The sequence below is a fragment of the Paramacrobiotus metropolitanus genome, unplaced genomic scaffold (assembly GCF_019649055.1).
Source record: "Paramacrobiotus metropolitanus isolate TYO unplaced genomic scaffold, Prichtersi_v1.0 Parri_scaffold0000011, whole genome shotgun sequence".
NCBI classification, from domain to species: domain Eukaryota; kingdom Metazoa; phylum Tardigrada; class Eutardigrada; order Parachela; family Macrobiotidae; genus Paramacrobiotus; species Paramacrobiotus metropolitanus.
The window spans coordinates 1769927-1842015 of record NW_026570231.1 but is presented as its reverse complement, the minus strand read 5'-3'; the positions used below and the strand labels follow the sequence as shown (position 1 = coordinate 1842015).

The 72089-nt window shown below is 44.9% G+C and overlaps 1 protein-coding gene and 1 long non-coding RNA gene across 2 annotated transcripts; both read right to left on the bottom strand.

The window, feature by feature from the left end:
* Positions 1–29834: 29834 nt before the first annotated feature.
* LOC129583783 (uncharacterized) lies at positions 29835–30528 on the bottom strand. The gene is made up of 2 exons (XM_055475749.1): positions 30083–30528; positions 29835–29994 (listed from the first exon to the last, which is right to left on the bottom strand). The coding sequence occupies exons 1-2, from the start codon at positions 30487–30489 to the stop codon at positions 29856–29858; spliced, it is 546 nt and encodes a 181-aa protein (XP_055331724.1). The 5' UTR covers positions 30490–30528; the 3' UTR covers positions 29835–29855.
* Positions 30529–30685: 157 nt separating this feature from the next.
* LOC129583704 (uncharacterized) lies at positions 30686–52907 on the bottom strand. Its single transcript, XR_008689809.1, has 3 exons — positions 52750–52907; positions 31059–31152; positions 30686–30825 (listed from the first exon to the last, which is right to left on the bottom strand). It is a non-coding gene; the product is annotated as an uncharacterized LOC129583704 (long non-coding RNA).
* Between the last annotated feature and the right edge of the window lie 19182 nt (positions 52908–72089).

Genomic DNA, 72089 nt, shown 5'->3' with positions numbered 1-72089 from the left:
GATTGTTTTCTTATCGGAGGAATCAAAAATCGATATGACAACCGGATCGATAATTAAACAGGTTAATTTTCACCATCAAAGGAAATACCCATGAAATCTTCACCATGAGCGGTTATTATGCAAACCGACGAAATGAATCCTTTTTTTCTGCTGTCCTGTTGGCGATCTGATCATTTTCGAATCAATGTTATTAAAATCAACTTCAAAATCAGTCACAAAATTTAATCGATAATAATTTGGATTAAATTCGCGATTAATTTTCAAATAACTTTTCACAACCTCACTTCATTTCGTTCACACACACGAGATCGTAATAATCAACACACGTAGTTAGTCAATCAACTACCCTCATTTTTCAACGAAAATAATGATCGAGAATTTTTCGAAAAGGTCAAAATCACAATATCGCAGTATCAACACAGAAAATCAAGAAATCAACGCACGAACGTCAAACAATCGCAACGGGCAAAAGTTCAACCAGGCATCAATACGATCAACGACACATAAGAATTTTCGATTTTATCAATATTATTATCGCATGCGTTATCATCGATTTCCTCTTTCGATAAAGATCTATACTTGCTTTTGCAAGCAGAACTTACCAGAAAGATCCAGGGGTCGTCAAAACGTGAAAAAACTCGTCCGTACTTCGCGAATCTGCAGGTTCTTTAATATCCACCCCGCGCTTTCTCAGAACTCAACCGTCGATCGCAGGGCTTGTTAGGCGTCCTCCGATCCACAGGAATTCAGGAGAATCGTTCGGGTGGGCTGGGTATGGGGAATAGCGTCGCCGATCCGTAGATGCAGCAACAAGTTGAATCGGGAAATTGTAATCGGCTGAATATGGCGGTGTCGGTGAATTTCTTCGCTCCAACACGCTATCGTACAGGGATCCACTAGGAATTAATCGTTTGCGCCTAATTGTCGACACAAACAGATTGAAAAATACAAAGTAATCGTAAACTCGCTCTTCAGAAATAGGAATCTCGGCGCATCTGCTCAAACCACGCTTCTCCTTATTGATCTTAGTATCAGTCAGGGTCGTTACGCGACACGCATCTCCACCATGAAAGGAGTGCGATTCTGAGCGATACGTTGATGTGAGCGAGGATCGTCGACGGAAATGCAAGAACGAATAAAATCGTATTTTATTAGATCGTAAAACCAAAACGTCGAATCACCGTGAAAACATCAGCGAAAAACAAAACAGAAAACACCGATGTGAAATCTAGAAATCTTTCACAGAGGCCAATCCGTCGTAATCAATCGGTGGAATCCGATGAATGGAGATCGGCTGCACAAGAGCGGCTCGGCAGCTCCGAATCGGCGGTCCAATGCGAGACCGACATGAGCTCAGAGCCGAACGCTCTGGCACCAGTTTGCTGATTTTACAATTCGCAGCCAAATGAAATAGTGCACGGAAACAGTTAGAATCCAGGAACTAAAGCAAAATCGGTTTGTTGTTTCGATAGCTACTGGTTAGCTGCTTAGCTGGCTGAAACGGCTGGCTGAGACGCATTTGCCAAGTAGACAGGCACATTCAGGCAGAGTTACAACGGAAGCATTAGCCAAGCCACTAGAATAGACCTCTGCAATAGCCACTAGGTCTGTTCTAATGGCTTCGCATTAGCACTTGGCCACGTTCGTACAATGCGACCACTATAATAACCAGACTGACAGAGACAGAGGCCTTTGACCTAATTTCTGTCAGCGCTCCGAACGAGATTCAGCGATTCTGGTCCGTTTCGAGATCCGGGACGAATGGCCAGTCACTAGCGCAAGCCACAACGCTACAAAGTGTGCAAGCGGCGACAGCTGTATGGATTTCGGAACATAACCAGATTGTTTTGACGGAAATAATTACACGATTAGAATAGTTAGTATATCATAATCGGTTAGTAGTGTCTGTTCCTGATTTCCCAGTCACCATGAATGCAACCGAACGTTATTATCGGGATTTAAAGTCGCATGACCCACGGCAGATCAACTACGGAAACACGGTGCTCGTGCGGCGCGATAACGGCCAATGGTGGTTGGGATACGTTCATGATATTGACGGCGATCACTTCTTCGTTGACTTTGACTCGGTCACGGTCGGCCCCGAATGGATTCATTCCCGACATCTCTGGCCGCACCACTTCTACGACGCATTACAGGATTATGATGAGTTACCTGCCCATGACCTCAACCTGCACGTGGCGCTTCGTGACCGATATGGTGGACCGCTAGTTTTCCGACCAGTCGCCAATTTCAAGTATCTGTTCTGTATGTTCAACTCTGCAGACCCTTATAATCCGCAGTCAGCCATTGCGACTGGCAGCTTGATCGTGCACCAGTCAAAGTTTGTCGCCAAACTTCCAGCACCCGCCGAAGAACCGAGCTTCTTCGCGGGAGTCAGCGGATTCACCTACAAGAAACATGTTATTCGGTTCGAAAAAGCGCATCGGTTACGTGGAGTGCATTTCATGCCAAAGTTTATGGGTCGCACGTGCCAGTTGAAGTTGGGCACCGGCGACCCTTGCGATGCTGGCTGCCAGTTTAACAGAGACCAGCATCCCATCGACACCTTCGTATTCTACTGTGTCAGGGGGCACCCACAGCAGTATGCACGATACCAGTTCGATGTTGGTTGCCGGGTATGTGTGCGAGCGGATATCGACACGGTTACCTTCATCTGCGCAGAATGGCACGGTGGCGCGGACGTTCGCAGTATGTTTTGGAATGAAGATAGCCTAAAATGGCCTGTCAGCAATACCTGACTGAACAACATTCGAAAGAAACCACGACTACGAGCATGGTCCTTGATAACTGCATTCATGTGACGTTCCAGCAAGGTAAGGAAATAAATGATAGATGGGTATTAATATTAGTATGTTCCCTGTCTACACTTTATTTGAAAACGACTGCAGAATATTAGTATTATTATTAGCATTAAATGGATATTATTATTAATCATGATTAAATGGATCATTGCGACACAGTCGACACTCGTTCGCTTCAGAGATTGGCCACTAGTCGGCGCTCGCGACGAAGAAAGCTAATCATATTGTAGATGTCTGTGACATGCGGATTGGTGACCTTCTGCATCCAATCGTGGCGTGTATTCTGCAGAATCTGGATAAAGTCAATCAGTTACGGACGAGTCGGTAAGTCAGCTCCGTGGTTTTTATGCTAAAATAATCGCCAAAATCAGCCTCAGATTTACGAACGCATTGGACTTTACCGCAAAGGCCCTTTATCTTCCACCCGAGAGCAAAGTCAGTGCTACTTAGACCAAGATTGAGATATTATACATTTTTATTAAAATATACTTTATTTCTCAATATGTACAAGGCGAGCTTCGCTCAACAAATATCATCAAATGAAGAATTTGTCCGAATTAACATGAGAAGGGACCGTGCACAAAACACTCATAGCGTTACCACGCATAATCTCCAAACTTAAACGTTGAAGCAAAAAACAAGTAGAGCGACTCTCACCCGTCCTTAAAAACAACTTCTTACCGATCTCCTTTAACGTTTCAATGCCGGTCTCACACCAAGTGCCAAAAGTCTCACATGCAAAAGCGACAAAATTACAGCTATCAGTAAGCGACTTATATTTTCCAATCTTCTCCCGGCAAGCCAGTTCGGCGGCAGCGCCAGCACACTTTGAGGTCGCGTCGATGTATGAATCCGCCATCGTGTCTCTGCAAGTAACGTCCCATACTAAGGGCTGTCCGCGGTACCACTTCCAACGCGTAGCTCCATCCGGACGTTTTCCGTTTTCGCGCAAAAAGCCAATGGGCTCCGGGTATGACTCAATGCCGGCATTACACAGCGCTCGCAATATGATATCGTTAATGTCGTTATGACGCTCCTTCTCAGGATGCATTTCTTACACGATAGCCCATGGTATCCGTTTTCCGCAACCTCTTTACCACATCTCGCACACGAATGCTGCTCCACGATCTTAGCGCCAAGCCACAGGCCAACAGAAATGCGGAAAGTCTGATCGTCCAGGAAGTTGCCGAATACTTTCGCGGGAAGGGCGTTAAGCCAGGCCCCGGCGTACTTCGTGCTAACTGCTCTCAGACGTGCTTCGGCTCTTTTATCGTCACCAACATTCTTCCACAAAACGTCGACGTCCTTTTGTATTACCGCGTTATCCCATACGCATTGGTGAACACGTGCCAGATCCAACGGCAACTCTTCACATTCAGACTCCAGCTTCCAATTTTCGCATGCATCGTTGACCAACTGTTCAATGTTGCCGTTGAAAATTCGAAATGTTAACTGGCGAGTCGAATGCATGGAAGCCAAAAAGGCCGAAGGAGCCAATGCTTTCGCACGCCGCACACCCAAACCTTCTTTGGCAACAGGGAGCACTGCCTGTCTGTACACAAGTCCGTCCAACTTGGTATTAGTGATTTCTTCTAGAGCATGCTTAACGTGGCTATCGAAATCATCCAACAGCTCCGGCGCTTTCCAGCACGGACTGCAACGCAGCGTATACATGAGCTTCGGAATCGGCAGGCAGTTCCGCAAGAGGTAGAATCCGTGGTGGGCGTTAAGTAGTTTCAAGCGCTCTGTAAAAATTTTCAAAGAGGCAGTTTTCTGTTGCAGTGAGTGTTTCATAGCCTCATCAGTTAATGGTGCACCAAGAAACGTTACCGTTTCAGGCTGCAAAACAATCGCACCGGGAGCAATTGAGTGCAGCCTGTTCTTGGCCACCTCGCGTTCTGCAGCACTTCCACCAATTAGTAGCATCTCGCACTTCGCAGGGTTCAGTTGGAGTCCAGCGGCGCTGCTGGCGGCGATGATTGCTGTTAGATCGTCTGCCACTTCTTCCACTGTGCCTCCCAAAGCACCGTCATCCAGGAAAAACACCCTCAGTTTTGATGACAAACTAATGCAGAAAAGCAGCGAGACGAGGCAGAAAAGCAGTGGTCCTAACGGATCGCCTTGCTGGATCCCCGTGGCGGACGCCACGTTCTCGTCACTGCCGCTGCATGACAGCACGGACGACGCTCCATAAGCACTCAAAACGAATGGATAATACTCTGGAAAATGTTCTAGAACAGACTGTAACATGACATCACGACGGACAGTGTTAAAAGCATTTCGAAAGTCGATTTTAAACAGGACTCGTAGGCCAACGTTCTCTTCGGAAATGAAACTTCTGACGGCGTGTACTGCTGCCTCTGCTCCCCCGCGCGTACCACATCCAACTTGGACGGGAGTAAACAGTTCCATCGCTTTCTTTCCACACCGCTTTGCAACAATCTTGGCTGCCAGTCTTCGTAGAACGTTACCCACAGCAATAGGCCGAACGCCGCCATCCTTCTTTGACAGGGCAATCAGGTTTGCGCCAAACAGAGCAGGTCTTAGCTCCTCCGGTAACTTACCAGCCACGATAAAATTAACTAACTTGCAGAGTGCAATACATAACGGAGACTCTACGGAATCTTTACAGCTCAGCATATCTTTGATGTGCTGGGGACGTAAGCCATCCAGACCTCCTGCAGAGCCGCTGGGAAAGCTAAAAACGGCACTGATAACTTCAGCAGCTGTAACAGGAGTAAATGCTGGTATGTCGATGGCGCTAGGTGAGGGGAAAACAGTGTCGATAGGGGCATCGGGATGCTTTGACTGCAGAACAGACAAAACTTGAGCGTCTATCTTCAAAACACTTTCTTCCGACGCCAAGCGAGCAACTGCTTTGTGAACAGAGCACTCGTCAATATACGATTCAACCATACGGCGTAGGTGTTCTGCATCTTCTGTCGACTGGTTACCGCCACGGGTACGGCTTGCGGGGGTGCTGCTAGGGGAGGACCTAACTCCGCTTTCAAAATCACGTAGCTGACGTCGAAAACGTCCGGTTAGAGTTCTTTCTTCTTCGACGAAACCTCTCCATCAGTAGCGAAGCACTGTGAGGCGAACAGGAGCAGGGAAGTCCAGTTGGCAATGGTGGGTTCCTTCACACATTGCTCAATAGATCTAGCAAAGGTTTCTGCTGCTAGTGCACGGGCTGCTCTTGGGATTCCCTTGTTAATTTTCCCCGTGCTCCTCGCCTTTTTAAGTAAATTTATGACGGTCTCGGAGGATGACTGTGAAGGGACGCCAGCAGATTGCGAGGAGGAGGGGCAGGAGGAGGCAATCGGGACTTGCTCCAGCGTAGAGGACAAAGTTTTCGGGCAGGCATTTTTGTGGTTCCCCCATCCACGTAATTCCTTGCCACATCCCGAACACGTAAACGGCTGCGAGGGCATAAGATGGCTGCAAACGAAAGTACAAGGTTAAATATTGTTTTTAAATATTTAAGTACTTCTGTAAAATAGTGTTTTTATTATGAATGTTTTGCTTCGTATGGTTTTCTTAAATCATAATAATTATTTAATTCTAAATTTGAACTCATTTCATTTTTATTAATTATTCAAACTTGCATTCACCTTATACCTGCATCATGAAAAAACAATTGCGCCATGAGAAGAATTTACGTTATGAAAAGCCTATGTTAAGGCGGCTTTTGCCAACTTTAGTTAACTCCGAAAGCACCTGTATCATCCTAGCCGATCAGTTTTACCCAACACAGTTTACGTGTAATTGACCGAAACGTCCCGCGGACATCCGGCGCACGTTTAGGTTCTTAAACCGACTAACCGTCCGGGGCCACGAACATGCCCGCGCCGTAAATTTTGCCCATCCATTTCTTTTTTGCGTTACATATTACACAATAAAATAAACGAAATGGCAGTGCGCCGCGACATACCGGACGCATAGAATTTAGCTGTGCGTCCTGAATGTTAGATGACGATGATGAAAAAACTGGCTGTTAAAGAGTATTGACCGGTTTCTCGTTGTCGATCAGGGCCTGCATGTTGTGGCAACTTCTTTTGGACAGATACTGCAGCAGCCGGCACATTGTCCTCGATTTCCGACCTCTTCTCGCTCGGGAACCCGGCGATAACGCATCTCCCATTGAACACTACAAAATTGAGTATAACTTCGTAACGCTGCTGGACCGAGCGATTGGCCCGGAAACGCAATCGGTGGCGTTCGCTGCAAATGGGCGCAGTTGTGCTCGATATACTCGCTCGCTGTCGTCAAAGTTATGGCTAATGCACACAATATTGGAGCCCAAAGGTATCCGCCTGCACAAAATTATCGCGAAGGATGATTGCGATTATTTTTATTGTGCACCGATAACTGCGTTTCTGGGTCTGTATCGAGATAATCAGGGTTACCTCAAATGCAACACGCTGCGCAATGTGTGGAAGGTCTGCGACGAATTGGTGCTGGTTAATTATACCGCATCGCATCCGGCCAACAACACGGTCCAGTTGCTCTCGTTGATTCACAATGACGGATGGCTGGATCAGATGACATTTCGCGAATCGGAAGAGCAATCTCAGCTTCCCATGCGCATTCCGCTTCTGCGCTTCCGCTCGATGAACAACGCCGCTGAACAGTGCCGCCACTTTTGGCCGCCGTCAATGATCACTGTCCGGAAGTTGCGCAACATGCTTACGCAAAGGTCACTGCACTGCTTGAGCGCTGGAGAGAGACGCGAGTCTACCCGAATGAGTGGACGTCCCTCCGAGAGTTCTTAAAAGTGTGAGTAACTGAATCTCACAACTGCACCCAAATGTACTTACAGTTAATTTTGTTCTTCTTTTTGTGCAGTTTCAGCACTTTTCGTACCGGTCACACTGCAGCGTGGTGGGACGCAGCGGACTTACGAGAACTGGACGTTTCAGTACTGAGTAGGTTTGCCTTACATTTCCTGGATGGATGTTCGCCGGTTTCAGAGGCGAATGGTAACTAAACTACGAGGAGAGAACCAAAGAGCATGGGAATTTGTGCAACTACTGTCTAACGAATGTTGCTGTCTCTTCTTATTTGCTGAATTTTGCGGTTTTGTGTTAATGGACTTATAGGATGTATTTGAATCTTTCAAAGTATTTGAAGTATGTATATTGTCACGACGTCGACATGAGGAGCATCCCGCTCGTGAACTCAACAACATAACATAACAATAACAAACAAGCAATAATACAACTTCATGCAGCTGTCCTGGCCACGATGCCATGCATCCTGACAATCATATATGTTTTAATTAAAGACCTCTTTTATTTTGCGGATATTCAGGACTTCTCTCATTAACACAAGATCAGGTGTGCGAATAGCGCTGGCATTCTCTTCTGGGAACTGGGAATGCTTATTTTCTATTGGCAGCCTGTTTTCTAGGCATACTGTGTTGTTACTTACTCTTTCATTTTACAAAAAAAAACGGAAGTTTTTCCGAGAGGGGAACGGCGACGCGTCCCTGGTATTAAGGTAACTTTAAACGCTAATTTTGATAAGTTCGCATAATACTGCTGGCACCATATTTTGCAAACAAGAGAAATCGGACCTTCACTGAACACCCAAACAGCTTCATCCACAGGTCAAAACCAATGTTTAGCGATTCTAGTGCGTACATCTACAAAGTGTAAAAACGTTAACAACAAAGTGCAGGCGCTACAGCATCACGTAGAACAAAGATTCTTATCTTCGAGCCTTAAAAAATGAAATATGCGGCGATGCGTATAATCTTACAGGCTGTAGCATTGTCAGAATGCCATTGTGTTGCTGCCTACAACATCAGCCTTTGTAATAAGCATCGAGCGCGGCAAAGGTCAACTTGTTCAGGCAGGACAAATCCAGCTGTCGCAGGTCGACGAAATCCCAGCACTGCGGACGGCCATCGAGACGCACGGCATTAAACCTACTCAGCACACATCTCGCATTCAAACGAAGCAGCAAAAAAGCTAGAATGTATGTTTAGCGCTGTATTAGGCCGTATCAAAATACGATAATACTTAATTATAAAGCAAAAGCGCGGCGAATATCCAAACATAGTATTTTTCCGTTAAAATTTTGATCGCTGTCCTATGTTAAATGGCGTATGTAGCGCCACTGTCGTACTTACATTTTAAGAAAGTTGCGAATCCCGGCCCACTGCTCGAGATAGGCCAACCTCTGCACCCAGCGCGCGTGCACCCCGGTGACCTTTTCCAGCACCCGTTGCGTAACGAGCAGGCAGCTGTCGTTCGCAGCCGCTATGAAGCATTGGCACTGCTCCGCCGCTGTCTCCGTGCTGCGGAAACGCACAAACGGAATAACCACATCCAGACGACCTTCATCTGCATCCCGCAGAATAGCATCTTCGTATTCAAGTCCGGCAGTGTAGAACTGTATGAGCAACAGGGAACGGGTGCCGATGCCATCGGATGCGGTGTATTTGACCAACACAAGCGCCTCACACATCGTCATCCAGTGCTGAACACAGCCTGATTAACAGGAAGGAATCGCCCCCCGCCGAAGCTCTCTCGTAGCCATTTTTGGCAATGATCAGTGGCAGACGAATGCTTTTGCTTTTTAGGACGCGCCATACCGTCAACATTTTTGATGTGAAATCATGCCTTTCTTTGTCAAACCTTTTGTTATCCGGTGTTCGTTCATCGACCAAAGCCAGCGATCGGGTCTCCTGGGATATGGCTCGCTCCAGTATCGTTGTAAGTTTGTGGTTTGTGTAGGCGTTGAAAGCCCAGAATATCGAGCCATCCCAATCGTCCGTTGTACAGAAGGAAGGGATGACAAAGATGATGTGCCGATGCCGGACGTAGTCGCGCAAAATAAGACTCCACAACGCGCACACCCTGTAAGCGATACAGGGCAAAATTAATTGAATGATTTACAATATGATTAAGATACTGTCTTATGTATTCTTTTAAAGATACCAATAACTTAATCAAATGGAGATATTCAAAGGTCACAATTTTTCTAACAAATACGATATAAATACAGTTGACTTGAACGATAAGAACGTTACTTCTCCAAATATGGCAAGAAATATAATTATTTGCACAAGCAAAGTGTGTACTGCATGTAAAATAGTTTGAATTCTTTCCGGCATCAGCTGACAGAGTGCCGTATGTTACACCGAAATCGCTACCGAAGTTGATACGCTCGAATTCGAGCATATACACTCTTCAAGAAACCTTTAATGGTTAGTTAGAGCAATAACGCTAACTCACCGGCTGATTTCTAACTGAGTAATTACATCCAGGCCGAGGAAGACACTGGCCACGACCGCAGTCGGAAGATCGCAGATGCCCATTTCGAACATCTCTGTAAAAATATTTGGTTACGAGGCTGCCAACACTGGTACAGTGGAGAAACGAATAGGTCCGAAAACTTGGACGGTTTTCCGACATAATAATTTTGGCACAACCGGACCGCAGAGATTCAGCACTTTTGCTACTCCAGGCTCCAGTAAAGTACCATGATCTAAATGGATCTCGGGCGAGGCAGTGGCCACAATTTTGCCACGTTGTGCAGACCCCCTTGACAAATGCTCGGCGAGGTAGCTTTGGCAGACGTCCTTTAGAGACTCGTTGTTCCAGAACATACTTCGTCCCGCTGTGTCGCCGTGCACTTCGACGCAAATGAAAGTGACCATATCGATCTCCGCTCGCACAAACACACGGCAAATATTATCAAATTGATAGAAACCACCCGTTTGAACGTGCACATCTGTGCAACGGAACCAAAACTTACACCAATGCCCCCAATCAGTCCTTTCAAATCGACAGCTGGCACTGCACGGGTCATCAGGCCCGAGCAATACCTGGCAAGCTCGAACCAGAAACTTGGGCATAAAATTCACATCACACAAGAGATGCGCGTTTTCAAGAGCGATGACGTGCTTTTTGTATAACAATCCATTGGTTTTACTAAAAAGACTTCCGTCGCCATTCGGTGCCGGCAGTTCTGCGGTCAGCTGACACACAGGCACCATGCGGCGTTCGGTTGGAGCGTTCTGGCTTGGTTGATTAAGGCTGACAACGCAAAACCTGCCGTCCCGATTTTCGAGGACAGTGGCGGGCTGGAAAACAAGCGGTCCGCCCGGTTTTTCCCGCAGCGCCACATATAGGGGAAGAATCGGCAGTTGGTTTCGGTATACACTAACGTAGTGATGCGGCCACACATGTTTACTATGGATCCATTCAGCAGTCACTGTGCTGGCATCGAAGTCGATGAAGAAATTGTCGACGTCGATATCCTGAACGTATCCCAGCCACCATTGGCCGATGTCGCGTTGCTCCAGCACCGTATTTCCGTAGTTCATTTGGCGCTTAACCGTACGACACTCCCGATAACAGCGTAATGTGTGGGACATGACGGTGTTGCGGACCTGAAAAAATCAGGATGTCGCTGCAGATCAACTATAATCGAAGGCAATCCCTCGCGCTTATAAAGCCGATTCTGTGCGGGCGCAGAATTTGCAGCCAAATGGGGGTTAGTGAATTATATAGTGCATTGAAACAGTCGGAGAATTCAAGATCCGACGCAAAATCGGTTTGATGTTTCGATAACTGCTGCTCAGCAATTCATTAACCGGTTGAGAGTTGAGACACGTTTGCAAAGTAGGTCAACTTATTATCACTCGTATGTAGCAGAACAGTTAACCGGATAGCAACCACGGCGCTGGAGATGACAGTGACACCAATAATTTTGATTCGGGCACTCTCTGTTTTTTTTTGTCTTCGAGTACGATAAATCTTGTGTTCGAGTACTAGGACCTCACCGGATGGGTGCACAACCTTTGCCTGGAAGCGAAACAAAGGCCTTTGACCCTATTTCTATCAGCGCTCCGAATTAGATTCATGAGTCTGGTCCGTTCGAGATCCGGGACGACTGGCCAGTCTAAAGCGCAAGCCACAGCGCTTTAGAGTGTGCAAGCGGCCATAATTGCATGGATTTCGGACCGTATTCAGATTGTTTTGACTGAAAAAAAATATCAGTAGTTAGTATATTACAGTATAAGCGGCTAGTAGTGTCTACCACTGGTCTCCCAGCCACCATGAATGCAACCGAACGCTACTATCGTGAATTAAAGTCGCATGACCCACGGAAGATCAACTACGGAAACACGGTGCTGGTGCGGCGCGATAACGGCCAATGGTGGTTAGGATACGTGCAGGATATTGACGGTGATCAGTTCTTCGTTGACTTTGACTCGATCACGGTCGGCTCAGAATGGATTCATTCCCGGCATCTTTGGCCACACCACTTCTACGACCGCCTACAGAATTATGGTGAATTGCCTCCACATGACCTCTTCCTGCATGTGGCGCTTCGTGACGGAGATGGGGGACCGCTAGTTTTCCGACCAGCCACCAATTTCAAATATCTGTTCTGTATGTTCAATTCTGTAGACCCGTATAATCCACAGCCAGCCAATGCGATTGGCAGCTGCATCGTTCACCAGTCACAGTTTGTCGCCAAACTTCCGGCACCCGACAAAGAACCGAGTTTCTTCCCAGGAGTCAGCGGATTCATCTACAAGAAACGTGTTATTCGGTTCGAAGAAGCGCATCGGTTGCGTGGATTGCATTTCATGCCAAAGTTCTTATCTCGCTCGTACCAGGTGACGTTGGGCAACGGCGACCCGTGTGATGCCAGCTGCCAGTTGAATAGGTATGAGTGTCGAACAGGCACATTGGTATACTGCGTCGGGAGGCACGGCCAAGAGGCTGTTCGATACCAGTTTGATGTCAGTTGCCGGGTGTTCGTGCGAGCGGAAATCGACACGGTCACCTTCATCTGTGCTGAATGGCACAGTGACCCGGGCGGGCGCAGCATGTTCTGGGACGAAGGAAGCCTCCAGAAGGCCTGCCAAGCCTACCTGAACGAGCAACAATCGAGAGAAGCCGAAAGCTTGGCCATTGACAACTTTATCTATAGATCGCCCCAGCACGGTAAGGAATTATGATTAAAACTATTAGAGTGTGTATAAAAACGGGATATGGGATATTACGACAATTATACGCCTGAAGTGATTTTCTAGATGTCAGCGAAATGCGCATCAGTGATCTTCCGCATCCAATCGTGGCGTGCATTCTACAGAATCTGGATATCGTCACTCAGTTGCGGACAAGCCGGTAATTCAGCTCTATAGTTTTCATAATAAGCAAATAAGGTAATGAATCCTACACGAAACTGACAGTCTACGAATGCATTTGGAAACTGCCACAGTGACCACAGTTGTTGAAGGCATCCAGTCTGCATATGCTTTTGAAATGAAGACTTGAATTCCTATAGAACAGCAAGAAACGCAAATGTTTTCTTTCTTGTTTTTCCACTAACTATTGCTGAAATCAGTTAATTCCGAAAAGATTGTATCAAGGCCCAGCAATTACCATTTTCACCAAACTTATTTTGATGCTGCATTAACTGGTTTCTCGCTGTCTTCCAGGGTTTGCATGCTGTGGCCGCTTCTTTTGGAAAAATACTGCAGCACCCGGCACATCGTCCTCGATTTCGGCCCGCTTCTCCCTCGAAAATTCTACGACAAATTTCCGCTTGAATTTCCCATTGAACACAACAAAACAGAGTACAACTTCGTAACGCTGCTCGACCGAGCGATTGGCCGGGAAACGCAAACGGTGGCATTCGCTGGCATTGAACGCAATTCTGGCAAATATACGCGCTCTCTGTCGTCCAGGTTGTGGCTCATACATACAATACTGGAGCCAAAAGGCATTCGCCTGCACAGGATTATCGCCAAGGACGACTGTGATTATCACTATTGTGCGCCGATAACTGCATTTCTGGGTCTGTGCCGAGAGGATCCCGATAACCCTCATAACAGCATAATATGCAACACGCTGCGCAATTTGTGGAAGGTCTGTGACGAACTGGTGCTGTCTAATTACACTGCATCGCATCCGGCTAATAACACGATCCGGCTGCGCTCCTTGATTGGCAGTGGAGGATGGATGAACCAGATGAAGTTTCGCGAGTACAAAGAACAATCTCAACTGCCAGTTCGCATTCCATATCTGCGCTTCCGCTCGGCAGACAACGCCGTTGACCAGTGCCGACGCTTTTTAACCATCGTCAACGATCACTGCCCGCAAGTAGCGCAACATGTCTACGCAAAGGTCGCTGCGCTGTTTGCGCGCTGGAAGGAGACGCTGGCCTATCCGGAAGAATGGGGTGCTGTTCGCGCGTTCTTGAAAGTGTGCGTAATGTAATAAGCTACAACCTACAGGGATACCACAACTGCAATGTATACGTGCGCATTCACTTTGCTTTAATTTTCTTCTCAATCTTCTACAGTTTCAGCAGTTTTCGGGTGGAGCACACTGTAGCGTGGTGGGACGGAGCGGATCTGCGAGAACTGGACGTTTCGATACTGAGCAGGTTTGCCTTGCATTTTCTGGATGGATGTTTGCCAGTTGAAGAAGCGGATGCTGTATAAACAGGCCACCTGTAGAATTACTAGAAAGCACGGGATTACAGTTACTAACTGACAAGTTTTACTAGTGCCCGCTCGTTCGCAGAACCTTGCGCTGCGAATGAGAGTAACTGGTGGATGGGTTTTACATTATTTGTTTCTTTCTTTAAATTATCTACAGTAATGTGTTTACAATTTCTTCTGTACAAATAATTTGCGGATATTAGAGATTTTTCACTCACTGCTGTAAATAAACTGTGCCGTTTATTCTGGGGTTCTCTTTTGACAAACGCTGCCAAAAGAAAATGATAAATTGCAATGAAAAATGCCGATTTGATTTTGATTTGTTCTCTGTCACATATACGAGTACTTATCCGTGAACCAATCAGGTCACCATAGCTCGTTAAATACCAGTAATACGGACGCTGGAGAAGCTACTGTGAACAAAAGACCTCTCTACTCCATGTATCTGGCCTCTATTCCGTAAAGCCAGGAAACGACAGAATAAGATAGCGTATTAAACGATTCACAGACACATCTTATAAAATATAAGCTTTGTCTTGCGACTATGCACATGTCTTTTACGTGTGTGGTCAAGTATCAAGATAACATCAGAAACCATCATGGCACAGCAATTGAATTGAATCAACTGGTTCTAATAGCATAGGAACTCCGCTTTAAAATTAGGACTGATTTATTATTCACTAGGAGCGCTACTAGCAATTAGAAAATGCAGTGCGAAGCAAATTAGCAGGATCAGTTTGGCGCGGAATACCTAACTGACGGATAACAGCGTTTTGCCACTGGTTTCCAAACACCGCACCATGTACGCAACTACACGCTACTTTAATGAGCTGCATGCGGGTGATGCACGGCAGATCAACTACGGGAACACGGTGCTGGTGCAGCGCGACAACGGCCAGTGGTGGCTGGGATACGTCCAGGATATTGATGGTGATAATTTCTTCGTTGATTTCGACTCCATTACCGTCTGTGCGCAGTGGATCCATTCCAGAAATCTCTGGCCACACTCCTTCTACGAACCCAGGCGTCATCAGCCACACGTCGCTACCCTGCAAGTGGCGCTGCGCGACGCCGAGGATGGACCGCTGGTGTTCCGACCGGCAGTAAACGTCGAAAACGTGTGCTTCATGTTTTACGCTGTTCGCTGCTACAATCCGGATTCAGCCAAGGCGACCGGCAACTGCATCGTGCACGGATCCCTGTTTGTGGCAAACCTGCCGGCACCGGACGGAGAGCCAAGCTTCTTCGGCAGGAGCAGCGGATTCGTGTACCGGAAACATACAATTCAGTTCGAGAATGCGCATCTGTTGCATGGAGTGCATTTCATGCCCAAGTTTCTAATCCGTACATGCCGGCTTAAGTTGGGCAACGAAGGCCCGTGTGATGCCAGCTGCCATTTCACCAGGTTTCAGGGTTCCAACGACACGTTTGCTTTCTACTGTGACAAGAAGCACCACAACCGACACTCGTACCGTTTTAACATCGGTTGTCGGGTGTTCGTGCGAGCGAACCGACACGGTCACTCTTATTTGCGCGGAATGGCACGATGACACAGCCGGACGCAGCATGTTTTGGGACGAAGACACTCTGAAGGAGGCCTGTAAAGATTTTATGATTGCGCAACAGTCGAGAGAAGCTAATATCCTGCCTATCGAAAAATTCGTCTATTTATCATTGCAACCGGGTAATTATGTCGTAGCACTACGTCAGGATAAAAAAAATCAGATTCAGTTCTGCTGACGGCGAAAACCGTCTGAAACTCATATTGATGGTAGTTGATTGTTTTGCAGGTGCCAGCGAAACGCACATCAGTGATCTTCCGCAACCAATCTTAGCGGGCATTCTACTTAACCTGGATATCGTCGCGCAATCACAAACCAGTCGGTAAGTTAGGCGCACATTTTCTTGGAAAACGGGGCATTAAGAGTGCCAGGAGCAATGTAATTTGATTTACCGTTAACTGCTGCAAAAGTACGGTGATTTAATTTTACATCCGCTTACATAAAGCGGAACAATAACATATAATCACCGAAAAAAATATCAATGCGTTAATATTAAGCTACGACTGACGAGTACGAGTGCATACATTAAGATAATATATGTTTAATGTAATAATTTATTCGATTTTGAACTTTTAAGAACAGAAAACTAACTACAGCAGACTTTGGTGCATAAATGCATATATGGATACAGTATGCATATATATGCATATATAGACACATGCATATATAGACACAGTATGTTTTTTGTAATTTTTATTATTATCTGGCCAGACTAGCGAGTGCCTCAGGGTTTTGTCTGCTCTTGAACAAACTAATAAAAATGTTCACTCTGGTACTAACAAGTAATGTATTTCAAATTTGATTAATTTTCTTCACCGCAAGCTGAATGTGACAACGCTTTGGTCTGTTTCCTGTTTTCGAATAGGGTGTGCATACTGTGGCAGCTTCTTTTGGATGGATTCGACAGTAAAAAACACATCACTCTCGATCTCCGCCCGTTGCGTCCACGGAAACCCTGGAACAGAGAATTTCCGTTGGAACACCAGAGATGCGAATACCAGCTCGTAACACTGTGGGACCGCGCCATTCGCCAGGAGACGCGAACGGTGACGCTGGTTGATGCTGGACAGAATAACTTCTGTGATTCCTACTCGCTCTGTCTATCCCTAAAGCTGTTGCTCATGATTAGGATATTGAAGCAGAAGGACATTCATTTGCACAAAATTATCGTCAAGAACGGCTGTGATCATCACTGTGCGCCGATTGCGGCGTTTCTGCATCTCAGCCTGAATGATCAGGATGGCAGCTATCGGTGCAGAACGCTGTGCAGTTTGTGGGCCCTTTGTAGCGAACTGGTGCTGGTTAACTACAACGCGTCGCATCCGGTCGACAATTCGGTTCAGCTGCTCGTGTTGATCGGCAGTCTGCACAAGCAGATGAGCCGCAAGAAGAAAGAACCGTCTCCTTCCGTCTGCATTCCGTATCTGCACTTTCGCTCGACGGAAAACGCTACTGAGCAGTGCCGACGCTTTTTAACCGCCGTCAATGATCACTGCCCGGAAGTTGCGGAGCATGTTTTTGGAAAGGTCGCGGCGATGCAGGCGCGCTGGAAAAGAAGGTTGGCCTATCCGGCTGGTTGGATCCGTATTCGCACGTTCTTGAAACTGTAAGAAATTTATTGTAACTTCAGTTGTTCTTTAGAATAAAGTGCGCTCACTGTGTTATTGTGTTACAGTTTCAGCAGTTTTCGTCCCGAGCACAGTAATGCTTGGTGGGATGGAGTGGACTTGAGAGAACTTGATGTTTCAACTTTGAGTCGGTTTGCCTTACATTATCTGGACGGATGCTCGTGAGCCGTGAGTGAAGCGGATGGGAGTTTATTTAGGCCATAGAAAAGCTAATGCCACTCAAAAGTTACTAACCACGAATTTTCCGATTTCCAGAACCTCGGGTTAAAACTGACAGCGGCTTTGATGGATACGCATACAACAGGGGCGAACCATTAATGGATACTGGTTTATTAGTACAGTACACAAGTTTTCTTATAACTAAGCTTTTATTGGTTTTTTTATAGCTTTCGTTGCTTTTGCAGGCTATCATAGTTTTTCACTGACGCAAAGAAAGTCTTAAGTGCTTCTGTAATTATGGCATTGGCACAATTTATCCGATGCTAAGCAAGCAAATGCAAAACCAGATAAAGCGTAACGTAGGCAGTATTCATCCGCTTCCATATTGTTCCTGTTGTCCCTCAGTTCCTGCCTTTGCGGATTAGCGCGCATTAGCTGAGACGTTTTTACGTCCTGTGTTCCGTCATCGGACTGGCTCACACTGTTGCCCAGCGTGGTTGCGATTGTGCGTGATAGTGTTTCTATAAGCTGCTGTTGAGTTTTTTGTTTCCGGTTCCCGTTCAACTTGATGGGTGAATACTAAAACGATGCTCTTTAGAGCATCTCAACTGGAATTGCTTATACAGCGCTTCCAGGTAGCAAGCGAATGTTCAGGTTCGAAAAGGATGTGAGGTCACGAGGCAACTATGATTACGATTACAAAAATCGAAAAGCACCCAGATCACTGTCCGGCCAAATCACAGGCCTAATTTATTAGCACGTCCCGTACGAACGGACTAACATGTAAGAGCGAAAACTAATATCAGAATTAGAAACAGTTTGGCCAGCTTCCGATTATGTGCCCAATCGGGCTGGCAGTCATGCTGCGCTCATGGTAAGCTGGTCAGAGTTAGAACAGAGATAACTACAACATGGTGAGCCGCTTAAACAACGTTCATTAGCTTTAATATGCGCATTTAGGAATACACGACCGAATGGGGATGACGAAAACTGAACCGATGATCTTAATCCTTCACAGAAGATGTACGAGTATTTAATTTTCCTGCTGTCAGCAAAATGTGTCAACACTCACACCACATGCAGACTGCCCAGACCCCAGAAAAAGCTGCAATTACTGTACCATGCACAACGCCGCAGAAAACTTTCTAACGCCTAATGAAAAACAGCAAACTGTAACAACTGCATAATCGCGTATGTTAAATAGAGGCAATATTGTCCAGAATTGCAAATATTACACGGCAGAAATTAACTATAAAACAGCGTAGCAAGTATATTTAAAACATCGTTTCTAACGGCTTCTCAAAAAGAAAGAAGCGTCCTAGGGCACTTTGGCTCGGCCGCATTAACATTCGTCGGCGTCCTTGTAGCATCCGTCCAGTATGTGTATCGACACCTTGCTCAGCGTCGACACGTCCAGTTCCCTCATGTCCACTTCAGTCCACCACTCTTCACTGTGCTCTGGCTGAAAACTACTGAATCTGCAAGAAGAAATTATTAATCATAACTTCGGACTATAGTCGGTTCCCCTGTACGACCTTTCATTTGACAGACAAAGGGTTTTCTGTCATTTGCAGTAAATTTTAGGCTACTTACAGTGTGAAGAACCAGCGTGCATTGATCCATTCACGCGGATAGGCCAACTTCTGCACCCAGCGGGCATACATTTCCGAGACCTTTTCAAGTGCACGTTGAGTAACGTTCGGACAGTTATCGTTTAACGCTGTTACATAGCGTCGGCAGTGTTCCGCGGCCGATTCCGTGCAGCGGAAGCGCATAAGCGGAATGCGCACATCAAATTCGGCATTATTTTCGTATCGTCGGAGCGCGTTGTCAAAATCCGGCCAGGGCACGTCGTCGATGCCGAATACGCTGTTCAAGATAGACCCATGCCCGGTGAAGTTGGACCCGGTGTAGTTGATCAATACCAACTCCCGACACATCGTCCACAACTGGGACATGCTACTGCACTCATAGGTCCCATTCCGATAATTCCTCCGCAGATCAAGGACGCGGCCGTCGGGACAGTAGGCGCCATCGAAGGCGTTCTTCAGGATGATCGTGCTCAGGCGAAAGCCCTTCGCTTCACATAACTTCTTTATAATCCAGAGTTTTGGCGAAGACAAGGAGGACTGTCGAAGTAATAATGATGTCGGGGTCGTTTCCATTACAGTCAGTGTTTGCGTGCACGGCAAAACAGTTTGTTCCAGGATCGTCACGAATTTATACTGGAAACTGTAGTAGTGGAAGCGGAAGTCCGCCGTATCGGGCTCCTGTCCGCAAAGGCGGCGGATGTCGATGACAATGTCCCGATGGCTAGCGTATTCTCTCAACAACTGCCTCCACACTGGACAAACCCTGATGGAAATAAAAAAGGCGTTAACAGCGTCACGTCCGTAAACTGGCAATCTTTGTATCGAATGGTTTTCCGAATTTCATCAGCATCGCAACGCAAGTGTCAACAACAACTTGATGTTTATTGCAAGACTATTGACCAGCCATCATACATTGACCACTCACACAAATTGCCATGCGCTGGCAGCATGAGGTTACATCGCTGGCAGCTTTTTAGTGCTTTTGTTCGAAAAGAATTTAGACGCCGTGTTATGAGAGATTTACATACTGTATATGGTCATTTCATAAGAAAGCTACGCCTTCCTAATCTAAATACATTTATATCTGTTACTCTTCAAGCCCAGATATGTAATGTACATCCGCGACTATTTATATTGAAATCCTACATTACAGCCTCCTCCGCCGCTGCAGCTAACTTACCTGGTTATTCGTACTTGGGTAACGATATCCAGATTAAGAAGAATCCCAGCCAAAATCGGATGCGCAAGCTCATCTAAGCGAATTTCTTCCACATCTGGAAATACAACGCGAGAAATACATGAAGCAAGCGCGAGATGGGTAGTCGAATATCAAAATAAATCCCGAAAATATCTCGAATCCCATTTTTTTAAAATTTAATATGCTTCTAGCTAAACAGTTCAACGTAGAACAAAACCTAGGAAAACATAAGAGAACACTAGAGAACACAAAAAAAACAAGAAGCCGGTAATGCAAAAATCATGTGAGAACTTCGCATCTGTATTTACGGATTACTACGCGTACCATACTGGAGCATTCCAATCGTCAAGTTATTAAACGCATCGGTTGGCCGAGACTGTTGCTCTGTTAGACAGCTGCGGCAGGCTCCCTCCAGAGATTCGCTGTTCCAGAAGAGGCTACGACCAGAGGCGCTATCGTTCACTTCGGCGCAAATGAAGGCGATCGTATCTGTTCCCGCCCGCACAAACACACGACAACCAACGTTGAACTTGTAGAACAGACAATGCGCACAGTGAAACATGGAGAGATCCGCCACATCATCTCGCAGTGGTTGTAGTTGCTGTAACGGGCAGCTGCTATCACACACCCTATCACGACCTTTGGACGCTACGCTGCTGTAGCGTGCGACAAACTTGGGCAGGAAATGGACATCACGCAGCTGGTGAGCTTGGTCGAAGGCGACGATGTGTTTTCGGTAGAGGAATCCTTCACTCTTCCCGAAGAAGCTGGGTTCTCCGTCAGGCACCGGCAACCGTGCGACAAACTGCGACTGATGTACGATGCAGGAGCCGGCGACACTGCTTGGACGCGGATTATCCAGGCGAACAACGGCGAACCAGTTGGTCAAGAATCTCATGACGGTGACGGTTTGGAAAACCATTGGCTCGTCGTCGGCAGCTCGCAGTGCCACTGGAAACGACTGCCCGCATGCCATATCCTGGCGACACAGGTAGTGGTGTGGCCAGAGATGTTTGGAATGGATCCACTCGGCAGGGATGGTGGTGGAGTCGAAGTCAACGAAGAAGTTTTCGCCGTCAATATCCTGAACGTAGCCCAACCACCACTCGCCGCTATCACGCTGCACGAGCACAGTGTTCCCGTAATTCACTTCACGCGCGTGCGGCTCTCGAAAATACCTTGGTGAGGCATTCATGTTGATATGTTACTTAAATTAATAAATAAATGTTGATACCGTATGAATTTGCTTAACTTCGAACGGTCAAACGTGATGTAAATTACGGTTTAATAGCATAAAGTAAGCCTGCTTCGAACATCGAAGTGCTGCACACTACACAAACTAGTTCTTGCGTTTGCATGAAAACGCAGCACAGGCAGAAATATCATCGGAGAGACAGAATCTAATAAAGGTCTTTTGTTTGTCTGACTGACTATGTCTGAAGCCGGATCGAATCCGGCGCCTGCAGCAGAGAGACGTGTTCAATCTTGCTAACGTACTATCAATGCCTCAAGCATCATAATTCCGTCGAAGCGAGTTCCCTTCCTTCGCGAGTAAATGAGGCACTTCTGTCTGGCGGTGTCTGCCACCTGCTTATTGAACTGTTCTTAGCCAAAGCCATTAGAAACAAAGCCATTAAAAATGACCAAGCCAAGAAACAACTGTGTAAATAGGTCACGTAGCCCCGTCGGCTCCGCTCATTAGAAGGGAGCGCAGACTAGCGTCCTTTGATGGTTTATGTAATTTATTCCTGAAGTAAATGCTGGTACAACATAGGTGGACGCGTTTGCTGTAAGAGTTACACAAAACAATTTGGCGAAACCGATGCAACTTTTTAAAAAAAATATTTACACGAGTGCACAACGTAACGAATAGAAATTCAACGCAGAAATTATTTATTAGAAGTTTGTAAGCTAAGACATTTGCTTCCGTCAAGGCACCGAACATTCAAACACAATATATTATTGAGGGTTACCGTTACGAAAATTCGAACATCCTGCATGCAAGAATTGTTATCATTTATATTGGAACATTTTTAACCGTTTCTCCGCAGACTCGTATGCTAGCTCAGCGGAGTAGGCACTCCTGATCTTTTCTCGCTTCTTCGCTTGGTCTATTCTAATGACTTTGTCCTAGGCCGAGCCGTTTTTTAAACCACAAGCCAATAAGCATTTTCTCAGAACTGTGGCGCCTACGTCTGCTTTAGTCGACCATATTCTCTGGTGGTCTATTGCAAGCCTAGCCTATGGGGTTTCGCATAGTACCATCCATATACGTAGTATCGTTTCATTTTGTACTGCCGGCACTGCCATAAATTCAGCCGATTTTATTTAGTCTGAGTACGGAAATATTTTCTAATTTTAGAAGACCTTCTCCAGACGGAAGCAATGACATGGCACCCGTTCCAACATTGCGTTATTATCGGGAGTTGCGCTTGGGTACCCGCCAACTGAACTACGGAAACACCGTGCTGGTGCAGCGCGACAACGGCATATGGTGGCTGGGATACGTGCAAGATATTGACGATGATAAGTTCTTCATTGAGTTCGACACCAGCACAGTCAATGCGGAATGGATACAGTCTAAGTATTTGTGGCCACATCATCCCTTATTCGCTCATAGATTTCATAGCAATACGGCAGTGCACGCTGCGGTGCAGGATGCAGCCGGCGGACCTTTTGTTTTCCGTCCCGCGGCCTTCCTTGAGGACTTGTACTGCATGTTCTGCGAGGTCAGTGTGGATCAGCCAAACCAAATCGCTTCACCCGAACGCCACATTGTGCCTGAGTGTCAGCTTATCGCACAGCTACCGGCGCCAGACGATGAAGGCAGCTTTTCTGGTGAAGGAAGCGACCATGTGTATAAGAAACATGTCATCCCTTTCGAAAAGGCGCACCTGTTGCGTGATGTTAATTTCATGGTAAAGTTTCTGGTTCCCACTTGCCAGGTAATGCTCAGACCTGGAGACCCGTGCAGTATTAGTTGTCAGATGGGAAGGTTCGCGGCGCCAGATAAATTTTATTTCCACTGCATGGAATGGTCACACACGGGGCGTGATGGATATCAGTTCGATGTCGGTTGCCGAGTGTTTGTCCGAGCGGGAATCGACACAGTCACATTCATTAGCGCCGAAGTGCACGGTAACGCGGCGGGACGCAGCATGTTCTGGACTAATGACTCTCTACGGGAAACGTGCTACAGTTACCTCATCGAGCAACTGTCAAGGGATTCGGTACAAGCCAACCAAACTGTGGCAGACAGCTTGACAATGGTCTCGTCGCAACACGGTAAGTGCAACATTGTAATAAAGCAAGATTACTCCCTTCTTTCATTAAAAGTGTAGCGGCGGTGCCGCTTACGTATGTACGAGTGCACTTGTATGAGACGTACGGGTAGTACAGATAGCCCAGTTTAGGCTATTTAAGCGCAGTGACGGCTAATGTGATGATGTCATTCTCTGGCTTTCTGAGATTTCGGTCTTGAATTAAAGAGAATCTGACCCGTATTCGGGATTTCCGGTGTTTCTGTCTCCTAGTTCTAATAGAATGTAAGGAAATAGGGACTCCTTTGTCCAACTACGCTACAAAAGTTTTTTATCATTGGAGTTATTTTGCAGAAGTGAATGATATTCCCATCTTCGGCCTTCCGTTTGCGATTACTGCCAGTGTTTTTCAGGCAGTGGACCTTATTACGCAGTTACGCATGAGCCAGTAAGTTTGCTGCGTAACCATTGGCTTAATGTGGCAGAGAAAACATAATTATGTTTCTGCTCAAAGGCCACGCAAAGGTCATCGACAAGACAACCGTTGATAACATTAACCCAGACGTCGTATTCATAAATATTTGCTGAGTTAAAGCTTTTTAGTTTTTAATGTTAATGTTTTTTAGTTTTGTAAACTTCTAGCGAGAACCCTGACAGAACTTCTAAAAGCCAAAATATGACTAATTACAGGGTATGCGCGTTGTGGAGGCTGATTTCGCGCGACTACGTCCGGCATCGCCATATCATCTTTGTCATCCCTTCCCAGTTCGCAAAGCAGGACTGGGATGGCTCCCTATTTCCTGCTCTGGACGCTGTCACCGACTATAAACTGGCAACGATGTTGGGACGAACCCTTTCCCCTGAAACTCGCGCACTTGCGTTAGTAGACGAAAAGACGCCGGGCGACAGGAGATGTGATCCAGAAGGGCAGAGCTTCGCATGGAAATTCGGGCCAGTTTACGATGCACTGGAAAAGAAGGCATTCGTCTGCCACTGATCATCGCCAAGAATTGTTACGAGAGCAGCACGTGGGTTAGCAGTTCCTTCATGCAGGTGGAACTGAATAAACGGAGTGGCCAGTTTGAATGTTACAACCTGTCGCAGTGGATGTTCCTGTGTGAACAGTTGCTGCTAATAAACTACACCGCCTGCGTGCGGACCGGGCACAAGTCTCTCATCCACATGGCAGTGTTCCAAAGCCGATTGACATGGCCGCAGGACGAAATCACTTACTTGCGATCGCGGGAGGACGATAAAGGGCGCTTGTATGTGGTTATTCCGTTCTTTCGTTGCTGTATTACTGAGACAGCTGCGAACATTGTCAACGTTTAATAGCCACGGTCAACGACAACTGTCCAGCCGTTTCTCAGCGGGTATTGGAAAAGGTCACAGCGGTGCATGCGCGCTGGTTGCGGATGTTGCCCTACCCCGACAACTGGGCGTGGATTCGCAGCTTGTTTCGGATGTGAGTATGGCGAAAGTACAGCAGGGTATTATGTCGAAATAAGTAGCGAAACGAACATCAGTTAAAATTCAACTGGTGGTGTTTTCATCAGGCTCAACAGCGTCCGCGACGACGGCAGTCCGCAGCGCTGGGATGATGTTGACTTACGGCAAATGGAACTGCCAAGGCTGAACAAGATAACTTTCGCCGTGTTGGATGTATACTACAGGGACTGAGTGTTACACACAGTAATTTATTCAACAGTATTGTATGGTTGAAATTTTGCTTGCGCTGTAATTTTATTGAAATTAAATTGATCGGTTGTTGATGATTCGGACTACACTCACTACAGCTGCGTGGTTTGATACTTTATAGGGCACATCATCCCACGTTTGAGCTTTCTTACTCTACTCCAGATTCCGCTTTATCGCCGGCTAGTAATTAATGCTTCGGACTTATAATCCAGCTTTTGTTGTTGATTAAAGTTCAAGTGTTGGCACTAGCCAATAAATCTCTTGTATGGTGGAGTATCACAATGTATCAATAGTTCAATGAGTTCGATTTTTAGCTAGAGTTGAATGAGTTCGATCGACGACTGCACACCAGTTGTGCCGAATCGCTATTATTTAGATGGAGCATACTGTATACTCCAGACTTACGTATCACCTGACATGGGAAGAGCCAGAGCGATCTACCATCCGCACTAATATTAATTTGAGGACATTGTACGGTACAGTGTCATAAAGCGCCACTTTCGAAACAACTGGCCAGTTCTTCCCAGGTTTCTGGTTGTTTCAGTGCATTATTGATTACGGTATATATTTATTTTAAATCCTAAATTTGAGTCTTCGAGAACTGATTCATTCTGCTGATCTGATCATTTCCAAAATATCGACATGGGTCCAACATTACGCTAGTTTCGGGAAATGCAGTCGGTTAACCGCCAAACAAGCTACGGGAACACGGTGCTGGTGCGGCGCGACAATGGCTGGGATACGTCCCGGATATTGACGGCGATAATTTCTTCGTTGACTGCGATGCCACCACCGTCGGTGCCCAATGGATCCCGGCTAACCATCTGTGGCCGCCTCGAACTTTTAGCTTTTATATGGGGGCACCGCTGCCTAGCCTATACGCTGCGCTGCATGACAAAACTGGCGGACCGCTGACTTTCCGGTCCGCCACCACGATTCGGATTTTGAACGGCATGTTCTACGCTGTTAGTCTGGATCTGCCGGACCACAACCTTTCTCCTGAACGCCGTATCGTGCCGGATTACCAAATAACCGAAGAGTTGCCGGCACCGGAAACGGAGCAAAGTTTTTTCAGTAAAAGTCAGCGGACTCGTGTACAAAAAGCATGTCGTCGCTTTCGATAAGGCGCATCAGTTGCGGCATGTGCATTTCTTGCCCAAGTTCCTTATTCCCAACTGTCAGGTACTTCTCGGCCCTGATGACCCATGCAGTGCAGGATGTCGTTTCCGAAGGAGTGCTGCAGGGGGTACATTTTATTTTCACTGTATGGAGCTTCATGATCGGATGGGGGTTTATACGAGTTCGATGTTGGTTGTCGGGTATTTGTGCGAGCCGGAATCAATAGGGTTACATTCATTTGCGCCGAGGTGCACGGAGATGCCGCGGGGCGTAGTATGTTTTGGGACGAAGATTGTCTAAGGAAAGCGTGCCAAAGCTACCTAACTGAACAACTGTCAAGGGAACCGGAACCAGTCGGCAACATTGTTGTCCAGGACTTGACGACGGTCCATATGAGGGGTACGTACTTTAGTCGCTAGATGAAAGTTCACCACTGAGTGGGATGTACGGAAAACAGCGCTATCGCTGCGCGATCTTTATTTAGTTGCCAAGAAGAAAGAACCGTTTCCATCCGTCTGCATTCCGTATCTGCACTTCTGCTCGACGGAAAATGCTGCTAAGCAGTGCCGGCGCTTTTTCAGCGCCGTCAACGATCACTGCCCGGAAGTTGCGCAGGATGTTTTTGAAAAGGTCGCGGCAATGCAGGCGCGCTGGAAAAAGAAACTGGCCTATCCGGCTGGTTCGATCCATATTTGAATGTTCTTAAAACTGTAAGAAATTTATTGTAATTACTGTTGTACTTTAGAAATATTAAAGTACATACGTAGTACGCTCACTTTGTTACTGTGTTACATACAGTTTCAACAGTTTTCGTCGCGAGCACACTGATGCTTGGTGGGATGGAGCGGATCTGAGAAGGCTTGATGTTTCAACTTTGAGCCGGTTTGCCTCACATTATCTGGACGGATTCTCGTGAGCTGCGACTGAAGTGGATGGGGGTTGAATTGGGCCACAGAAAAGCGAATGCCACTGAAGAGTTACTAACTACCAAATTTTGCTAATATCTCCAGATTTCCAGAACCTACGGGTAGGGTTAGAACTGATATATACGCATACAATACTGTGTTATGAGTACACACGTTTTCTTATAAGTAAGCTGTTTATTGGCTTTCTTGTACAGTAGCTTTCGTTGCTTTTGCAGGCTATTATGAGTTTTTCACTGACGCAAAGAAAGTTCAAGAGCTTCTATAATTATGGCGGAGGCAGAGTTTATCCTATGTTATGCAAGCAATTTGGTTTAATGGTTTAACGTCCGCACACAATCTGAGCTGAAAGCACAGTTCGAGGCAATAGGCACGTCATAAAATCACGTCATGACAAACAAGAAACATCGAAATAATCGTATTTCAAAAAATCTGCAAGTATTTACATTTCCAACAACAACACGTGCTTTGCGTGGTAGAACTTTTTAAAAGACACTACTTACTGCGAATCAACACAGCTTAAAGCTGCCTTAAATCTACCAAGGCTCTGGTAGGATTCCGCAGGTAACTCCTGAACCGGATGTTGCGCGCACAAACGGTTTGTTCGTCTATGTATACGATTCCTTTGGCTATAAAGTACCATAAAGCATTGCAAAGAAGTGTTCGGGAGTGCGCGACAGCGAAAGTTGCCGTGGATGTGTACAAATTTGGTGCTATATACCGGGCCAAACCCCTTAAGTCTTTCCCAATCCCATTCCACGTCTGGAAATACAGCGCGAGAAGTATATGAAGTTAATGCAAGATTGGTAGCTGGAATAGCAGAGAGCCGATTGGTAGCCGAATATTTAAATAATTCCTGAAAACATCCTTCAGTTCGTTTGTTAATTAATGCTTCTACCTAAACAGTTGTAGTATAAAACCTAACAAAACATGGGAACACGAGAAAGCACAAGAAACCGGTAAGGTAAAAGATCATGCGCCTCTGTATTTACGGATTACTACGCGGACCATACTGAAGCATTCCCATCGTCAAGTTATTAAGCGCATCGATTGGCCGAGAATGTCGCTCTGCTAGACAGCTGCGGCAGGATTCTTCCAGGAAATCGCTGTTCCAGAAGAGGCTATGACCAGAGGCGCCATCGTTCACTTCGGCGCAAATGAAGGCGATCGTATCCGTTCCCGCCCGCACAAACACACGACAACCAACGTTGAACTTGTAGAACGCAAAATGCATCGCAGCGCAGTGAAACATAGGAACATTCGCCACATCATCTCGAAGTGGTTGTAATTGCTGTAAAGGGTATCTGCTATCATGGGCTACGCGAGGATATTAGCAAACGACGGTAGCGGTAGCGGTGATTCAACGCATTTTTCGGATCTAGAAATTATTTCCCAAGACTGCAAAAGGTTAAAACGAAATTCTGACTGCCGGGCCCAAGCACCCTACCGATACCGTGGGTGGTAGGAATAGAGTCAAACTTAAAAAAAGTTGGTTTCAACAGTTTGCACACTTCTTCTAGGTGAATCAGTAACGCTGATTTCGAATTTGTTGCTTAAAAATTTTTCGGATAGCTCCCCCACCATCCGCTCGAAATTGCACTGCCGTCCTGTATAAGGGTAATCGGTAGAAGTGTAGTGCCGGACGAAGGATGGGGGATTTGTCCGAAAAATTTTTTAACAGCAAATTCGAATACTGGTTGATCAGCGTCTGACCTTTGGCTGCTATCTGACTACTTGCATCAGAACTTTCTGCAATCAGTTCTGATACTTGTGTTGCTGTCCAATGGAGTAAAACATTAGTAATTATTTTCTTTAAGATACGCAAAAGTCTTTTCCCTCTTTCGAGTACTTTACAGGTATTTAGTGGTGTCAGCGAAGCCAACCTTTGCTTTACCTACAGATTTAAGCCAATCGAACGGTTAGGAAATTTCTTAACAAGCAATTACTAAAACACTTACCCCTCACTTGGTAATTTTTCGTAAATCATGTTCCGAAAAAACACAGCTAAACCAGTACGAATTTTAGCAAATTGCGTAGAAGGAATAAGCAATTACTATGGTTACTACTGCACTTTTGCCACTGCTGTTACTCGTATTCTTAACGCTGGATTCTGTGAACGAGGAAATATCAAAATAGTAATGCTTAATTGGTTTCCTTCGTGTTCAACAACAATGATTACATACTACGGTTTCAAATTCAAAAAACAACCAAAATCATTCCCTTCCTCAAATTTACTTCTGCCAGCAAAGTGCCTAAAACTGCGGCAGCGTTTCCCTTCATTATCGCTAGACTAATGCGTTGTTTCAAGAAGGCGGTAGATCGGCTTTCTCCTGTCTTTCCCTGAATCAGGCGTCCAACGAAGCTAAACATATTTTGTGCAGTACTGCTAATTGCTCAGTTTCGCAGACGGGTCCTATTAATTTAACTATCATTCGCTTCATCGGTGTGGCATCCATCCAGAAAATGCAGGGCAAATCGACTCAGCACAAAAACGTCAAGTTCTCTTAGGTCCGCTTCTTCCCACCAGGTTGAGGTATGATGGGGATTAAAACTGCTGAAGCTGTAAATCAGTAACAGTGCGTAACGTCCATCGCGCTGTTTTGAGCATGCTAAATAACAGGTTACTTTTGCTGTACAGTTTTACCCACATTTTCAAGAATGATCGGAAAGCGACCCATTCATCCGGATAGGCCAGCGTTTCTTTCCATCGTGCATGCAGAGCCGTGACCTTTGCGTAGACATGCTGCGCAACTTCTGGACAGTGATCGTTGACGGCGGTCAAGAAGCGTCGGCTGAGTTCGTTGGGATTATCTGTGGAACGGAAGTGCAAATGTGGAATGCAGACGGATGGAGACTGCTCACTGTGACCACGGAATGTCACCTTGAGCCACGCGGCGGCATTGTCGATCAACGTGACCAATACCGTTGGGTTGTTGGCCGGATGCGAAGCGGTGTAACTAACCAGCACTAGTTCTTTACAGACGGCCCACAAGCTGCACAGTGAAGCATCGAAGGCTGCCAGCCAGATCCTCCCCGATAAGACCAAGAAACCCATGGATCGGCGCACAATAATGATCGCAGCCGTTCTTAACGATAATCATTTGCTGATGAATGCACTTCCGTTCCAGAACTCTTTCCAAATGTCCATAGCGTTACCGACAAACATCGTGTCGATTGATCATCACTCTGCCCCTCCGCAATCAACGTCACCGTCCGCGTCGCCTGGCTAATGGCAAGGTCTAACAGGTTGACGAATTTGTATTGGCTTTCTTGGTGTCAAATGGTAAATTCCACGTCACAGGGCCCTCGAGCGCGTAGTGGACGGAGATCGAGGGTGATGTGCTGGTTTTTTATGCAGCCATTCAGAAGCAGTGTCCACAGCATGCACACCCTGTTCCCGTTTAAGCAGCAATTAGTTTCTGGTGAGAATTTAATAAGTAACAATTAATAACTGGTACTGGCTTCAGGCTTGCAGTATGCGCTGCTCGGACGCCGTACGGTGGCCACTTGCATTACTCGTATTGCTGGTACAGATACAGTCGTTCAAATGGCCAGCGTGCGAGTAGAACCAACTGCGTTCTTACTTCTTAGTCGTATTTTGGCATGATTACCTTACTGACTTACCGGCTCTTTTGTAACTGCTCGACAACATCTAGATTGAACAGAATGCAGGCGAGGATTGGATGCGGAAGGTCTCCGATGCACATTTCCCTGCTGTCTGCAACATTATAAACATGAGCTCCGGCTATTGGTTATAAGCTACTTTATTCACATATACAGGAATTTATGCAGCCTTTTATGCAGAACTGTGAGCAGTTAGTTATTTAGGTATTAAAACGATGCTCTTAAAGCATCTCAACTGGAGCTGCTTATACAGCGCTTCCAGGGAGCAATTGACTGTTCAGGTTGGAAAAGGATGTAAGGTCACGAAACCGCTGTAATTAGGATTACTGTAGTGTATGATGTTGCTAAGCGCAAAAGGTCATGAGTTGTGGTGTGCGATAATACTGATGATTTAGTACGATTACCAGCTGGGTACGAGAATCTGAGACTTTGTGTTATTACTGTATTATTATCATATGAAAGCGTATTACATATACGACATTGGCGTGAAGGCGGTATTACTCAAAGCGAATGTATGCCCGGATCGGTCGATACATCCACGTCGACTTCTGATACTTCCCCAGTGTCTTCCCCAATGACTGCCGCAAAAGAAAAAGCCCAGAACTTGATCCGTTTTAACCCGGATCAGGTTGAATGGACATCCTTGGAGTCCCTCCTTAAAAACTACCTGTCCCTCACAGAGACTACAGCTGCAAAGCAATAGGAAGTGCTGATTAACAGCCTGGAATTGCGCGCCTTTCAGGATGTTGTCAGCGCTTGCCGACCGAAAGATCCGATCGAATTTTCGTATGATGAGCTGCTGAAGAAACTCGATGACATATATATCAAGGTGACCTATCAGACAACAGAATGGGCATCTTTCTTCAGAACACGCCAGCAGTCCAGCCAGTCACTGGTACAGTTCTCTAATGAGCTGCGAAACAGGACCTACACATGTAAGTTCCCGGGGGCCATACTGGAAGATCTGCTGAGCGCTGTATTTGTTGCGGGAGTTCACAGCGATACGACAAGAAGACACCTTATGTCACAAGAGCTGAAGTCGTTTGATGAAACAATCCAGCTTGCCAGGAGGTTTGAGACGGGACAAAAGCAAGCAAAGATGAACAATAACCTGGAGGAGGATATACCCACCTCGGTAAAGGTCATCCGGAAAGCAGGAAGAGGCAACGCAGCGAGACAGCAGAGTCCGCGGAAGACGAAGCCCTGCTACCGATGCGGTGGGACAAACCACGATCAGGCAGACTGCAGATTTCGCAATCAGCCATGCCGAAAATGCGGTAAGAACGGCCACATTGCGAAAGTTTGCAGATCTAGTGCGGCAACGGGAAGGGGAACCCTGCGACGCAGTGGTAGAGTGGAAGCCGTATACGACGTGCTGAACACCACCACTGGAGAAGGGGATCCCATCATGGTGCATCTAACGGTCTGCCGTCGGTCAGTTGCGTTTGAGCTGGACACAGGATCGGCGAAGACCATTGCCACCAGGAAGATGTGGAACGAATTGAAACGACCGGACCTGTTCCCGTGCGTGCGACTCGAAGCTCCGTAGCTTCTCGGGACACGAAATCCAAGTCCTTGAAGCTTGCTACGTGGGAGTTAAACGCGACGGCGGCAGTGAAGAACGGTTGATGGAACTCATTGTGGTGGAGGAAGGCACGGACGTCTTGGGAAGGGACTGGATCACCGCGCTCAACCTCCAACACCACAAGATGTCTGAACTGGCGATTGGTCAGGTGCACGAGGAAAGGTCACTAGAATCCATACTGAAGGCGAACAAGAATCTCTTTCGGGAAGAACTCGGATGCTGCCGGACGTTCCAGGCGCATCTGCACTTGAAGCCGGATGCAGTGCCAAAGAACTGCAAGCCACGCCCCGTGCCCTTTGCGCTACGAGAGCCTGTGGAGAAGGACATTGAGCGCCTGGAGAGACTGGGCGTCCTGGAACGGATCGAGCGATCGGCATGGGCGGCGCCAATAGTAGTGGTGCGGAAGCAAGGCGGAGCAGTGCGGATATGCGCGGACCTCAGCACCGGGCTCAACGATGCCTTGGATGTGCAGCGGTACCCACTGCCCTTGCCGGACGAGTTATTTGCCATTCTCAATGGCGGTGAGGAATTTACCACGATTGATATGTCCGATGCATATCATCAAGTGCCACTGGACGAAACGAGCCGTGAGTTGGTTGCGATAAACACGCATCGCGGATTGTATCGCTACACTCGACTGCCGTTCGGAGTGGCTGCAGCGCCCAGCATCTTCCAACAGATGATGGAAGAACTGCTGAATGGCATCCCGTACGTAGCTGTGTACATGGACGACATTATAATCACAGGCAGAACACGACGGAAGCACCTTGCGAATCTGGCCGAAGTAGCCGAACGAATGAACCGACAAGGATTCACCCTGAAACAGCAGAAGTGCAACTTCCTTCAGCTGTCGGTAGAATACTTGGGATTCGTGGTTGACAGAAACGGCCGACATGTGTCCGAAACAAAGATTCGCGCGATAATGGAGATGCCAGCACCGGTGGACGTTGCCCAGGTGCGATCCTTCCTGGGAATGATCAATCATTACGGCAAGTTCATTCACCAGCTGGCGACCAAGACGTACTGCCTCAACGCCCTGCTGAAAGTGGACGTCAAGTGGGAATGGTCAGGAGAATGTGATGGTGCCTTCCGCAGCCTGAAGGCGGAGCTGGCACAAGCTACAATGCTGGTGCATTACGATCCTGCGAAGCCGCTAATCCTCGCAGCGGATGCGTCGCAGTAGGGGTCGGAGCGGTTATCAGCCACCGCGGACCGAGCGGAGAAGAACAGCCCATTGCCCATGCATCAAAGACGTTGACGCAAACTGAACAGCGGTACGCGCAGATAGAGAAAGAGGCGTTGGTTTTAGTCTTCGGTGTGAAGAAGTTCGACCAGTACCTGGCTGGTCGGGAGTTCACACTCCTTACAGACCACAAGCCGTTAGTCACGGTGTTGGGCCGGAAGACTGGAATTCCTGCGGTATCTGCCAACCGCCTCCAGCGGTGGGCCATTGCACTCATGGCATATACCTTCACCATCAAGTACCGGTCCACCGATGACTTCGGACAGGCTGACGGATTGAGCCGGCTCCCCCTGCACTCGAAGGACACCTTCGATGCCAATGATTGGGGAATGCACGAAGCCATACATGCCGTCCAGATGGAAGTGTTGCGTGAGACAACGGTGGACGCGAAGCAGATCGCCAGTGAAACTGGTAAGGACCGTGTGTAGCCGGCAGAACTGTTAACATGTTAACGGTTAACGCATTAACATGTGTGCCGGGCGAGCATGTTAACGTTAACATTCCCGCCGGGCCCAAATGTTAACGACCGAAATCGTATACGTTGTTGCGCATGGATTTATGGATGCAAATCCTACAGCATATGTAATAATAATTATAATGAGTTTCATTATTTTAGCCGTTGCTGCAAGAAAAGTTTTTTTAATAGAGTTGTAAAGCATAATGTTCGCAAAATTGCGTGCGGGATGCCACTAAAACGGAAAATAAAACCCAGTGACTGTGGTGCTTGATGCGAAGCTTCACTATTGTGGGCACAAGAAGCTGACAGTACAGGACTATAATAGTGTTAAGAGGCTTATGTGCAAACTAATTGTTTTGAAGTAAAAGGTTTAGCCTCAGCATAAATTGATACTGTATTTGCGTTTTTTGCATTCCAAGAATTTTCTCAGTAATCTCCACCCTGTAGACCGTTCCGCAATTGTACCTTTCTACCTTTCTGCAGCTGACTAAGTTACAGTTACTGCTTTTCGAAAAGAAATCAGCGGTATTTGTGATTAAATAATAATTAACGATTTAAACTGAAAGTTTGACTCAAAATTTCTTCACCATTATACAGTATTTTCTGCTGATTTACTTACGCATGCGCAAATCTGCGCTCGGTTGTTGAGCTATCTGTAGTTTGGCAGGCAGAGAGCCAGCTTACAGGCTCCATCACACAAGCTCGCGTCGTGTACAGAACAGATTGTCGTCGGCTTATCAGTGGTATTAAATTACAGCGTTAACACCGGAGCCGGGCAGGGATGTTAACGCCGTTAACATAGGTGCCGGGCTCATTTTTCCAGTTCAAGAAAGTCTTGTACTTCGGATTGTGTTTTCTGTTTCTACAAATTCTGTCTCTTCTATCGTGTAATTGGCATTATTGTGCAATTGATGCTATGAAAGCTCACGAGTATTGACTGAACCCGCACAACGGTTAACGCATTAACATGTGCGCCGGGCGAGCATGTTAACTTTAAGCCTTTAACATTCCCGCCGGGCCCAAATGTTAACGACCGAAATCGTACACGTTATACATGGATTTCTGGATGCAAATCCTACAATGTATGTAATTACCTATATTTAATTAAATTATTTTTGATATTGCTGCAATAAGCTTTTTTATTAATGGTCGTAAAAAATAATATTCGCAAAACTGCGGGCCGGAAAAGAATTTGGTCAGTAATCTCCGTCTTTTTACCAAAGAGATTCCCTGTTCGACGTGACAAAACCTTGCTAAAATTGATCAAGTTATAATTATTGTTTAACGAATATTCTATAAGTAAGTATAAGCAAATTTATTTAGTGTTATTTAACTTTTAGCGCTCGCATGTTAAACTCCTTGGGCAGACAGACAGCCAGAGTACAGACAGTCGGTAGCATGCATGCGCATGTAGCACTGTAAATACAGAGTAGAACAGACCTTTGACGGCTCATCAATGCTATCAAATTACACCGTTAATACTGGAGCCGGTCAGGGATGTTAACGCCGTAAACATGGGTGTCGTGCGTATTTTTTCCATTCAAGAAATTCTGTTAAATTCGAACGTGTTTTTTGTTTCTACAAATCTTATCTGTACAATAGTGACATTGCGATTGCACTTAATGCTATGAGTTTACTAATTAATTTGTGGGAATTACTATCGCATGTAATAGCGTTAACTTGTGTCAGGGTTAGCATCTTCGTCCGGCACCAATGTTAACGGAGGTAATTTGATGCCGCTCGATAACAGCCACAGTTACAAGCAAATTTAACGCGCTGTTGTATTACACACGTTGTCTGGGGTATAATTATGATGTCCAACATGTTTTAGCAGTTGTTTGCCATGGTTCTGTCATGCCCGGCTCTGTGACTGGAAACACTAAAAATTTTTTCAGTGCCTTTGTGTATCTAATAACTAGTTATTAAGCAGGTTGCGGTATCAACGAAGGGGTAATGTGCTTTAACGATCACGATTTCGACTTTCGAATATTATGCAGGATCGGTTTATTGGGAAAATACACTCCTGCATGGCCTCGTCAAATGCAAAAGTTTCCTCTTCCAAACTGAGGCAAAACATTGGGTGTGCATTGTTTTTCTTGACTGATTGGCACAGAAAATGGATACTATTGTGTTTCTTACTGTCGCGTGCCGCCTGCCGGTAAGCACTTATAATGTCTTTAAGACGAATCCCGGCCCGGGATGTTAACGCCGCTAACACGGATCACGGGTAGGTAAGTAAATGCCGTTAAAACTGCTCCCGGCAAGCGTGTTTATATTGGCACTCGGATCCCGCACGTTCGGTTTGTATTACCTGGCTAAAAAATAATTGCCTAATTATAAGCGAATAGCACAACGAAGCCTGGAAGAATTTTATTTGTTGGGTTATGTCCGGAGTAAGTTCGTGTTATTATGAACTTACCAAAGTTACATAGTGTGAGCGTTACGATACCGTCTATGTGAATCGTAATAGCGATCGTGAATCGCACGTCTGGTTGCCCTACTGAAACTTCGCCAAGTGCAGAGTAGAAGTACAGTAATGAAAACAACTATAGAAGGCGTTTGATATAAAAACGTACACACTATTAAAAATGCCTAGGTCACCAAACTTCCATCCATCACAGCAGTGATCGGTGGTATTTTCTGTGCATACAAGATCCGTGCTTCTTACGGGGGTAAATCTGAATGAATGGCTGCAGAGTATTTATGTATTCTGCATTTTCTCAATTTAAAAACACATTTTATCAAAGACTTCCATTTCTCGCTAGCTAGCGTGCTGGCAAAACACATAAGTTCCAAAGTAACCTTCATTTGGCTCACAAATGACAACGCTAAAAAGATCGTTAGATATTTGGCTTGCAAAATTTACACTCAAACTTTCCTGATGCAGTGCGTTGCTTTGACACGCAATCAACATGAAACGTTTTTACTGGACATTGCAGATAACGGCATTTTACGGTACGTTTGCTGGTAGCTGAAAGTGGAAGTCGGCAGGTACACAATATGGGAAAACAGCAACGGAAGCGAGTGGAATCCGCAGTAGGCTCCAAAAACAGCTCATCAACAGGGACGCTTGGAAACGGCGTGAAACGTTTCTTGAGAATGCAGGCGCGCAAATGTTTTCGCATATATAACAAAATAGTGAGGAACCAAGTACAATATTGCAAGTGCAGATAATCGGCTACTGGTGAGCTTTAAAGTTATTAAAATTTCCTTTCCTTGACCTGGACTTTTCGCTCGGTTCACTACCTTTAACCTTATCATTTATTACGCATCCGTTAATAGTGATCACTCTTAAGTGCCGATCGAACTTATTTTAAATCATTATTAGTTTCACTACAGCTTTTAACTGTCTGACCACCTTCGTATCGTAATTTTAATACAAGTATTGTATTTGAAAATGCAGCACAACGCACACCAAACTTCAGAGTGTGTCGAAGACTTTAAGCGTGGTCATAAGAATAGTTTCGGCCCTCATCGGTGTGGTGCTTGAGCGAATTATAATTATTATTTTTATTATTAAGGTTTTGTCTGTGTTCGGTTGCACTTTAAAACTAATAGTTTAAAAATTTTAGCGCTTAATTAAATTTATTTAATGAATGTTGTATATTTAGTAAGTAAATGCTCTTTGAACGCTTAAAATAGTAAGCAAAAGTCGCGAAAAACTGTTAATGGTAAGGAAGTCTCCAAAGCGGATAGTAAAAACAAATATATCGTCAAGGAATTTACTACCCAACACATTTTTCGCTTTATCGTAATTGCACTACAGAGTAGAGCATTTGGCTGCGCTGTGTGCGTCAAACTTCTGCGATAAATAATCAGCTGTTTGATTAAATCGGGGGTAACATAACTTAAGACGAAACCCTAAATACATCTACAGTCAATATATTTCTTGGCTTAAACGCTTGACAGATATGAAAAGCACCAGCAATTTTTGGGGATGCCTTAATTTGAAACATAGGAAGGAAGGGGCGCTTATTAGGACGGCTTATTGCGCGAGGTGCCGCAAATTTGATAACCGCGGTAATGCGCTAATGCTCAATCTTTAAAATAGTTCCTGTATGTTAAAGCGATCTAGATGGCTTCTAGATTTTACTAAGGATTATATTACTAAGGATATTACTTAATAATATAACTAGATATTACTAAGGATTATTTTCCAACTCTCAAATTTATTTTACACCTCATACATAAAAATTTCTTAATTTTGCTTATTACTACGGTGCAGAATGCAGTACCTCTGATTGGATAAACTTGATTTTAGAAAGGTCATGGCCGTAGCAGATGGCTGTAGCGAAGGCCGCAGAAAAAACCCCGCAATCACGCAGATTTGGCTGTTGGTCGCACGGCTGCAATCGGATTTCATTTTCAGAAGAAGTTGTGTTAGCGAGAGCGGCGCAAAACTTGATTAATTCGGGATCATTTGCTTGACCGTGTTCGAGCGCTAAGCTGTCATACACGTTAACGATAAATGGCGACTGGAATTCTTTTGGTGGCCCGCTTCCTTGCGCCAAGACAAAATGATTTTGATGAACGAAGAGTACTTGCAAAAATCGGCGGTCTCGAAAAAACAAGGATTTTCGCGTGGGCGACAGCTCGTCTTTAAGAGCTTCGATAGGACGTAACCCATCAGTACTCGGAAACTGTTCTTTAAGAATTTCCATAACTGCGGACACAACAAAGGTCGAAAGGCACTTTTTCGGATTTATGATATCTGCAATCATATCCGCTGTGAACCCTAAATTGTTCAAATTTTCGGCGCTGTTTGAATCAACAACTTCATCGGATGGTTCCTTAGATGTGCTCAGTTTCAAGAATCCTGATGGAGATGGTGAATGATCCACTTCTTCTGATTTTCGGCCAAGTGCGGCATCGATTTCCTTAAAATTTCCGCATCATGAAGCTCGTAAAAGCAAAAGGTTCGTTCTGTCTGAACTGATTTATCAGTTTTAAAATTACTTTAATAAACGAAAGCGCTATGCCTGCAAATTGTGCCCGTATTCCCACGTACAGAGTACACTACCTGTATTCTGCCTGTATTCCAAAAGCATTCCCTAACGCGCTTACCTATTTGACCTCTATAACTGCTGCCTTCCTCAACGTATTAGCGCATTCCCACGTATTCGGCTTTTATTCACCACGTATTTCCAGTTGTCCTAGTTAAAAATCTAAGAAGCCTAAGAAACTAAACAATACACTGTCAAACACTGACAGCAATCACAGCATACGTGTAGCATACGTAGGAATACGGTAAAACAGCAGGGGTAGACGTAGTCTGACGTATTTGCAAAACAAATCAATGGAGAATAATATTTTTTAACTATAGAGAATATGGAGAATAAAACGTGAATACAAACAGAATATGTGTGGGATGCACAGGAATACGTGGAATACAATGAACAAAAAATCGGGCCGATTTTATAGAGTGGTACGAAATGGGCCGTGGGTGCTCACAATTCCACGTTATGAAAGATTTAAATACCAAACGCAAAATTTAGGCTTTTGTGTGTATTGTGTTTATGCATTTATACCTTGAAAAATATTCTTACAAATTGTAAAAGGTTTGTAAGGGTAGTGGGTTCAAGATTAAGAAATGTACATTACAAGTATATGTAACAAATTCCGGCAACAAATTTTCCGGGCGCAAAGCAAATTAGCTATGCGCCCGGAAACTTTCCGGGCGCACAGAAGTAACCTTTAATAAGACCTTGGGCTGGTGTAAAAAAACGGTTTTCGGTCAAAGAATGAGCCATATAAATGTATGATAAAGAAAGGTTAGGCGACGCGCCAAAGCACAACCAACAACGCAGCCATGACCTTTAGCTCGCATTGTTTATATATTACTATTGACATGTATCGTACCTTGGTCAGTGCTGCGATCTTCTTCTGCCTAGTCGTCTTCTTCTGATGCAGGTTCTCAAGGGCTTTTTCCAAGCGAACGGAATCGATGATTTCGACATGTTCAATAACGGAAGTAGAGGGTGCGGCAGCCCTTCTAGTCTTAGGGCCGTAAGGCGGAAGATGAAAAGATTTTTCGCTGACGCAATTGCTGAACCACTTGAACAGGTCTTCTTCGCTGGTGAACCTCTGGCGAGCTACCGGCCCTCCACACAAAGATTCACAAGCATACGCGATGCTGTGTATGGCTGTTTTGTTGGAGGGAAAAGGTACGTTCACGAACTCAATTTCAAGGGTTTTTTGGTTTTCCGCCGCAAAAACTTTCCAATACAGGTCAACCATATAATCACTTAAAACAGCTGTGTTTGTGCTGTCGTATATGCGCACTTTTCCCAACGTCCCGCAAAGAGCAAGAACAAACCGATCTTCATCGGTTTCAAGTATCTGCACCCAGCGCTTCCCATTGAGAACTTCTTTCCTTGTGTATTTGAAGATGTTGCGGTCACATCCATTAAATTCTGCTAACGGCCATCCGCAAATGTTGCGGGCAAATAGACTTTTGGATTCAGCATAAAAAAAATTCACTAAGTCCGACTCATCCATTGTGCTATAGGAGATGTCGTGCCCGTTTTGGAAGCTGTCGCGCAGGCATTTGTTGACGGAATTTTCTTTCTGGAATTTTGTTCCGTTTGGCTAGCCTTTTTCCGCTTTATTTGGCCATTTTTCGTACATTTAGATTTTTGGCAATGGGACGTCTCAGTCTGCTTTTTCCCATCCTGTATATTAGCGGATAGATTAAACAAGTTTAACATTACTCTGATATAAAATCAAAAAATCTAATTTTTCTAAATTTTTAATGAATTGCTGCGTTTACATAAGAAACTATATTGTATGAACTTAAAAAAACACTTCTAAATAAAAATAAAAACTATTTGGGCGTGGACAACTTCAAATTACGTAATTAAAAAAAACACTGCCTTTATGAGCGGAATTAATCAAACGTCATCTTCAGTACTGTAGTCACAATAGTTACCCGTAAAGACCATTTACTTGCAGTTGTGGCAATTTTTCTCAAGTTTTCTCATCATTTCTTAAGCTTTCTTTTAATGCGTAAGAAAGGTTTGACCATCGTGTCTACGCATAAATCCCGAACGGTCCACTAATCAATCTTTTACGTCTACGTATTATGTGACAGCTATGCTTTGGTAAGCTTTTCCAAAAGCAGTTGATTCACAAAAACAAATACGTCTTAAAGAAAGCTTTAAAAAACTTACTATTGAAAGCTTGTGGAACACTGAAATAGTCAATCTGAAATACACTACGTGACATTTCCTACGGAAATAGCTCCGTCAGGCGTGGATGGCAAAGGGAAGTAATCGGGATAAACGGGAACGGGGTACAAGGCCACGTGGAATACTGCTATATGAGGCTGTTGGCCCACCAGTACTCGTATTATAACGACAGCTATGCAGTATGCTCGTATTAACAGGCATGCATACCGCAAACCACACCCCCCAAATTTTGCCAATCACAGGCGTGTAACATTTTGGTTACAGATTTCCTATTGACCGTGCAGATACAAGCCGTCTATATACTCTACTGTCGAAGGTCTACTTTCAACACTTATTGAGTATATAGGTCCTGAAACGGTGTGCAGGCAAGACGGAAAATCGGAAATAACTCGCATCGTACCTGAGCGGCCAAATTGATCAAAATTTCCTCCGCTTCTTCGCGTGTAATATGTTGAACCGGCAGACAATTAACAATTTTATCGCTGCGCAGCCGAGGGCGGCTGTCAGGTGCGCAAAGTTTACCGTCGATAAAACAACGAATAATCCAGTTCCGCAGGGAAATCGTATTGTAATGGCAGCTGCATGGATCCTGTTTGTACGCAGCATAATCGGCGGCAAAGGCCATTGCAAACAAACCACAACTCACACCATCTTCTTGCTTCTGAACGGGCATAAAACGAATTCGGAGTTCCCGGGCATCGCCAGCATAGCATTTCCATAACTGATATTTCAGGTTTGGTGTCAAAGGAAAACCCAGTGAGTCATATAGTTCGACTTCCTTTTTCTCAGCATTCCAAACGGAAAATACGAAATGGTTGACATCATTGAAATGTATCTGGCAGCTTAAATCGGACTCTATATTGAGACCAAGAAAGCTAGTTGCCAGAGGCGTGTACGTAGACATCAATCCAGAGACTGGTGTTACCACATATTCTCGCAATAGGTTCGAAAATACGTTAATTATATCAACATTTAGTGATTCGTTCCGTCGAATTTCTTCCAAGTGGCGTTCCAAAACTTGCATATTGCCAACTGAAATAGCATTTGCCGTACCATAACGCGTACTGCCTTCTTCGGGACTAAGTTCACTTATCTTTTCCCTTTGCTGTTCTGAGTCGGCTTGGCGTTCGCTAACCTGCACACGGTTACAAAATGTTGATGGAGCTGTATGTCGGTGTGTAACCTTATTATGTTATTTTTGTTATTACCTCATGCGCGTTTTCCGAATTCGTCTCTTCCACAAAACGGACATTTTTGATTTTGGGGATGCGGATATTTTCATTAGGAAAATACTTCAGCGAAGTTCTGTACTGAAGCTGCGACTGGCCCCGTTTCACCGACACAACCTCCGCTGGGCCTTTAAGAATTCTTCCTGCTTGTCCATGAATTGTGTTCCGAGCGTTGCGATCATAAAAATAAACCCTATCCCCTACAAGAAAAAATCAATTTCTCAAGTTACTTCATCTTTGACTAAAAGTAGCAAAGTGCATTCGCTTTTTGCGGGCACTGCATGATCGAAGCGTAGCAGGACGATCAAAAACGCCAAAGGGAAGAGTGACTGATACCCCTTGTTTACCCAGTTTTGAGTTATTATTAGTTCCCTTCTATTATTTAATGCTAACACTCCGTATTCTTAGGCTTCTTAGGTTTCTCAGGTTTTCTTAGGTTTCTGCGTATAAGTGTTTGAAAACGGTAACGAAGCTTTACCGGTTCCTGTAAATCAATTATCAACAAAGTTCGGCTTTTGACTAAGCACCAAAGGTCATAATGGCAGTCACAATCATTAAAGGCAGCTATCGGTGGTATTATTTAATGCTGAATGCGGCCTGAATTACCAATCTTAATAACGCTGGTGGCAGTTTTAAGAAAGGTCACCGCTTAACCATATAAGATTAAGCGAGAGGCGCATTTAGTTCTCTAAAAATCATAATATAGCAGTGCATCACAATTAATCTTTTGCTATCGTTAATTATTTTCTTATTTTTTTAAAAAGTAGTACGATACTGTTTAAAGACAAAAATCTATTTTAATTTAAGTCAGAAACTTGTTGACGCTGAATGTGAATCGCGAACGTCCTGATGTAGAGTATATCTGTTGGTGTGTCTAAACATTACTGCACCGCTCAGACTGCACGGTTGACACCAAGCAAAGCCTCCCGTTCCGGCAAATAAACCGAGTCGAATAAAGAAAAATAAACCTGTACGGTGCTTATTAACTCACCCGGTTTTATCACTTCGCCTTTACCCAATTGGCGAGTGTCAAAAGATTTTTTCTGCCGATGTTGCTCTTTCTGGATGTTTGCCATGGTGTCATCTTCAAGTGCCTTTCGAATTCCGTCCAGTTTCTCCATAATGGACCGACATTCGGATGTAGTGGCTTGTTCAAGGTCACTCTCGTCTGCCTCGAATAAGCCAATAAACTCGTCTTTTTCTTGCGTGAAAGATTTTCCAGGATCAAATCGGAGAGCGAACGTATGGAATAATTCGTGAGGGGAGTATCCGGTGGTCTTATGTTTTCGCTGTCTCATCAAAAACAGTGCCTCATTGACAAACTGCTCCCAGTCTTTTTGATCTTTCCGCAGAATTGCTATTTGCCTACAAATAACAATAAACCTTTATTTCTAAGATTACAAGAATAATCCATGATTAACGTCCGTAGCGGGCTACGGGCAGCGCTGCGGCCCGGGGCGTGGCCCTTCTCACCGGGCCGAGGGCCGCGGCCCTTGGCCGGACCGGCCCAACACTATTTGTACATGCTGTGTTCAGCCGTCGCCTAGGCCTGTTTAATCAAAGATGCAGAAGGACAAAGTGCCAATACAGGCAGTACCGATGTGAGTGCAGCCGAGCGAGTCTTCGCTCCCAGTCTCCTGGCTGTGCCTTGTGGGTTTTTACAGGCATTCGCAAGAGTTGCTGGCGGTTCGACACTTCGACTATATTCAACTGAACACAACGCACCGACCACAAGTTTGCACTCCTGGTGAATTTATAAAGGCCCACTACAAACGGCAACTGTGCCCTTTTGCTCTTATATGCAATGCCCGATGGACGGTTCCCGCCATTAACATAAGGTGGAATTATATAAGGCCACAGAACGGCGCAAATGTGTTTGATAGAAATGCAGCTGCGCAAGTGAGCATTCAGTGGCGGTGGTGGATGAACGAACACCATACCTGTACTTCCATTATCGCTGAACATAGAAAATCTTCACTATGCTTCGTCGATACTTTAAGGTGACGAATGCCGGTGCCGGCACCGCCGGATGGTTGTTTGCGTAGTAAAGAGTATTGTACGACACCTTTATGGAATAGTGTTCAGAATAAAACGTAGCGAACAAAAGTCGCGTGTACAGTCGTGTAATGAGTAAAAGGAAAGCTCAGCAAAAATTTGTTGTACTGAGTTAATATCTTCTTTATGCAGTTTGCCATTTATAAGCTAAAACAATGAGAAGAAAACCGGCACAAGGCTTTGGTCACAAGGTATAACGCGTGGACACGCATAACAGAGAACTGCGACAACTTACCTTTTAATCTCCTGGTTTGCCCTTTCAATAATTCCATTGGAACGTGGAGTGTAAGGGCGAATCAAAGAATGCTTTATTCGTAGACATTTATTTAATTCCGCAATTCTCTGGAAATCATGAATGTCAAGACATTTTCATATATTTTAGGGAGTTATACATATTAATGGGAACAAATTTATATAAAAAAATTTTGTCATCTTGTATATGTACCTCATTACGGAATTCCTTCCCGTTATCAGTTATTATGCGCTCGGGCGCCCCATATCGACAGTAAACATTACTGAACAAGGCGTTGGCAATGGTTAAAGCTTTTTTATCAGGAACAGGTATGGCTTCAGGATACTTTGTGTAGCAGTCAATTACCGTCAGGAGGTAGCGATTCCCGCTTTTTGTTGTAACTTTCATATCAACCAGATCCATAGCTACAAGCCACCAAGCTTTGGCTTTCAGCGCGATGCTGCGCAAATTGTCGCGGACCTTGTTTAGTCCTTTTCCGGCCAAATGACACTCAGAACACGAATTTATCTAATCAAATCAAATCAAAAACATACTTTCAAAGATTTACGACAGCAAAAAATAAATGTTAAATTTTGGTTCGCACGCAAACGGTTAAACTTCTAGAAAACTAAAAACAGGTAACCAAACATAGTTTTACTATTTGATTTTTGCTTGTATTATTTGATTTTTGCTTGAACGATGTTAATACACATCAAATTCGTTGTGCTATTTATGCGAATGTTACAAGTATGTGCATTAGTTGCAAACAAATCATCGTTTTACTATACCACCTAAGAAACCCTTTCATGCTAATAGATATTTTAATAAATATAGAAAAGGTCACCACTTTGCGGATATTCAAAACGTATTTTACAAGTGTTGCATGTCAGCGTAATCTCGCTTTGTTACCGAGTTAAGTTTTCTGCCATCCCCATTTCGTTTTAATTTATTGGGATCACTAGTTCATAAGAATTTCCACTTAACAGAAAAACAATTTACTGGTCTCATGATACTTTTTGGATCAAAAAAATCGGTAAACAATAAGATGCTTAGAACTGCTAAGGTAATGCATACTTTAGCAGCACTATGCGACTGCCTAATCGGCACATTAATTTTGATAAGCTAAGTACTGGAGGAACGGGAGAATAAAAACAGTGTACGTTATGAGAATAGATGCACCACAATTGGCGATTATGCAAATGCATTATAAGAATTAACTGTATTTGGTGTAATTTGTGAACCTTTCTTACATGTTTTTCCACGTCGACTCGCATATTTTTCCAGTAATATTGCTCGGATATGCGCTCCAAAAGCCGCTCTCTTCGCAAGTGCCCAAATCGTCTGAGGAATCCATGAAAACGTTGTTATTCAGCATTGTATATTCTCAAAAATTAATGCAAAAACACGCTGTAAAGTTACAATTGGTGTCGCTTTCATTCAAATAGGGTTATTAATTTTATGAAAGCTTATTTACTGAAGGGAAAAACATTAAGTTCTCATGAATCTTTTTCTAAGAAATTAAGTGATTTTCTTACTCGTGACATTCTTGGATGATAGCAGTTCGTTGCTCCTTGCGTTCCACATACAATCGTTCTTCATTTTCTTTATTGACGAAGAACAGTTTTCCATTTTTTAGTCGGTAACGTCGCGCTTGTCTTGTAATTACAACTTTTTCGCTATTCTGTAGTCCTGGATAGTGTTTCCTGCACTGAGGATTTGACTTCAGATAAAACCGAAGAGCTCGAAAGTTCGGTTCCTGGTCGCTGAAACGGCCGGCACCTTTTCGATCGAAACTGCCATTACTTAAGGTGTCGCCACTATTTTCTTGTTTGCCTGTAACCGAATTACAGCAAATGTGAGTATGTGACTAATGATCGTAAAAGACGTACGTAGGTATAACTGTTAAGCCGGTTACGCTCAAAACGAATGTGTACGACTGATGATAGCCCTATAGAGAGTGTTGGTTAGTAAAATTCTTTGCAAAAATACCTTATTTTTACTTTCCGTTTCTGGACCTCTACTTATTTTTACTTATTTTTGCTTTTTTTCACGGACTTTACTTAGTTTTACTTACTATTATAGTTTTCCCGAGTAATTCACTTAATAAATTCAAGTAAAACTCTACTAAATATAATTAATTTAGCGAATTCCTGTGTGCAGTCCACCACAAAGATACTCCACTAGTTTATGGTGACCTTTTACTGTGTGTATTACCTTCATTAGAATCGGCCGATCCTACGGTTGACTGAGCGTCAGTTTCCGGCAAAGGGGATCTTGCGTTACCATCAGCTTCGCGTTTCTGTTAAAGTACAGATAACAACTTGTGTAAGAATAAAGATTTTAAGTCAAGTCGCACGTTTCTAAACTTTTTGAATAAGTAGATATTTATTTATATGGTGTGTACCATGCTGATTCATTTTCATATCACCTGGTCTTTCTTGAATCAAAACAGTTTTAGTGAACTGACAAAAACAATTCTAAAACGATTTCGTCTTGCTTAGGATTGCAAGGCCCCGTAACTATTATTAAGGAGTTAGTCTGCAGCGGCATTTTTTGAGTTGCACTCGCATTGTAAGAAAGCTTGTCATTCTACAAGGGTTATGCTATGGTACCCACCCGGTGCCCGCCGTAAACGATATGGGAATGTCCCAAAAGGCTCGAATGTTTACAGAGCTATCACTTTTGAGTTTCTCACTTTTTAATAGGCAACATCTAATGCACATATCGGTATGCTCCCGCAAGTTTACATTAATTAAAATTATTAAATTTTAAACATTGAAAAAACATCCATAATCATTATTGTCATTCAAAATCTTATGACGTGAACTCAAAGAAACCAAAACATGCAGCTGCTGCGTTTCCTCTGACTACAGCCAAACTCCTTCTCACTTAATTTATTCTTGTTTAAAACAATAGAATCAGTTTCTGCAGCTAACAATTATCTAGGCAATTCTTAACTTTTCTCGCATTCGGTTACTTAATGGTACTCAATTCGGTTACTTAATAGTTAGCATAATATTATGCATATGCAATATTATGCATAGTATTATGCAAATAAATCTTCATGTCTAACTAAAAGGGATTTATGTTCTTACGTCATTACTGTTGGGAACGGCAACTGCTACTTTTGCAACGTCGGGGTTTGGTATTATCTGCTGGGCCCCACTCCCAGTATGCTGCGCGACGGTCACCGTGGGGGCCGCCTGTGCGTGGCACTGATGTTGCACAGCGTGGCTGAATGGATACAGTGGAAAACCCGGTGGAACCCCTCCAGAAAAAACAGCATTTGCGCAGCAAAGAGAGCCAAAATGTTGATGGTTGGTGGATGGAAGCGGTGCCGCCGTAAATGGAAAATAAACTTGAGGTGTGAAAGGTCCGACAGGCACTGCTGGCGGCCCTACGGCCATACCGGGTGGATGCGGCATCCCGGCACCAGCTGCAGAGCCATTAAGCGCGTATGGAACATGAAAAGGGAATTGATACATACCGCTACGGAGACTTTAACATTAATTTGTAAGTTGTAACAAACAGCAAAAAAGCCGGCCTTTTCATGCTTAAGAAAGACACACTGTACTTATCAAGACAACATTTCAAACATTAAAAACCGTCCAAAACGTCCACTTTATTTAGAAATTTGATGGTTTTTGCAAAGCAAATATCACCATCCCTTTAATATGATGATATTTTTGTTATTGCAAGCTTTGAATGGTGTTCGCACTCGCATCCTCCATGTCTCTTTCATTTCTCTCTTATCTTATATGTAAAAATATTTTCATTCAATCGCGCAGCTGATCTCGGGCAGCGGCATGCTCACAACAAGATGCTGATAGAGCTGTGCTGGAATCTCATATAACAGAGCAAGACAGCATAGGCACACCAAAGAGACAGAGTCTCTACCGATTTATTAGCACTGCTCTGTGATCCTCTCTCCTTATTCGATGCGTTTGTTCCTACACTCACATAATTTTGCTCTTCTTAATCTCATACTGTCTATACAGAACGACTACATACGACAACAGCGCAATTTTCAACCTTTTAACAGCGGCAAATGCCTTTGTGTCGTCTTGCAACAGACAGTCGGTATAAGGCCGCATGATCCAACTCTTAACAATTCACAGCATCGCCAAACTTTGCTAGCCCAGCACGTTTTGTTGTATGCTTTTACGAATAGCCACTCCTTACTGAATAATCACTTTAATTTTTACGATGGTAATTCAAAACCACTGTAAAGTAGATTATGTATAGCTATGTGAACAGTTGTGTTAATTTTAAAATTTTAATAATCTTTTAAAGCAGTGCATTGAAGGCAACATCGTACTGAATCCATCGTATTCAATATCGCATTAGGTAAATATCTGACATTCAGTAAAAACCGCTGACACGTGTGTTAACACCATTAATATCCCAGCCCGGCACGTGTTAACGGCGTTATTAACGCCGTTAACGCGTGCTGGTTGAATCGGCGTTAACATTCCGCCAGACTGGCATGTTAACGCCGCGTTAACATGCCAGCCTGGCGGGAATGTTAACGCCGTTAACATTCTAGCCCGGCACTCGTGTTAAACTGTTAATGCCATCATTATCGGCATTATTGATTCTTTTAAGATTGTGCCATCGGCCCGGTACGCGGGTTAAGGTCACTGTTTTCACCACCATCCTCGTTGACTCTAGTGCGAACTTCAACAGAAGCGATTTTCAATGAGAAATTGGGCTTCCATATAATATGACGTATGGGAAGGGTTTTCTCCTGTGCTAGTTCATGTGGTTTAGTGGCCCAAAAAGATCACTTAAAAACATCATTTCAGCTAAAAAACCCAGACATTTTGTTGGAATGGATCGTATACTGTACTTTGAAAGAAGCTAAAACGTAATCACAAATCACAATTTAATGGTTCATATTCGATACCTTCACCAATATTCGATTAACAATCGCTCTTCACGCTGCACTTACGAAACGGTTTCATTTCAAAAATTTTAATAAAATACAATCAGCGGGCAAACTATAACACCGTTATTGGCGAAATCGAAACCAGGTATAACTGTTATGTAACACCACACGTTACACAAATATAACGTTACACAAAGTTTGTTCTATTCAGTATTTTTTTCGCCAAAAACAGATTCTGGAAAAGAAATTTTCGACAAATGACCGCACTATGTGCAGTTATATTTACAGTTTACATATTCTTCCGAATAATACCACTACACGAATTTGAAATAATAGGGCATCTATGCAAGCTTTGTTGCGTCATTTAATTCGGGCGGCACCTTTAATCAGATTGGCGGTACAAAATGTTCACAAGTTTTCTGTGACAGTAGATTTGTGCTGTTTACACAGCCTCAGCCTACAAAGCAAATGAACGACCCAATAAAGAAGAATACATATTTCATCTAAATTTCCCGATGCTGATGCTGTTCCCATGGCAGAGGACGCGTTCCCGCGCTGGACTTCGATGCTAATTCGCTGGCAAAGATACTATGTCGCTCGTATCGCGCCTTTTCCGGACGTATCACCGTCCCGACTTCGGTGGCCAAGCTATTCAGTTAACTTGCAGTTTTAATAGGTGCGTACAAGGTTTTACTCTGCAAATAGATGCATTCACAATCTCCAGAATGAAATAACAATTTACTACACATTAAAGATGCACAAGTAAATTAAGGACTCACATTGTGCTGAACATTAATAAAACGCTTGCATGATTTTGGTCGTTAACATTTGGGCCCGGCTGGAATGTTAACGTTAACATTCTCGCCCGGCACACATGTTAATGCGTTAACCGTTAACATGTTAACAGTTCTGCCGGCTACAACCGTGTGTTAGCGCGGTGCCGTCACCTGGTGCTAACTGAATGGCCAGACAAAGCGGCGCCGGACCTCCAACCGTACCACCAACGGCGGCTTCAGCTGTCCGTGGTTGCTGGGTGTATCCTGTGGGGAGCGAGGACGGTCATTCCGACGTCCCTCCAGCCAGCGCTGCTGAAACACTTGCACGCGACACATGCCGGCATGGTGCGTATGAAGGCGCAGGCCAGAAGTCATTTCTGGTGGCCTGGGTTGGACGCAGACATCGAGCGACTGGCGAAGAATTGCCCTGCCTGCAGTATGGTGGCAAAAGAAACGCCGAAAGTGCCGTTGCAGCAGTGGCCAGTTGCCGAGAATCCGTGGCAGCGCGTGCATATGGACTTCGCGGGCCCGTTCCATAACGAGATGTTTCTCGTGATTGTGAACAGCATTTCTAAGTGGCCGGAAGTCGTCAAGATGCGGCGGACGCAGTCCGGCGACGTGATTGCCGTGCTGGAGCACTTGTGTGGCCGTTTCGGATACCCGAAGCAGCTGGTGACGGATAATGGGCCGCAGTTCACCAGTGCCGAGTTTGCAGACTACTGCAAAGCAAACGGGATTGCACACCTGCGCACGGCGCCTGGACACCCGCAATCGAACGGGCAGGCGGAACGTTATGTCGGCGCATTCAAGGACGCCATGACCAAGATGTTGGCTGACAACAATGCCAACATCGATGATGCTCTGCGGAAATACCTATTCAGGTATCGTACGACACCGCAAGCCACCACCGGAAGTGCGCCAGATGAGTTGTTCCTTAAACGGCGAATGCGCACAGCGCTGGATTTGATACATCCAGACGCGAACGAGACACGGCAAGCCAACATGGACCGTCATAAACGTAATTTCGATCAGCATGCCAAAGCGAAAAACTTCAATGGCAGACAGTTGGTGTTAGTACGTGATTTTCGCCACGGTCCTAAAACCCATTGGACACCCGGCCAGCTGCGGTCTAAGAAGGGAAATCGTCAATGGACAGTTACCGTCGACGGCCAAGAGTGGTTCCGCCACGAAGACCAGATCAGGCCGCGTGAATGGCGTACTGCAGCTGAGCCCAACGACGTTACATCGCCAACAGTTCCAAAAGCGATGATATCGGAAATGCCACAGCGTGACGAGCAACCTGCCATTACAGAGCCTGTCATCCGACCACAGCCGGATCCAGCTCTGAACACAGAACTTCCTGCAGTAGCAGTGCCTGCTACAGCGAACCCTGCTCCTCCATTGCGTGTGTCAGCGAGAGCGAATAAGGGAGTAGAGCCAATACGATACAGATATGCAAAATAATTTTTTTTTATCGGGGGAAGGAGATGTAGTGTATGATGTTGCTAAGCGCAAAAGGTCATGCGTTGTGGTGTGCGATAATAATGATGATTTAGGACGATTACCAGCTGGGTACGAGAATCTGAGACTTTGTGTTATTACTGTATTATTATCATATGAAAGCGTATTACATATACGACAATTACCAGAATCGAGAAACACCAATTCACTGTGCGGCCAGAACCCGCCTAACTTTATTAGTACGTCTCGTACAAACGGACGAAAGACCAAAACTAAAATCAGGTTTAGAAACAGAATGGGCATCTTCCGATAAATGTGTCTAGTCATGCTACGCTCATGGTGAGCTGGTCAGAACAGGTGGTCACACACGGTGAACCGCTTAGACAACATTCATACGCTTTAGTATGTATGTATGTATGGATGCGCAACTGCAGACTAATGTAAGTACTAACCAAAGCGCCACATTTGGTGGTGCAAGGTTGTTTATGCATTTAATTGCCATTTATTCAATTTTATTGCAAGTATTGCACTTATATTTAACTTATGTGAGACTACAGAGTATGTCTTGATGCCCTTACCGTGCTCGAGCAGTCGTTTGGCCCAGTCGTCCACGATAACGCAACCGGATTCTTGCTCGCTTAAGTAATTTTGGCAGGCTTCTTTTAGGGCATCTTCATTCCAAAATAAGCTTCGCCCGCTTGCGACGTTATGCACTTCCGCGCAAACAAACGTGACCGTTTCCGTTTCCGCTCGCACGAAAGCGCGGCAACCGACATTAAAACGATACAGTGCATCATCCTGCGCGCGGTGATTTCCGGCGCAGAAGAAAATAAAGGTGTCGATATGATTCTTGCAAAAGGGCAGCTGGCATTACACGGACCGTCGCCACTGCCCGACGTCAACCGGCATGAACGGTGCAGAAACTTAGGCATTAAATGCACTCCACGCAAGCGGTGCGCCCTCTCGAAGCGGATCACTCGTTTCCGGTACATGAAGCCGCTGGTTCTGGCGAAGAAGCTCGGTTCTCTACCGGGTGGCGGCACGTGTTCGACAAACTGTGACCCGTGCACAACACAATCTGGCTCTCGATTGTCCGAGCGTACAGAGTAGAACATGCCTGACAGATATCTGAAATCGATCGCCGGTCGGAAGACCAACGGTCCATTATCGCCGTCACGCAGCGCCACCTGCAGAAAGGCCGTCGTAGAAATGATGTGGCCAGAGATTCTGAGAATGAATCTGTCACGACTTGAAGGTGGCGTAATATCTTTAATATTAACCCGCCACTGAGGGCGCACAAAACCAAATAATTATCGGCAACATAGCAACACAGGCACACTGCTTCCGCAGTTGCCATGCTGGACACACAGGTCACAGCGGAGACAGTATCTCGTGACATAGTGCCACTACACTACGCCACAGAATCCATTCTCCGTTGGTTGTGATAGAGTCGAAGTCAACGAGAAACTGATCGCCGTCAATATCTTGAACGTATCCCAGCCACCACTGACCGTTGTCGCGCTGCACCAGCACAGTGTTCCCGTAATTCATCTGCCGTACATCTCGCGAATGTAATTCGCGAAAGTACCGTGGTTTCGCATTCATGACGGTTAAAAAATTACTGGCAAAAGCACTGACGAATTTCAGTCATTCGACTCATTTCCTAGCGAAACTGATGGCGCTCAGTTGTAATTATTGTCACTGACAAATTGTAGAGCACTGTGGCCGCTAGTAACGATGATACGTTCAAGATCACGAAATGGATCAAATATGTTTGAAACATTTGAACTCGGTCAGACGCCTGTCCGCAGAGGCGCTGCGCCGTCTCTGTGATTCTGGTTGTCTGGATATTCTCTTGCCTGCCAACTGCCAAAGCAAGCGCAGACTTTTCTCTATTATCTCTTCATCTATGTACATAATGAGTCTGTCTGAATCGGATGATGCTAGTCACAAATCTGGCCCCTGCGCTCAGGTGGGTTAGGGCTGCCGGATTATGTAGTTCACTACATATATTCTTTTGCTGGTTAATGACAAGGTCAATCAACCGGATGTCGCATAGGACCATCGGTTTGTATTGCCGGCAGTTTGATATATTTGGCCAATTGGTTGGGTGGCTCACTAAAGGTAATATCCAAGTTTTTTTGCCGTTTCAGCGCATCATACACCTGAGCTAGCTGAATTTCATCGGCCCATCCGCAAAGTAATGTTTTACTACCGGAAATTTAACGAAAACGACCAATTCCGTTGAGCAGCGTAGTTACACTGGGATTTGCTCTAGTGCGCACAGCGACATGGCCCCCACTCCAACATTACGCTATTATCGGGAGCTGCGCTCGGGTGCGCGTCAACTGAACTACGGAAACACCTTGCTGGTGCAGCGCGACCAGTGGTGGCTGGGATACGTGCAGGATATTGCTGGTGACACGTTCTTCGTTGACTTTGACGCCAGCACAGTCCAAGGCGAATGGATACATTCGAAATATTTGTGGCCGCATCACGCTTTATTCCATCACAGACTTCATCGCAATACGGCAGTGCACGCGGCACTGCAGGACGAACCCGGCAGACCGTTGGTTTTTCGTCCCGCTACCTTCCTTGCGGATTTGCACTGCATGTTCTGCGCTGTAAGTCTGGATCAGCCAAACCAAACCACTTCACCTGAACGCCGCCTTGCGTCGGGGGGTCAGCTTATCGCCCAACCACCGGCGGCAGACGATCAAGGCAGCTTTTTTTGTAAAGCAAGCGGACACGTGTACAAGAAGCATGTCATCGCTTTCGACAAGGCGCATATCCTTCGTGATGTGAATCTTATGGTCAAGTTCCTGATTCCCACTTGCCAGATAACGCTCGGCCCCGGGGATCCGTGCAATGCCAGCTGTCAGCTGAGCAGGTGGGCTGCGCCCGATAAATTTCAGTTCCACTGCACAGGAACGTCACATACGATGCTTAATGGGTATCAGTTCAATGTCGGTTGCCGTGTGTTCGTGCGAGCGGAGGTTGACAATGTCACGTTCATTTGCGCCGAAGTGGACGCAGACGCTCTGGGATGCAGATTCTGGAGAAAGCCTGCCACAGCTACCTCCATGAGCAACTGTCATGGGAATCGGTAAAAACCACCATAATGGTGGCCGAGAAATCCATAACGGCTTCCTTGCATCACGGTATGTGAAGCTAAAATAGGTAAAATTTATAAATTAGTTTAGCAATTCAGACGAATAAGCAAATATTTAGAAATTTTTCGGTCGTATTTAAACAGGTTCAAGGTTAGTTGTTCAGTAATGTTAGTAGTCGCCAACGTTGAACGGATTGGCAGTGTTAACGAAGTGTTTTAGCTATCTAATCATAAAGTTCTGGTTTTTCCGGTGTAGCCCATCTGTAAGTGTCAGTTACTACAGTGACGTAGTAGCAACTCAAAAGTACTGAGCGTCGTTCACTTGATACTTCAGTAGGCCTTACTGCGCCATACCGTGAGAATTACTGTTAGCATCTACAGAAAGTTTTGCAGAAATGGGAGAAATTCCCATCTTCGACCTTCCGATTGCGATCTTTGCCAGCGTCTTCCTTACAGTGGATGTCATTACACAGTTTCGCGTGAGCCAGTAAGTTTGTTGTGGAGCCCTTTGCTAATACTCTAAAAGACTCATAAGGGCTAGTTAGAACTAATTACAGGGTGTGCGCGTTGTGGAGGCTGATTTCGCGTGACTACATCCGCCATCGCCATATCATCTTTGTCATTCCTTCCCTGTTCGCAGCGGAGGACTGGGATGGCTCGATATATTCTGCTTTAGACCCTGTCCACAGCTATAAACTGGCGACGTTGCTGCGGCGAATCGTTTCCAAAGAAACACGAGTGTTGGCTTTAGTAGAGGAAAAACGCCGGATGTCAGACGGAGATGTGACCCACATGGAAGGGGCTTCGCATGGAAATTTGAGGCGATTTGGGATGTTGTTGTACGGGAAAAGAATGGCATCCGTCTGCCGCTGATCATCGCCAAAAACGGGTACGAGAGCGACTCGTCGTGGAGTACTTCCTTCCTGCAGTTGCAACCGACTAAACGGAGTGGACAGTTTGAATGCCGCAGGCTGTCCGAGTGGATGACCGCGTGTGAACAGTTGCTGCTGATCAACTACACCGCAGCCGTTGGAGCCGACAACAAATCTCTCCTGTACAGGCATTTCAACGAAAACGTAGCGGCACTGCCGGAATGATTTTTTGCGATTGGGGGATGACACTAAACGACGGTTGGATGTGATTATTCCGTTTTTGCGCTTCCGCTGCACGGAGACCGCCGACGAGCAGTACCAACGCTTCTTAGCCGCGGTCAACAACAACTGTCCGGCTGTTACGCAGCAGGTGTGGGAAAAGGTCACCGCCATGCATGCCCGCTGGGTGCAGACTTGGACATATCCCGATCTGTGGTCGAGGATTCGCATTCTTTTCCAGATGTGAGTATGGCTACAAATGTGGCATGATGAAATGTCAAAATCAATTCAATAAGGCATAATTTTTGAATGCGGGCTTTTGTGTTTTGATCAGGCTCAATGGCGTGGTTCCGACGGCAGTCCGCAGCGTTGGGATGATGTCGACTTGCGACAGCTGGATTTGTCTAGGCTGAACAAAATAACCTTCGCCGCGTTTGACGTATACTACAGAGACTGAACGTTCCGCACGTTGTTTTATTTAACGTTATTAACATAAGAAGTTGAATTGCTGCTACACGCTGTAGGCTTCACTGAATTTGTTTTAAATTGATTGATTGTTGTCTGTTGTTGTTGTTGATGATTGAGGTTGCAGCTGCATGGCTTTGTCGTGTAGAGAGACTCGGTACGGATTAATGTACGAGAATTACCACTTCCCAGCTACGACTCAATCGGTAGAGCAACTGGCTACAAATGTGCTACAAATGTGGCATGATGGGAATGTCAAAATTTGGTAATGAATTCAACAAGGCTTAGTTTTTGAATGCGGGTTTTTGTTTTGAGTAGTCTCAGTGGCGTCGGTGCCGACGGCAGTCCGCAGCTCTGGGATGATGTCGACTTGAGACAGCTGGATTTGTCTAGGCTGAACAAAATAACCTTCGCCGCGTTGGACGTATACTACAGAGACTGAAAGTTCCGCACGTTGTTTTATTTAACGTTATTAACATAAGAAGTTGAATTGCTGCTACACGCTGTAGGCTTCACTGAATTTGTTTTAAATTGATTGATTGTTGTCTGTTGATGATTGACGTTGCAGCTGCATGGCTTGATACTTTATTTAGAGCTCATTATACAGCATTTGAGCTTTTCTTAATTTTTTTTATTTGGCCATATTATCGGAAATAGATTAGCGCAGCAAATTTCTAAGCGCTACCATTACTGATTCAGCACAGTTGATGTGAAGTTGCACTTGGAGGTAGAAAATCGAACTCTTTGAACTTCAGCTCATAGTAGTAGTGCGTAAACCTTTTACAGCGTTTGTCACACAACATAACAACAGCTGAAAATGCCAACGGCAATCAGAAGAACTGTTTTTCAAGGGATTATTTTTTATAAATTTGTCGAACTTTGTAATAGCTGATACACTATTATCTGTCTGGTAAGTGGTAACGGGTCTGACATGACTGAAATTCGGTCAACGCTTGCCTCTTTTGCTCGTCTAAATCTGACTGAATCGAGTGATGACAAATCTGATCAATTTCGATCTCTCTGCTCTCTAGCGTAATACTCGTAGGATGCAAAGCCATTACAATGGCTCCGACTAATGCCTCAACTTCTTGTTTAAGCTCTGCTGCTCGCCCTTTTATAAGTAAAATGGGGCACGTCTGTTTCGCGCTCTCTGGCGTATGATTCATATTGTATGCAGGTAGGCCGAGCCGTTTTGGTCTTGCAGCCAGCCGAAAATTATTTTCCTTAGAACCGGGACATCGTTGAATTCTTCAGTAATGAACTGCGTATTTTCTTCTACTTCTAGTAGGCTAACGATATCTAAGTCAACAAGATTTTCGCATAGTACGTAATTGGATTGCCGGCAGTACACGATATCAAATATCGTTCAAACATTTTTCTTACCTTTGACCAATGAGTTAGCTGAAGTTCATCAGGCAGACTCTGTACAACATTCTTTTACTACCGGCAGTTTATTGAAAGCAGCCAGTTCCGTTGAGCGACGCAGTTATCTCCACCAGATCTGTTCTGTTTTGGAATCTTCTGCAGTCCGCAGCAGCGTCATGTCACCAAATCCAACAATTCGCTATTATCGGGAATTGCGCTCGGGTGTGCGCCAATTAAACTACGGAAACACCGTGCTGGTGCAGCGCGACAACGGGCAATGGTGGCTGGGCTACGTGCAGGATATTGACGGCGACCAGTTCTTCATCGACTTTCATGCCAGCACAGTCAACGCGGAATGGATAAAGTCTAAGCATTTGTGGCCGCATCATCCTTTATTCGCTCACAGACGTCATACGGCATTGCAAGCGGCGCTGCAAGATGAAGTCGGCGGACCGTTCGTTTTCCGTCCCGCGACCTTCATTAATGATTTGTACTGCATGTTCTGCGAGATCAGTCTGGATCAGCCCAACCAAATCACTTCACCTGAACGCCGCATTGTATCTAAATGTCAGCTTATCGCACAATTACCCGCGCCATACGATGAAGGCGGCTTTTCTGGTAAAGCAAGCGGATACGTGTACAAGAAGCATGTCATCGCTTTCGAAAAGGCGCATTTGTTGTGTGATGTGAATCTGATGACCAAGTTTCTGATTCCCACTTGCCAGATAACACTCGGCCCGGAGGACCCGTGCAACATCAGCTGTCAGTTGGAAAGGCATGCTGCAGATCAGTTTTATTTCCGTTGCATGGGAAGGTCACATACGGGGCTTGATGGCTATCAGTTCGATATCGGGTGTCGTGTGTTTGTGCGCGCGGGAATTTACACAGTCACTTTCATTTGCGCCGAAGTGCACGGTGATGCAGCCGGACGCAGCATGTTCTGGAACGAAGATTCTCTACGGGAAGCCTGCCACAACTACCTCACCGAGCAAGTGTCAAGGGATTCTGTACAAGCCAACCAAATGGTGGCCGACAACTTGTTCTTCCAACACGGTAAGCCACAACTGACGGAGCAACTTATCGTCGACCACACATGTGCACGAACGTCAGTGTCACATGCTGAAGTATCAAATGAGCTAATAAGCTGCTCATAGAGAGACTGCTTATTAACAATAAACAAACAATAATAGTACGTGCAATTATATGTGGTTGCTATAGGTCAATACATGTACGTTTGATTTATCGGCGGAACGAAATGTATTTTCGATGTTTTCTAGAAATGGTGGAAACTTCCGCATTTGGTCTTCCGATTGCGATCATTGCCGATGTTTTTCTTGCAGTGGACGTCATTACGCAGTTACGCATGAGTCAGTAAGTTCGCTGTAGCCGTTGGCTCGAGACATCCAATGATCCAGTGCTAAAGGTTCATGCCCGAGAACCGCTCGTAAGCGCCATCGGCATGGCAACTGCTTTTTTTAAGTACTGAGCAAGTACTTTTTCACAATGGACTTCAAAATTTTGTTACACTCTCAGAACGCGCGCAACCAGCTACTTATCTGTACTCAATCAGCCAAATTCCGGGCTGGCCATCGGCCTGTTGAGTTCAGACACTTGCAGCTTGCGCATTTCCCAACCAAAACCATCAACCAATATTTCAAACAAAAGAGAAAAAAATTACAAGAATTTTGATACCAAGCGGGTTGTTCTTTATGAGTTCTAAGAGAAAATCGAGGCATCTGAAGTTTCTCGTAGACAAAGCATAGGATTTTTCATCCACGGTTTGGTTCCAGTTTTCAAGCAGCACGTCTACGACAAACTGAAATGGCTCGATTTTCTCTTAGATCTCATGAAGGAGAATCTTTTTGGTATCACAATTCTTGTAATTTCTTTCTCATTCTTTTGATATATCGGTTGATGGTTATCCTTGGGAGATATGCAAGATGCAAGTGTTTGACGTCAGCAGGAGTTACGCGTTTCCTGGTTACTGGTCATTTTATTGGTCTTGGCTATTAAAACAGCGGTCCCGAACCGAATGTAACAAAATTTTGAAGTCCATTGTAAGTATTGTGCTGAGCCTCGGTATATGCGTTTTCTGCTGGTTTTGTACGGTGAAAACGCTGAATGAATTTTTACCAATAAAAATACGAACAATAGTATAATTATCACCTGTTATCATCAAATTACACTCTGTAATTTACAGGGTGTGCGCGTTGTGGAGGCTAATTTCGCGTGACTACCTTCGCCATCGCCAAATTATCATCTTTGCCATCCCTTCTCAGTTTGCAAAGCAGGACTGGGATGGCTCGATATTCTCAACTCTGGACTTTGTCAACAACTACAAACTGGCAACAGCACTGAGACAAGCCGTTTCACAAGAAACACGAGCGTTAGTATTAGTAGAGGAAAAAACGCCGGAGGAGAGAAGAATATGTGACCCCGATGGGATGTGCTTGGAATGGAAATTTGCACCGATTTACGATGTGGTTGTTCTGGAGAAGAAGGGCATTCGTTTGCCGCTGATAATTCTTAAGAATTGCTACGAGAGCGACTCGGAGTGGAGCAGTTCCTTCATGCAGCTGCAGCCTAAGCAGACTGGACATTTCGAAAGTCGCAAACTGATCAAGTGGATGAGCTTGTGTGAGCAGTTGGTGCTGATTAACTACACCGCATGCGTTGGCACTTACAGTAAGTTGCTCTTGTCGACATCATACTACGAATGCTTCTCGGCAAGGGCAAAGGACGAGAATACATTCATGCGACCGCGGGATGACGAAAAAAGGCGCATGGACGTGGTTATTCCGTTCATCCGTTTCCGCTGCACGGAGACAGCTCAAGAGCAGTGCCAACGCTTCATACTCGTGGTCAACGACAACTGCCCGGCTGTTACGCAGCGGGTGCGGGAAAAGGTCACCGCGATGCATGCGCGCTGGCTCCGGACGTCGGCCTATCCCAATGACTGGGCGTGGATTCGCAGGTTCTTTCAGATGTGAGTATGGCCACAAGTACAGCAAGAGTATATACCATAACACGGAAATAAAAGAAGACGGCTTATATTCCAACGTGGGTGTTTTGTTTTAATCAGGCTCAACGGTGTTGGCCCCGATGGCAGTCCGCAGCGCTGGGATGATGTCGACTTGCGAAAACTGGATTTGACAATGCTAAACAAGATAACCTTCGCCGCGTTGGACGTGTACTACAGAGACTGAACCATGCGCGATTCGCACAGTAATTAATGTTTTAATAGAATAAGGGCTGTAAGTTTTTTGTGCGTCATTTAACAGTATTGTAGCTGCTGTTCCCTGAGGCTACGCTGAATTGATTTGCAACATCATTGTTATGGCTGGCTTGTGGCTGCAGCTTCGTGGCTTCCCACAGGTACATTGGACACGTCATCCGGCGTTTGAGCTTCCCTACTTTTTTACTGCTTTGTCCATATTCTCGGAGCATCAGATTCATACGTCCTTGTAACGTTGAGTGGGTGTTTAGAGGGTTTCTGAGTTATGGTGTAGTATTCCTTCGTCTGTACATCAAAAGCTTTTTTCCGTGCTCCAGGAATTGTGTTCGTTGGAAGAGCGACAAAAAATGGGCTTCCACGTTACAGCAGAGGTGCGAGAGGTAGATACAGATACATGTAGATTGCTTAGGCCATCGCTTCGAGAAATATTAACTCGGCAGGAAAGATACCAGTATGTAAATTATTGCAGAAGTGCGCTTCTGTACATTTTCAGACGCTGGATATACACAAACAGAAGGGCACAAACAATCAGAGCATTGGTTTTGCCCGTTGTGATAATTGCGATAAATATTGTGCCCTCATTGTGCTCTTTGGGAGCACAAACGATGTCGCCGAAATCTCAACAACATGTGGTATAATCACATTGCAATTTTGTGAAAGGACGCTATCGCATAAAATAAATTCGGAAAACGCTCGGATAGCTCTGCAACAGGCCAACCGAAACATGCTCGAAACATTTAGTTATTCGGAAAGAACAAGAAACGTACCAAACAAGAAAATCAGGTATGAAAATTCTGTTATTTGCAGAATTAATTAATTTCCGATTATATTACCAGAACGATGTCATGCAAAGCAAGTACAGGTTCTAAAAAGATACACACTACGCAGGTTTGCGCTTATTGGAGATACCTATGCGGCTGCGAGTCCAGTCACAGCTCAAAAAGCAATATTTACACTGTGTTGAGGCTTTGTGAGACCGGCGCTTAAATGAGCTTTAGGCTTTGTAAATCACATCCAGCGCGGCATATGTCAACTTGCTGAGGGATAAGAAATCCAACGGTCGCAAGTCCACGTGATCCCAGCACTGCGGACTGCCATCCGAATGAACGCCGCTGAACCTACTCAACAAGAATGCCACATTCCAATCACACTGATTTACTAAGCTATGCAAAATCACGGTTCGCTTACTTACATTTGAAGAATCTGCGAATCGGCGCCCACTCGTCGGGATCGGCCAACGTCTGCACCCAGCGCGAATGAACCGCGACGACCTTTTCTAACGGCCGGACAGTGGTCGCTGACCGTTGCTATGTGCCATTGACACTGCTCGGCGGCGGTACCTGAGATTTTCCAACGACAGCGAGCTGTTTTCTTCCTGATCTGTATGTTAGCATCCCAGACATCTTGCACGAAAAAGAGCAGTGACCCCGTTCAGGGTCACAAGATTTTCGGCTTGTGTGGATTCCCTTGCCAGTTGCTCCGCGAGGTACCTGTGGCAAACTTCCCCGAGAGAATTTTGGTTCCAGCACATGATGCTCCCGGCTGCATCACCGTTGAACTTCGGCACAAATGAATGTGACCATGTAACGTTTCGCCAGCACAAACACACGGCACCCGACATTGTGTGGGCGGGAATCCTAACTTTAGCTCAGCAGAAAATATGTGCCTTTATTGCATTTGCATTGAAAAGTATACTAAACCCGCAACACGGACAAAGATTTCACTAATCTACAGAAAATCGGCTTGTTGGTTCAAAAGTAGGCATCTGCAAGCTAAAAATAAAAGATTCAAACTTAAAATAACTGTGTAACCAATTGTCCTGCCGACGATATGTCTGAGCGCGAAGTGTCCTTTACCAAATGTCTGATCACCACATGTCCCAAGATGAAACGTATCTCCTAATCTCCCCCGATGAGATTTTATGCGATGAGTTGGTCGGTCACGATCTGGATTTAGTTGAAGTTTCGAAGCATTAAAACGAACAAGTGTCCGCGCACGTCCAGTGTCCAAGTGCCAGGCCGTCCAGTGCCCGTCCTGTCCAACGTCCTCGTCCGTGTCCAGCCAGTGTCCGGCCTGTCCTGCCGTCCGTCCACCCAGTCCGTCCATGTCCACTTATTAGAACTACCCGGCTAGGCAGCCGCGAGAAGTTTGCGTACCAACCGTTTCAGGCAGAAAGAGACGTATAGCAGAGTGAGAGTGACAGCAAGGGCGCCTCTAGGTAAGGCGGCGTTCACTGCTCTGATTGGTTCTAATCTAACTTTGTTTGGTACGATTTGCGCTGCGATCGAGGGAGCAGCCAGACCACAGAAGACGTCGAAATTCTTCTTTCGGCCAGCGTGGACCGGAATAAGACATTATGAAATGAGTAAAAATTTTGGAGAAAGCGTTCTAGCCTACTATCAAGTAACAAGGTAGTTTGGAATTAGGAAGTTCAAAGAGTGAATGGTACGAATACAAAAGGCAATGTGAATGTTATCTGCGAACTGCTGCAGTTTGCAGATAAATGCTTTATACAGAAGCCGAACCGTTTTTGAACAGGGTTGATTTTGCGTTACAAGTGTAAAATTACTGCATGATGTTATTCTTTATAAAGCACGGAATATAATTGATTCGGCAGGGCTTCTGACAGCGTATCTGTGATTGTCAATTACATCAAGTAGCACGGTAAAGAACGCCAGCTGTACTGCAGCATTCAAATCGTCCTAGTACGCAGTCTCCGCACCATGGCCCCAACATTACGGTACTACCGGGAATTGCGATTAACGGCGCGAGAGATGAACTACGGAAATACGGTGCTGGTGCACCGCGACAGTGGCCAATGGTGGTTGGGATACGTTCAGGATATTAACGGTGACTACTTTTTCGTTGACTTCGATGCCAGCACAATGGCAGCAGAATGGATTCATGGTAAGCATCTGTGGCCGCATCACTGGGTCTGGTTCGGTCCTCCGTCATCATTGCCTGGTCTGTCCGTGTACGTAGCGCTTCCGGAAGAAATCGGCGGACCGTTGGTTTTCCGGCCCGCCACTATCGTTAAGCAGCTATACTGCATGTTCTGCACTGTCAGCCTGGATCAGCCAAACAACAGCACTTCGCCTGAACGCCGTATCGTGCCGGTGCGCCAGCTAACCGCCCAGCTACCACAATCGAGTGGAGAGGGAAGTTTTTGGGGAAAAGACAACGGATTCTTGTACCGAAAGCGCGTCGTCCGTTTCGACCAGGCGCACCAGTTGCGTGATTTAAATAATATGCCCAAGTTTTTGAGTGACCATTGCCAGTTAATACTCGGCGCTGATGATCCGTGCGATAGCCGCTGTTTCGTTAAAAAAACTGGTTCGAAAGATAAATTTCATGTCTTCTGCACGGGCGTGCACTATTGGCCGAACCATGGCTATGGGTTCGATATCGGCTGTCGTGTGTTTGTGCGAGCGGGAATCGATACGGTCACTTTTATCTGCGCCGAGGTGCACGGCGGCGGAGCGGGGCGTAGTATTTTCTGGAACGACGACTCTTTAAGGGAAATTTGTCATAGATACCTCGCCGAGCAACAGGCAAGGGAACCAGCACGCGCTGGTGAGATTGTGGTCGACCGCTTGAAAACGATCGCACTGCAGCAGGGTAAGTACACAAGTACGGAACTTAAGCCGGCAGACTACCCTCACTGGCTGTTAAAAGGCTTTTTTACAGAAATGGACGAACTGCACATCTATACTCTTCCGATTACGATTCTTATCACCTTTTTTCTCAGTCTGGATATCGTTGCTCAGTTACGGATGAGCCAGTAAGTCAGCTGCCGGTATTTTGGCTAATTATGCCAACAAACAAAAACATAATTATGGTCAAAGACCACTTGCATTCAGCACCGACCGTGACTTAGACTCAAAGTCGAAATATTAATAGAATTTTATACCGTCACAGTGTACTTCTATGGATACAAGTAAGTACAAAGACTTTCATCTATGGAATGCTGTTTTGGGCTCTCATCCACAATTACAGGGTTTGCGCGTTGTGGAAGCTGATCTTGCGCGACTGCGTCCGGCATCGACACATCATCTTTGTCATCCCTTCCCTGTCCACAACGCAGGACTGGGATGGTTCGGTGTATTTTGCTTTAGACTCGGTCACAAACTACAAACTCGCCACGATTCTTCGACGAGCCGTTTCCCATGAGACACAAGCGCTGGCGCTAGTTGGCGAAAAAATGCCCGATGACGGAAGAAGGCCTGATACCGATGGAAAGGGCTTCGCACGGAAAATGTCAGCTGTCCTCTGTGTACTGGAAGAGAAATGCATTCGCCTGCCATTGCTCATTGCCAAGAATGGATACGATCCCACCTTGTACACCAGTGCATTTTTGCAGCTAGGCCCGAATGAGGTAAACGGGCAATGGCAATGTTCCCGGCTGTTGGATTGGATGACAATGTGTGAACAGCTGGTGCTGATCAGTTACACTGCGTCCGATGCGACCACACGCCGGTCACTGTTGACTGTGGCACTCTACGTCTCCGGCGTGACACGGTTCGACGACGAGATTGCATTTCTGCGGGAGGACGATGATGGGCGCTTAGACGTGGTCATTCCCTTCGTGCGCTTCTGCTGCACGGAGACAGCGGCCGCGCAGTGTCAACGCTTGTTAGCGGCGGCCAACGACAGTTGCCCGGCCGTGACGCAGCGGGTGCTGGAAAAGGTCACCGCGCTGGCTGCGGACGTTGGCTTACCCCGATATGTGGGCGTGGATTCGCAGCTTATTCCAGATGTGAGTATATGGATGCAAGTACTGCATGTTACGTTTAACACGATGAAAGTTTGGTTTGAATTTTAACCGGTTGTTTTTGTGTTGTTCAGTGTCAATGGCGTCCGTGCCGACGGCAGTCCGCAGCGCTGGGAGGATGTGGATTTGCGACAGCTGGATTTGTTAGGGTTGAATAAGCTCACCTTCGCCGTGCTTGATATGTACTACAAAGACTGAATTATTTATTCCATTTCAATTCGACAATGCTGATTTTGAATGGCCGAATAGCTTTGTGACGCGAATGGAATTTCTTACGAATGGATTTTTTTGATGGACGCGAAGTTTTGTTTTCAAAGTATGGATGGGTTTTTACTCGTTAGTGATTAGAACGTTGTGGATGTTCGGACCACTTTTTGCAAATCTGTACGTTAGATCAACATGGGTCGGCAGACTCATGACCTCCCTCCCCAGAAAGGTTACTTCTCACGTGGCTTAGGACTTACGGAGCAAACGTAAACAAATAACTTGAAACCAGCAGTATTATCGAAGCGCAAACGTTTAACTCAGACGAACAGTTTTACCGAACCGTTCTCCCGGTCAAAGCATAAGTCCCGAAGCAGCACGATGATCACGCCACTCTTCGCCGAGTGCTACTGGTAGCTAATAGCTGTACGTCCAAATCGGTACATTTTTCAGACGACTTGAGTAACGTCATTGACCGAAAGCTGTGGCATGCTGTACTGTAGTGCGTATGATTAATAGTCGCGTCTCCTTCATATGCACTACGGGCCACGGCTATACCCACAGCCCAGATCGTGTCAGAATGGACAGGGACAGAATGATCAGTTCACTGAGAACTGGCGCGTTTGCTGGCTTTGTGCTGGATATCAACTCGTTCTGTTCTCGTCCCGTTCTATTGTTTGTCTTGATCAACTGTCACCGGAGTCGGTTGCGGTGGGTGTGTAAATCTGGCGCCAGGGATTGCAAGCTGGCGTATTTCCTCTCAGGTGCAGTGGCATAATTATTATTGTCTCCATACAGCAGTGCATGTGCTTGGCATCATTTTGTCTGAATTCGTGTGCTCTCCGTCTTTTGAAAGAAACGATCCTTCCGCCGCCAGAATATCACCGTCTTTGGCTTTGCGATAAGCTGAGTTCGTTTTTAGAATAACAGGCGGTTTCTGCTTGTTTCAATTAGTTCAGTCCGCATTTTGCACGTAAGTCCTTATTAATCGACAGCAAGTGCCATTAAAAATTTTGATTAGAAACTTCGTATCTGGTGCCACATTCACAGCCAACCAACGCTATACCATCGGCATGGCCTCATCATTACGCTACTATCGAGAACTGCGCTTGGGTACGCGTCTGATGAGTGAAATGCCATTTCACTGAACAGGAAAATCACCTACCCCTGACTAAATATTGATTCCCCCCTAGGGGTCCAACTAAAATATGATAAAAAGTAAAAAATTAGGATTTTTTATAAGTTAGAGAGCTACGTATACGTTATGTTCTTGTACCGGTATACGTACACTTTGTGTACTTACAAGTACAAATTGATTGGAAAATAATTGAATAAAATCTATCTGTAAGTTAAGGACCTGCATATACGGTATCTATGTATAATATACATACTAACGCGTGTTACCACAGTATAGAAAAGCATAATACGTATGGATACGCTACGTTATCTCTTAATGTCAAAACTTAAAATAAAGCAAAATACTGCAAAATAAGAAAACTGAGGCAGTATAGTATATATGTCATTATTACCGATACTGATACTGCCTTTAGCTCCTTGTCCGCTGTCCGATGCCGGTGGACTGTGCCCTGTACTCACGGGCAATCAGAAATGGACTCTGTCTTCCAGTCAGCTGTGATCATGCATATTTCGTTGGCATATGGCAAACTTACCGCTCAGTATAACTGAGCACTTTCGCGTTATAAGGAAGCACACCCTGTAGAGTAAACGTACTCACAAATGCCCATGCTGCGTGGGACTTACAGGCTTATACAGTAAACAGTTTTCATGTACAGTGAACAGTTTATTTACCTCCATAAAAATTCTGCAAATTGTTGTACCAAGCCGATCATCCGCACACTTACGTGACCGATAACAGTTTGCACTTTGCCTCAGACAGCCGCTACTATCTTTAACATCGCGGTTGACATTCTCGGCTTTTGGGAAATACATTAAGTGTCAAAAATGAAATCATTATTGCACACATACTTTACCAAGTAAGATGAAGTTCTGTGTATGGAAGTTGCACGAGCCGCTCTACTACAGTGTTTCTGTGTAGTACTAATAATGACAGTGAATATCTGCGGTTATACGAGGGTTGTTAGTTAAGTCCTGCAAATCATTTTTTATTTATTTCACGATTCCTGTAAACAATCAATTATTTTTATATTACTGTTCTTAAATTTATTGTGCATCTTTTTAATTTATATCGCAATTCCTAATAACGATACAGAAAATTAAAAAAATTATTAAGCTACGGCACGAGAAAAATCTCGTTTAATTTAAGTTTTAATTTTAAACTCGCTTCTCTGCAACGAATCTTTCAAACTCGGAAAATTTTTGAATATGCTCGGGATCGATCATCACCAGTATTTAGGGTGCGGGAATATCCGAGCAAGGGTTTCAGCAAAATGATTTTTTTAATATTGAGAGGCATTTGGTGTGGGTCCATCCTGGTGCCAATTACACCAGTCAACCAACTCTGTCTCCATTTTTTCGCATTTTTTTCAAAGAAAGTTTTCAAAGTATTAGCAGATTATTGTATACGGTTGATAGTTATTTCACGACAGAAATGGCTTTCATAAATTAGTTCATTGTTGCGAGGAGCAACAGCATAAACATTCCTCGGAGTGCTTCATGGCTCTTGGTCTCACACTCTGTTGACAAAACTCTGTTCTGTTCTGCTGCTTCCACTAAGTACCGTGGTAAGCAAACAAGGATCTGTCGTGACTGTAGGATCAGAAATGATGGCTAAATGGAAGAAGTTTGGCTTTACTAGGGAACATTAAATGCAAAAGCACCAGTAACCACTTGCCAGCGAAAGAGACCCCCGACGGTACGCCGCCTTGCAAAAAATCAAGTCAACGCGCAATATAGAACCTGTTAGTGGGGATCTGGTCTATGTTTCCCTATCTATCCACCGGGCACCCACATTTGGGGATCGGTGCCTGCCGAACGCCAGAGCATGGCGTGCTGTTTTCGGTTCCTCAATAAACAGACTGTTCCGATCTCCTCGCGCCATTTCTCGTTAAATTTCCAGAATAAAAACGACAAGACACACGCTCAGTATGTTACGCAGAAGAACATTTAGTCCCTAACATAACAGGCGCTTCAGATAGTTACTGGATTACATCCCACTTTTAAAAAAAATTGTAATGTCAAACAGCAGCAACCTACGTTCGGGTGTTAATGCGCCATTTTTTAATTGTGAATTAAATTTGGTGCGAGTGAGTCGTGCTCTGACTCACACTGACTGCCACCGAGAGCGGGCATTGACTCGGCCATTAGCCCACTATTCCAGTTGTGAATGCCCTATTTTTTAAAAATAATTTCATCTTTTTTATTTGAAAATTTGTATACGGTTTGCAAAACTTAACTAACAACCCTCGTACAAATGCAATGGGATTTTATATCGCACACTGATTTGAAGTACGTAATCAATATTTAATCAAGTTTCTATTCGTACTGAAGTATTTTGTAGTAACATTTGACTTCGTTTGTTTCTGAAACATGTGAGTATCGGTGAGCATCAACGGTAACAATACTTAACTGAAAAAAGAACATAGCTCCTCAATGGAAATGTTAAGATACGATTTCTACAGGAGGACAGGAGCGTAATCATCTTACATAAATTTTTTTAAGTAACTGAATACATTACGAGAAAATAAAAAATAAGAAGAAATGAGACATAAAGAAACGAGAAATTGAAGATGTGAAATGAGGATTTCGAAATGAAACTAGATGCGAGAAATTGAAAATAAGAAATGAGGAATGAGAAGTGAGGTATGAGGAATGAGAAATGAAGTACGAGCAATGAGAAATGAGGAATGAGAAGTGATATATTAGAAATGAGTTAAGCAATGAGAAATGAGGATGAGAAATGAGGTATCAGGAATGAGACAAGCAATGAGAAACGAAAAATGAGGAATGAGAAATGAGGTATAAGGAATGAGAAATGAGGTACGAGCAATGTGAAATGAGGAATGAGAAGTGATATATTAGAAATGAGTTAAGCAATGAGAAATGAGGATGTGAAATGAGGTATCAGGAATGGGACAAGCAATGAGAAATGAGAAATGAGGTATCAGGAATGAGACAAGCAATGAGAAATGAGAAATGAGGAATGAGAAATGAGGTATGAGGAATGAGAAATGAGGTACGAGCAATGAGGAATGAAGAATGACATATTAGAAATGAGTCAAGCAATAAGAAATGAGGAATGAGAAATGAGAAAGGAAGTATGAGGAATGCACACTGAGGCACGAATAACAGTCGTGAACAACGATAAATCAGGTACCTGTATGTTTTTAAATCAGTTATTCGTGATTTACAACGAATAATCATTTTTTTTGCGAATTATTTTAGTTGCAAAAAACATGTAGTGGTTCGATTGTTAAAATTAGTTTTATTATTGCAGTTTTCTTGCCGGGGTACACTAAAATGTCGAATTACAGGTAACACTAAAGCAGTGTACAAATTTAATAAAATGATTAGTACCGGTTTTAGGTTTTTGGAAAAAGGACCAGTGGTTAATATATCTCGTGATGTATTCCATCAACGCCATCAGGGTTGTTTCGGGTCTTTAGCTTTGACTAGGGAATGCAAAAAGTTTTTGGACACCGTCGGTTGCTACAAGGTAAACCACCCGGCAAAATAAATATTCAAATTATTCATAGCTAAATTAATACAGTTAAACATTATGCCTGATAAAATTATTATTCAAGCAAAATTTAATATAGTTTCAAATATTTTCAGATTGATTTCAGCTGCGGTAGAGAGGATTACTATGAGCACTACTTTATCGATTCCGGTGTTGCATCCGCTTTGGAACCAGACGGTATTATTGGAAAAATTAACTACCCTTGCCAGTTGCAAGAATCGCAACGTAGGAGTCCAGTTACTGGAAACAGCTTTTGGACTGTTATTGGAGAAGGATCAAAACAGACAAAAACCGTACCAATTCATAAGATGGCCACGCAATTTCTTAAACTAACGTAAGGACAGATAAGCACTTTGTTTATAATAGATCGTTAATATTATAGTTATATTATAGACAGGTTCCAAAAATGAAATGTGTGAAAGCGGGAAGTAAAAACATAAGCAACTAGTATATTCTCAAGAATAATCATCTCAAGCGTATTCAAGTTGCGCTTTTTCAATTTATGCACAACAAACGCCAGCATAATTAACGTATGCATAATAACCTAGTAATCAAGTTGCGCTTTTTCAATTATGCACAACAAACGCCAGCATAATTAACGTATGCATAATAACCTAGTAATCAACTCTTTATGATTTGTTTTGATTAAATTAAATAAGGACGTTGGACAAAAAATATTCTAACGTCATTAAAAATTGGCAAAATCTAAGAAATTGACTGCGAAATGTATTGTGTTGCAGTGAAAAAGCAATAGCTGTATCGACGTCGTGTAATGCACATCGTTTTATAGGTCGAACGAAATAAGCCACATTAGGACTGTTCGAAATAATCCAGAAACAGAGTCGCTGAACGTATTTGAAGCCGCCGTTGCGAAGGACGTTATTTATGCTCAAGCTCTGGATATTTCCTTATCGTCCTCGATATTCACCGACGAGGATATGCTTCCGGGACTAATTAATATTAATTTGTGTAATACAAAGCTCGAGGAAATTTTTGCAAATTACATATCTGGGGCCGG

Bases quoted from the DNA above. Each gene is read 5' to 3' on its own strand.
- LOC129583783 (XM_055475749.1), bottom strand. From the start codon at position 30,489: ATGGGTTTCTTGGTCTTATCGGGGAGGATCTGGCTGGCAGCCTTCGAT. The intron at 29,995-30,082 runs GTGGGTAAAACT...ACTGATTTACAG, and splicing joins TTCCGATCATTCTTGAAAAT to CTTCAGCAGTTTTAATCCCC.